A 72,089-nucleotide genomic window follows, 5' to 3' on the forward strand; every position below is an offset into this window, starting at 1 on the left:
TGAGTGGCTATGGAGGTGACAAAACTTTATTGGCCTGAAAGAAATATAGAGAAAATAAATAAGCTTTGTTTGCTCTTAGTGAAAAAAAAAATGTGTGTGCAGTGAATTTCCTCCTTAAGATTGGAGCGAGTAGCCTGCTGTCAGTTTCCTAAATATATCACCTATAGAGAGGCAAAGACTTCAGAGCCATCTTAAGCTCTGCCCCTAAATAATCCTAAATGAAGGGCCCAAGAAATCATACTACCTAATAATGCTTTAATGTAACGCTTGAGTTTTTTTGGGGTTTTTTTTGCGGTACGCGGGCCTCTCACTGTTGTGGCCTCTCCCGTTGTGGAGCACAGGCTCCGGATACGTAGGTTCAGCGGCCATGGCTCACGGGCCCAGCCGCTCCGCGGCATGTGGGATCTTCCTGGACCAGGGCACAAACCCGCGCCCCGCGCATCGGCAGGCGGACCCCCAACCATTGCGCTACCCGGGAAGCCCGAGTTTTTTTTTTTTTAAACTATCCTTGCATATCTGACCATCCTGGACAGGGTCGCTTCTACTCAAGAATAGTCTTAGTATTAAGCCTTGTCACTTGGTAGGGAACCAAGGCCATCACATCTGAACAGTGAACTTTTTAATTAAGCACTATGAAAACCCATAGGACCCTTCAATATTAGTACCAAGCAGGTTTGTATATGACCTAGCCTTAATAATACAAGAGATTTTCTGGAAAAGTGAAGGTGATATCTTTCATCTGTGTGAGAACTTAAACACTAAAAGAAGATGATTTAATTTCATGTTATCCTTGGACTTTCTTCTCCAAGGTTGTTCAGTGTATTCCAAATAAGTATGGGCGATATTTTAAAGTACATTTTTCTGTTTGAATGTCAGTGACCCAAATTGTTTTAGGTGTGCTTGCATTCGAGTCATTGCATCAGCAAGAGATTCCTGCACCCAAGAAACCATTTGTAAATACCAGGAATATCCAGAAACTGTTTTCCATGTTGAAAATTCAGGAAGGAATGGAAATACTGAAAAATATGTTCCTTGTTATTGGAGTGTAAAGTGCTAGAGAGAAAGACTTCAGTAAGAAAATTAAAACCTTTCTTTTTTAATTCAGTACTACTAATTAAAGTCATACAGTATCTCAAGTATGTAAATCTAATCAATGACACCACAGATTCCTGGGATTGCTGACCTGGTGAACAAAATAAATTGTACTTTGACTCATGTAAAAAGCCAGTAGATTTGGGGATAGTACTATTGCTGATTTAACAACACAGGTGTACTCCTTTCTGTTGTTGTTGTTAACTTTACAAAATATAGGAAATGGGAATTCAGTTGTGTTTACAATTTGAACTCAAATGTATCAGAACAAGGATGGGTTGAATGTCTTTTCTTGAAATAATGTATTTATAGAGTTTGACACAAAGAAAAGTAGCTAAGATTCTATAACTCAGAAGAATCAAGAGATACTGCAGTAACACAAAATTGACTTTTAATGTTTGTTTACCAGTTCATTTTATCTTACAGAAAATGAAAACATTTTTTTTTTTTGTAATACAGATTGGTTCTTCTCAGATTTGTACTTGGCAGGTATTAAATGCCTTGAAATACTGACTTCCTTTTAATCAGGTGGCGTAATGACTTCTGTATTTTTCATTTCTCTCGTTGTACATCATTGCTGTGCTGGCAGTAGTGAGCTATGATACAGTTAACTTCTCAACACAACTGTGTCAGTTATCCATCGATCATTCTTGATGCATTCTATGCTGAGAATGGATGGGTAATTCCCTTTTCATCCTTCCCTCTTTAGTAGTCAGCTACTCCTTGAGACCACCATATTCTTTGGAGCATTGAAATCAAGAAACCCAGTATGGCTGCCCGCAACCAAATTGGAATCTCCTTTGAGACTACTTCTAATTGCCAAAATAATAAGTGACTATATTATTGCATAAAATAAAACTTTAACAGGTACCGGCCCCCTTTCTATGAGAGAAAGTTTAAATTTACAAATACCATATTTGACTAGAAATTACTGTGATAAAATATGGCAGCAGTCATTAAAAGATGGCTTCCAGTGTTAACATGACTAACTTGTTTTTATTCTTATACTGTCTTTTATATGAATCATTTCTTTTTGTTTAGGTTTTCCAATGTAGGTGAGTCAGTGAAATGTGCAGATATACTTTGTTCCTTAAATGGGCCAAGTGTTAATTATGGACAAAATAATCAAAAGCTTTCCTAACCCAGACTCCCATCTCATCCCTCTGACACTCTTGGTACCCAAGTCTGAGGAGCAATTTTCTGAATTAACCAGTGTTGTACTGACTTTCTGTTAGGAATTGTGTTAGGATAACCTTTCTTTTTTGGACATTCTCAGTGAGATACCTTGAGGAATGAAGTAGGAAAATAGACATTTGGTGGAAAATGGCAAAATAAGAACATTAAAGAGAAACTCTTATTCAAGGAGGAGTCCAAAAAGGTATGGGAACTCTGATCCTTTGGGGGAAGTCAGAAGAAGATAAAAATTCTGCCCAGCAGTATTCATTCTTTTAAGACATATATATATATATTTTTACAAGCATGGAAAAATGGTGTGCAGTCAGTATAGATTTTAATCAACTAACAGTCACTCCAGAGATTTTGATCAGCACCAATTCCTGTACTAGTAAGTATTCAAAAGTTAAGAAATGCTACTATGCTTAATATTATAAAGGTAGAGTTCTGCAGCAATAACTGAAAATTATATATCTGCTTCAATAGAAATTTGTGTCCACTTGCAATTCCAATAGGATTTTTGTAACGTGGGTAATAATCACTCAAGTATGGGTTTCCTCCAATGAGCTAACCCCCATATTTGAGGTACTAGAGTCACTATTTTGGAGATAGTCCCTCTTTGAATAACATATTCATCTTATCCTAGACCATTCAGGTATTTTTAATTTAGAAGTTTGAGTTCTATTTGTATTAGCAGTGTTTGAGTTAAACCTCACAATCTCTTTGGATTTATATTTTTTGTACAATTTGCATATCCAACCTAATGTAAAAATGTGCATGCATACATTCTCATCTTTTAATATGAAAGCATCTGAAAATTTCCAGATATGCTTTTGGTGGAAGAAATGATCTACTTTTATTTATAATATTCTGCCTAGATAATGTATGCATATAGTTATGATTTCATGGAATTCCAATTGTTCTATACCTTCCACACACATAATTCTACATTTATAGAGTAAATTTATTAGAATTATTACAGAGCTTTGAATGCAACCACAATCAATTCAGGAAACAGATTTATTTACTCATGTTCATGGGAGGAAAATCTACATAAAAACATTCATGAAAGCATACGAGCTATGTCATACTTGGATTATTATACTAAATCCCATTTATTAGAACTCATTGTGAAACAATGGGAAACCATGAAATGTAATTTGAATACAAATATTGGTCCCTGTGGGGTCTCAACAGTCATAAAAATATAGGAAAACCGAGCTTTATTTAAGATTGGAGCTGCTAACAGGGAAAATTGTTTTCCTGAAGCTGTTCTTACCCTTTCGTTTAAAGCCCTGAAGATTTTAGTGTAAACTCTTTGATGACAGCTTCAGCATTTCATTTAAGCCTAATGATGATCAGCAAGAAAAGTGACATCACTGACCACATTTTCTATATGGAGAAACGTTTAGAACTACTTTGTTGACTTTTTTCCCCAAACACAGGCACCATTTGGGCTTTCTAGTATATATACAAATAGGAATAATAAGAATTTTTAAAGTTGGGTTCTTATTTCTTCGTTAGACAAGTATAGTAATTCCTTCCTTTTATGATTTAAATTTTTGTCATGTCATGTAAATAAAGAAATATTAAATATTTTAAAGTTATTTTTATAGGACAATAACATTTCGTAGGCTAACATAAAATCAAGCTGCTACATTTTACAATTTTTCTGTCCAGCAGTTTATCTATATAACTGCCCTGAGTAGATGCTAAATGCTGCTTAGCAAACGGCCCTTAGAATTTAAATATAACTCAGTAAAGCTACTCAAAAGATAAAACAATTCTTCTCAGGCATGTGTAATTTTAACTAGAAGAAGGTAGGAGTCTCATTGGTTAAATATTACTTGCTTATTTTAGTTTCATACTTCATATAAATGGGATTATTCAGGGGTTTTAACTGTGCTTGTTATTATACATTGGAGTCCATATGAATTTTTTTTTTTTTTTGGTCAAAAAGGCAGGATTTTAAAGAGTAAAATAATTCTGTCTATTGGAGCTTTGAAATATTTTAGAAAAGTGTAGATTGTTCCCTTGTGAAACTGAGTTTTGTGCAGCCTCTCAGAATCTCAGTTTATGTAAAGAAACCTGTATTTCACATCTGTTGCTCTAATCTGTTTATTGTAGTGCATTTCAAAATTGTACAAATGTGTAAAATTTGTGCTTGTGGCAGCTGCTACTCTGAGTAGCTTTACTTTCCTTAATTTAATCCTAGCAATCCTTAAGCTATTGCATGCCCCGATCATGAAAGGATACTTCGTTGAGATGTTGTAGCCTAAACAGTTTGGCTCTAAAGCCTCCTTATGTAGTGCTTCCCTTAAAATTATATTAATTTATAATATATATTGAATGATAGCTTTACAAAAACAAATTAATGAATTGGTCTTTATGAAAATGACTTTACAGTAAGTAAAAAAGGGTTATCACAGTTTTGGTAACTTGCATGAGTTCATACTGAAAAAAAAAAACCTTTCACATGTTCTTAATGACTTTAAAACTGACGTGCTCTGGGGGCACGCTCAGTTGTATGCTCTGAAGCAGTAGACACCATACAGCTTATGCTTTTTATCTGGGAAACCCACGAAGCGCACTGCAGCCTCAATAGGACTGCAGCGCCTTCTTGGCCTAGAGATGGGGTAGCGGACACTGCCGTCCGCCATCCAGCCTGCATCGCAACGGTCATATCCCAGAAGTTTCCAGGCAGCGAATATCTGGCCCACTTTAGCAATCTGAGCACCATCATTGAGACAGGCCTGCACCGCTTCGTCGTAGGTCAGCTTGGTGGGGTGGATCAGGTAGTAAAATCGGCCTGTGGAGAAAAGGAGAGAGGGTCAGTGGGCCTGTCTGTGGCTCAGCCCCACAGAGGTGGAAGGAGCCCTAAATAGAAGTGTTTCTCAATGAAGGGGGATATAGAGCAGCGTCTGTAAAGGTTCTGAAACACAGGCTTGTCAGTTAAATGTAGTGCCCCTAGGTTGCTCTCCATTAAATTAGTTTTTTCCTTGCCCCTTAATGTCAGACATGCCCTTTTAGAGCTGTAAAAAAGAAAAGGGAAATGACAGGTCCCTTTTAGCTAATTAGTGGCAAAAAGGGCCCTTCTGTGGCACTAGAGAAGACAGAATTCCATGTTAAAAGCAAGAGCTATTTAAATTCTAGCTGTAGCAAGACTGAAGCCCAGCACAAGTTTCTAGAGAGGCAAAATTTGAATGTGAAAGGATCAAAAAACATTCCTGACAGAAAAGTCCATTTAAAAATAATCAAAAGCCCTCAAGTCCTTTTCATTACAGGTATCAATAAGACATTATTCTTATTCAAAGACTACAGTATGAAAATGCAAAACATACAGGAAGTCACTTGCCATAAATAATATGGACTCAGAATGTGAACTCAGTCTGTTCACTCACTAGCAAAGAGGATGAAGTTAGTTATTTTTTTCAATTTCCCTCTGTGGGAGCTCTGACACCTAACCATTTCTTGATTTTACAAGAAAGAGTAAGTTAGTCTCAACCACTAATTCAATTGTGTTAATTACTGAGATGCCTTCAATTTGTATCAAATATGCATGAAATGTATAAAATATGACATCAACTGACTAAAGTGATACCCATCAGTGCAAGATTTTCTCAGACTTTTAGTTTCCGGCAGAATAGAATCAGACTGTCTAACCTGATTACACATTGTAATGTGATACCCTCCTGCCTCTCTTTAAATACAGATGATTGAAGTCTAAATTAATGCTTGCCTGTTCTTTCTAGACTAAGAGGATATGATTTGGAGAAAGGGCAGCCGTCACGGGAACATTAATAAGAGGGTTAGTTCTATCATCTGTAGCTGAGGCCGGCAAACTACAGCGCACGGGTTCAGTGAGGTTTTATTAGAACACAGTCACACCCATCTGTTTAATATTGTTCACGGCGGCTTTTGTGTTATAACATACAAAGCTACATGGAGTGGTTGCAACAGAGACCATATGGCCCACAAAGCCAAAAATATTTACTGTCTGACCCTTTACAGAAAGTTTGTTGATCCCTGATCCCTTGCTGTTTTCGCCAAAGCATGTCACCAGGCACCTGAAATATAAAATAATGGGGCCAGGGCCGCACGCGTGATTTAATGCTTTACTGTGTCATCTTAAAATTCTTAATAATTAATAATAATTAATAATAATAATTCTTAATAATTCTTAAAAAGCCCACGTTTTCATTGTGCACTGGGCCCTACATGTTACATCACTGGTTCTGGAAGGAGCAAGATAGGGTTGGGAGCTGTGTCACATTCAATGAGTCAGTCATCAACACTGATACAACCTGGATCTCTCACTTCTGCTTTCACCTCCAATGTTATTTCTACTTAATTTTCTTGCAAAGGTCTCTTTATCCTGAGCCCTCTCTTTATCAGAGAGATAATGCTCTCTCTTTATCCTAAGCTTTGCTGATCATCTATGAATAAATTGACATTGTAATTTGGAGAAGAAGACCGTGACACAGATGCCATCCTTACTTCAGTGGAGAGGTCTCTATCCGATGGAAGGCACACAGTGGCAGCATCATCTTTGGCAGTAAGAAAAAGACTCCATACAACATGACAGTTTAACTATTTCATAATAACAGTTGGATGCAATAAAACCAAAGAATCATGGAAATATGTACTTTTGCTTGATGTCTTTGGATTTTAAAAAATTATGACATTTAAGAATTTCTTGTATCTGGAGCAACACTTCAAAGCTTTTTTTCTTTTTTTTTTAAGTAGATAAGATTAAAAGTTTAAGTCACATCATAGTATGTATTGGTCTCTGGGATAGGAAACAAGGCAGTATGGTTAATATCTTACCATTGAAGTTGGATGTAAAACAGAAGACGTCATATCTGCTTTTATCTTTGTCCCAAAACCCATAGTTCCTGACTCCGGGCACTGTGTTCTGGCCTCCGCAGGGTTCTCTGGGTTTTGTGATGGGATACTGTACAGACCCATCACTGAGCCAGCCAGCATTGCACCAGTCCAGCCCACCGCTCCAGGCATCGTACAGCTGGTCAAAGGAGGCGATCACAGCGTCCTGGTCCAGACAAGCCTGCTGTGCCTCGTGAAAATTGAGATTGTAGCGCCCCAGTCGTGGAAAATAAGGAAATACCACACCTGTCCAAAGGAGAAGGCAAGGAATCGTTAGTGGCACAAATCCCACTTGAGTGGGGAAAAACATAATAGAATCTCCATCAGATGAAGAAGCAGTTTTTGTTCAACTTGCAGTGTTTTCTCATAGTCCCATTTCCCTTCAAACAACCTCTCAGCTCTGAGCATCTCACAGTTAGCTCTTTGGTCTGGTAACTTCAGTGATTTACCTCTTTTGCTAAGAGTTCAGCTCAGTCCTCACAATTCTCCTTTCCGAAACGATTCGTCTGCAGATTATAGTTTCCAAATAGCGCTCCCTGAGAACTTACCTATTGCATATCTGACAACAACATAATTAAGCGGTCTTATTTCATATTAATAAGGTAACTTTTTACAGTGAGGCACTTCTGTAAAAAACATCGTGGCTCTCTTATCTGTTTCAACTTTTAGTGTAGTTCTTAATCTTATTTAATTCTGTCCTTGAACAATGTGACTAAAATAAGAGCTTTCGTTTTTAAAATGTTTCCATTACTATTTTTCAGTTTCTGTATTCATGTATTGCAAACTGAAACTAAGCTTTTAAAAACATTTTCATTGCAAATAGAAAAAAAAAGCTTCCAGAAACTTGTCCTGTACAAAGTAGGTACAAAATAGACATCTGTCAAAGTTATTGCCAAAGAATTAAATATTTTAGAGGACAAAAACCCTCAGTATATGTAAACACTGTGACTTGGCACTTGACTTTGGGAAGATGCGACAGCTCTCCAAAAGCATTTCTTTCCGTCAGATAATCATGGGAGATGCCTGAGCTGTTTCACAACTTTCTGCACAGTTTCTTTAAAGGGTAAGGATTGCATCATAAGAAAGCAAAGTTATATCATTTGTTGGACTCTATGAAGGACCACTATCAAAATGTCTCCCCCATGGTTGCTAAAAGACAATTAATTTCAAGTGATTATTCAAGGCTTTGCCTTGAATTTTTAAATATAATTAAAGATAATTCATATTTGAGTGTGTGGAATGTAAGAAACTGTCTGCTGACGCAGTAATTTGGTGGATTATACCAAATGTGCTATTTTATGAGACTGCGGACCCTATACAAGGTGGATGCACAGTCCACGAACAGTGTAACCAGTACACAGGAAATGTATTCCTTTAGAAATTGTCCTGGAAGACTCTACAAGAAGAAATTTCAGTAGCCTAAATCAAGTCACATCCACTGAAAGTCTCTGCTGGACATGTTTGTCCCTGTAGGGCAGTCCAGCTGGCACCATCCACTAGAGGCAGAGATCCAGGAAGGCTTCCTGATCTCATCCTGCCTTCTCAGGTTCTTGGCTGAAGGATCTGTAAGCTGAATCGGAGCCAAAAGTAAGGAGGAAAAGACTCCCTTCGTTGCCTTTGCCCCCTGCAGCAATGGGCGGAATGGAGGTGGGGAAGGCCTGAAGATGACTCCTTCTAAGAAGGGCTGTGACCAGGCAGCCAGCTAAGACTCAATCAGCACTGGGAAGGAGCTGCTCTGGTGCTCTCCGTCCCCTCATGCCTTCCGTCCTCTTTCTCAGTAACCCCAGGAATGCCAGTGAAAAGGAAAATACTTAATTTATCCAGTAGAGGTTTCCTTGGCAGCTAGACCTTAAGTGAGAGAAAATCTCAAAGTATTTAAACCAAAATTCAACCATTTAGGCTGAATTCCATTTCTCAAATAGCTCAAGATGGTAACAGTGGAGAATGTAGACTCTTTTAATTTATAATAATTTTAAAGACCTAGACAACCTCTCAGTTTAAATTCACCAGACTGTGTTTGGTGGACTCCCATAGGCATTGTGAAAATTTTTTCTTTAGTAATTTGTCCTTGATTAACCACTGAGTTATGTTTGATTCAGTTCCAAATCCAGTGTAATATATTTCTGAGTTCCTTTCACATTTAACATAATTTCATGCAATCATTACTCAAAGTCAAAGTGAAACCCTATATTAAAATTTTACTATTTTTCAATTGTAAGAATAAATGATCAACTTACAGTAACTCAGAAGATTTACTTAGCAGATTTTAATTAATGGTTGATGATGCTGGAAAGAACACATTCCAAGTAAATCAAGGTCAATTTCTGTGTCGCCACCAACATTTTAAAAGTTTCACTGTACTGTACACATTTGGTGCATACATTTCAACAATCAAATGTTTCGTGCAAGTGTGGGCATTTCTGGAACTGCATGTTTCTTAGTATTTTATTTATTTGCTCCTTTTATTTTCAGCTAGTTAAGATGTCAACATCTAAGACTATAATTACAGAAACCTTCTTGGCTCTGTGGAAAAAAGTGCAATTCCTACAGCTGAATTATGGAGCAAATGGTGATTGCTTTCATCCGGCATTACAAAAATAAGAAAAGTTAAACTTTCATGGGTGAGAAAGAAGGGTGTATGATTATTTTCCAAATATGATTATTTTATACTTATATGTCAAAATATAATCAGAAGCTCTTTTCCATGAAGGGCTGGTATGCATCTCTAAAAAGGGGATTAATAAGGAAGATACCTCACATGGAAAAGAATAATATCAAATGATGTGGGTAGTTTAGTCAACTGAAATGTTTTAAAAACACATTCTTTAAGACTTACAATTGCACAGACCAGTTCATCCTAGTGGTTGGCAAATATCAATTTGTTGGATATATGAAAGGTTTTCATGCCATGGTACATATAAAAGCTTAAGGAAATTTCAGTAACTCCACAAAGTAAATATTTTTAGTAATAAAAAGGTAGAGACCATGCAGAACAATTTTACCTTCTTCAGTGCCTCTCAGAGTACCTTTCAGTGCTATGTACATATCTGAAATTAGCTTTCTATTTCTAAAAGTTCTCAGACTCTATTTTTGTGTATTTGGCCCCATTTTCATCAGTGGAAGACCAATACAGTGGAAGATTGGAAGCACAAATATGTTTTTCATATTATCTATATGTTTATTGATTGCGCAAATGAATTCTGTATTGGGCTACTCATGAATGTCTAGTGATACTCTCCTTGTTATATTCATACAAGGCTTGTCTCTTGCTGGGTGTTGTTTCTAGCAGTGTAGGTAATTTGGTAGTAATCAGAGGGCTTTACCCTATCCAAGATGCTATATGAAAAAAAATTGTGTTTCCACAGCTAATTCCAACTCATAGTAGGTCAGTGTTTCAAAGGGTTTACTTTTTTTTAATCAGTGTGATTTGAAAAACAGATCTTAAAACACAACTAAGAGCAAGGCATTGCACTCAGTCCTCTAGGGTACCTTGAGTTTGGAGTGTGGCCTATTTCTGCAAAGAGTCTATGATTTGATACATATACTATGGATATATAAATTTGAATCCAAGACAGAATAAAATCTTATAAATACAAACCATACAATTTGGGCATCTTGAAGAAGAACGATATTTTTCTAATTGGGAAAATTCTTTGAAGCACATAGCATTTAATCTGGTATTAAAGGGCCAGTATGATTAAAGGCATTGTACAATTACAGTTGGAAAGGCAGCTTAATTATGACATTCAAAATGATACGCTTCCCTGGTCTTATTTATGCATATTAGAAGATTGACAAGGAGCTTGAGTGAAACTTGCTGATTGGTAGATGGTCCGCTATAAGGATGTAATTGGTAATGGAAAAAGGTCAGGACCTGGAATAAGAGCTAGTAAATGATAACCACAAGGTATCTCTTGTGCTACATGTGGTTTATCATAGCCTTCAAACTCTTCTGTATATAATTGCTGCACCTTGAGCATCTACCCCAGACTAGGTGGAAATTGTCAAGTCCCTACCATCCTCAGGTAGCAATCAAGGTTCCTCAGATCTTATTCTATAATTAAAATGTTGTAATTTTATTTTAAAATGAGTTCTTATCGCATGTTGAAGTATATATAGATAAAATAATGTCTTGAGATTTTCTTGAAAATTATTCATTGGGGGTGGGAGTAAATAAAGCAAGATAAAATAAGATTGGCTATATCATGACATTTTTTGAAGCTGGTGATATATAGAGGTTCATTACACTAGTCTTTCTACTTTTCCAAGTGTTCGAAATTGGCTATCATAAAAAGTTAAAAATTTTTATCCCACCCTGTTGCCATGCTGAGCCTTAAACCAGTCAAGGCGGATGCTGTCTGTGGCATCTGTTATTCACATTTTGGCCTTTGAAGAGTTTCTCCCTCACACCTGTGATGCCCTCTTTCCCAACTTTGTCATGCTCTCCACCCCTTGAAAGAACCAGGTGCACCTTTCATGGTCCAAATCAAATGTCTCTTCCTTTCCACCGCCTTCCATTGCATGCAGGCTTTTTTGTATTTGAAAGTATAAACCCATTGTATCAAACATTAACTCACCTATAAACTATTTACTGAGCACTTACTTTGTTTTGGCACTTGACTGCCTCAAGTAGATCCTATTTAGCAGGTGAAGACGGACAATTTGCAAATTTTACAAAACAAAATGTGATTAGAATTACAATGGAAATCTGTAGACAGTGCTCTGAGAACATCATAGCTGGGGGTAGAAGGGGAGGGCTCAGGGTAGAGTTGATCTTTTCTTTTTTAAAAAATAAATTTATTTATTTATTTATGTTTGGCTGAGTTGGGTCTTTTTTGTTGCGTGCAGGCTCTCTCTAGTTGTGGCGAGCGGGGGCTACTCTTCGTTGAGGTGCGCGGGCTTCTCATTGCAGTGGCTTCTCTTTTTGCGGAGCAGAGGCTCTGAGCACACAGGCTTCAGTAGTTGCAGTGTATGGGCTCAGTAGTTGTGGCTCGTGGGCTCTTGAGCGCAGGCTCAGTAGTTGTGGCGCACGGGCTTAGTTGCTCCGCGGCATGTGGGATCTTCCCGGACCATGGCTCGAATCTGTGTCCCCTGCATTGGCAGGCGGATTCTTAACCACTGCGCCACCAGGGAAGTCCCTTTGATCTTATTCTTTTTTTTCCCGTACGCGGGCCTCTCACTGTTATGGCCTCTCCCGTTGCGGAGCACAGGCTCCAGACGCACAGGCTCAGCGGCCATGGCTCACGGGCCCAGCCCCTCCGCGGCATGTGGGATCCTCCCGGACCGGGGCACTAACCCATGTCCCCTTCATCGGCAGGCGGATTCTCAACCACCGCGCCACCAGGGAAGCCCCTGATCTTATTCTTGAAGGAATATATTTTCTCCAGTTCAGAAATGAATTCATGTATATAATGTTAAATGTGGAAATGTCAGTTATTTCAAGGCAGAGCCTCTGGGTAATGACTGCTTCTGCCCTTTTTATAGTACACAAGAAAGATGGAAAAACATTCTCTGCAGTGAGAATGGGCACACCAATTAATGAAGTATGACCAAAGGACAGTCCCTAAGTCATCTCCCAAATAACTTTGGGGCCTTTGAGAATCTTGAGAAAACTTCAGAAGAACTGAGACTGTCAAACACCACTGTCTCTCTGAAACCTGCCTTTTTTCCCGCCCCAACAGAAACTTTCTCCTTCCTGCAAACTCCCAGATCATAGTAGATAAAAGCATGGACTTCATTCAGTGCCCTTGGTATCAAATTCTAGCCCTAGCTCTTACTCCTAGCCATGTTATCTTAGAAAAGGAGCTTTCCCTAAGTTTGAGCTGTCAAGGGACATTACTGAAAGTGAGCAAAATGAATACGCATATGATTAGAGCAATTTGTTTTACCTACTTACTTTACCAAATTCTACCTTATTTTAAAGTACTTACTTTTGAAAGTATCTTAGAATCTTTAATGGACTGTAAGATTGTTGAATGAAAGGAACCATGATTTGGAATTTTTTTGTTTCTCATGGTACGAAAACAGCACTTGTAAAAATATTTATCATTTAAATTGGTTTCTCGGACACATTTAATTAGCTCATATATACGTATGTGCTATATGGTAGAGAAGTGGTTATGAAAGCATGGAAAACATGGAGATTTGGGACAGTGCAGGGCCTATGCAGGAAAAATTACTCTTACAATTCCCCTTCAACACCTCTAATTGTGTCTTAAAGGAAGTCTCAGTTTGACCGTAGAGTGTATTCTCTTCTAACACGTGTTAAATCTGCTTTTCAAGAAAGGGGAGAGCTGGCTTCATGCTCAAAGCCACCAGCAAGCATGTATCCATTTATAATTAGAAATATCTTATGTTCACTGTACTTATTTTTATGGTTTCCTTCTATTTCTGGCAAGTTATACTGGTTTCTATTTATTTAAAATATATTTTTAAGTAAGTGTAGGGAGATAATAAATATGGCATGTGAATTACTTAAGTTTAAGAAAAAGTAACTTAACAGATAATACAGTTCAACCTATTATTCATAGATTGGAAGCCAAGGTACAATAAGGATAAGTAACTTGCTCTGGTTACAAAACATATACTGACAAAGCTGGGACTAACATAAGCATCTTGATACTACTAGCGTCCAGTGCCTGATGCCCCTTTGATAAAAGAAAGTGACCCTCAATTAATATTTGATGATTGACTGTCTTCTCTAAGCCAATTACTTCTTTCATCCCGAATAATGCCAATGTTCATGGATATGAAAGTGAATCAATAAAAACTCAAAGTATAAGGTGGCATGCAATCAGGAGCCAAGAACTACAACTAAGAGAGACAAGAGAAGGTCACAAAAATGAACTTTACAACATCAAGCAATGTATCAGATACATAAAGCTAATACATCTGCATGCATGTGGTGGCACTCTGTGGGATTCAGAAGGTCACATCTTCAATGAAGTGCTAGTGTGCCAAACATATTTTTCCAAAAGCCACAAATCTGGCCTAGAATGTGGAAGGAGCTTCTAGCAAACACACACCTATAGTTTATATAAGGAAGGAAAGTCTTCTATTAATGCAGCCAAAATTCATCCTTCCATGTAAAGAGACACTGAAATTCATGAATAAAGGGTGTCTTGAGATACATGAGAAACTAAGGAGAGGCCTAAAGGGCTTTGGGCAGAGGGGAAACAGGATGGCATGGATACATTTTATTGTTTAGCTTTGTATACATTTTGATCTTTGAACCTACTGAATGTATTACATATTTAAGAAATAAAACTCCCCCCACAAAATGCCTTGACCATTTGGTATTCAGTGTCTAAGAGACTCTGGACCATTAAAAAAAATTACTTCTTTACAAGAATATTTAAATAAATCTAGAGTCTACTTTTTTGTTAAATTAAGTTTTCACAGTTATTTTACAAAATACAACTAAATGTATTTTAGTTAGCAGATGTCCTTCACAAAACTTGCCATTATTTTGAAACTGAGATAATTTTAGAAGCATAATAAAAGAGCCTCCACTCTGAATTTCTTCATAACTATGTAATGATTTTTAAATTTTGAATGGCATAAGGCAGTTTCTGAATGTTGTTAATTCAGTTCCACTGCATGTTTCTCCTACTTGCAAATAGCTTCAAATTTGCATATAACCATTGTGTGTACATTTCAAATATGAAAGCTGGAATCATAGACAGATTGCAGATTACAAAAGAACAGAAAAACATTCTTTACATGGGCTTTTGATTTCTCACATCAGCACCATGGTAACCATTAGACATTACTTGTCATGAAAAAAAAAAGCAATGATTAATTATCATTCCTAAGTTTTACATGATTTATAGATACTTACCTTGTAAATCTAATGCTACCACAGCAGTATCATCTTCTAATCCTTCAATCACCTCGCACTTGTATCTCCCATAATCCTCCAGGGTCAGGTCTGTGATCACCAGAGAAGCATCATTATCACTGCCTCCTTTCAGAAACACTCTACCCTGGTAGCCTCCATAGGTTTTCTTGTGGTATCCCATGGAAACAAAAACATCCACTTCCTTGAGGTAATCTGAAGTTAGCTTGGTCCACTTAATTCGGATTTTGTGGGTTCCTGAGCCAAGTGCTGTAGGGTCTCGGTAAAATTTACATGGCAGTGTAATATTGCCACCTCTGTGTGAGAACACCTTGGCTTGTTCTGCTTCCACGAGTAGACGGGGGCCATTTTCTGCTATAATTGAAAAGAGAGAAAAAAAGGAAAGAACCATTAATATGCTTTTAGACTTTTTTATAATATGAAATATACTACCTACACAGGGTATCTGACAAAGAGTAGCATTGGCGATAAGCTTCTCTGCATTGTTGAGCAGTGATCTCCTTTGAACCACATAGAAAGGTACCTTTAGTAACTAGAGGGCATCTACAAGGTAGTCATGTCTTTTAAGCTACTGAAAAAAGGAAGGATGTACATTATAATCAATGAGAAATATTGGCTATAATACTCTATAGTCATCTGAAGCTTGAAGATGTCATCGTAAATTCTATTTATTTTTCTTCTACAGTTAAATATCAAAAACGTAGAAACAAGACCAAGAGAAGTGACAGGGAACCATAACTATTTCATCAATATAAACCCAAAACGTACAAGCTAGGTAAATTGATCTCTCCCCAGCTGAGCTTTCTAATACGGTAAGTCTGTATTGTATTTCTAGGAAAAGTACACAGCAACATGATTAACTTTCATTGTACTGTTCTGGCCAAAGAATTAGAATGTCCTCCCATCTCTGGCTTCAATTCAAATATACACCTGCGATATGCCGTTCTGGAGCATTTCAAGCAACATGTATGTATTATTTTCACACAAAGGCCAGACATCAGAAAGGTATTTTTAGTGAGTGCTTTTTAAAAAACTCCAGATTTTGAAATATATTCCTCAAACCTTGGGTGTTAAAAGTGTATCGAAAGTTATATTTATTGTCTAATTAACCAGATAATTATGTTTCTTTATTCCCTTAAATCTCCTTCTACACCCCCCCACCTCCCACCCCCCGCTGCCCCTACTTTCTGCTGTATCTTGGTTTACAGAATCCTCTCGCTTTGCTTCTGCCTTGCCACGCCTCGCCCTTTCGCTTCCCTCCTCCCTCCTCCAAGGACTTTACTGCCTTCCTGGGAGCACCATGATATTCCTAGCCTGCCAAGTCAGCACGGCCGCAGGCCTCTGGAGAGCCAGCTGTTATTTTCAGATCTTGGCTTTCTCTGGGGTTTCCCCTGGTTCACTCGTTGCGCTTTTGACCTTGACAAGGTCTCTTGAGGATGTGCAAGCTTTGAAAATGAGAAAGCGATATAAGAATTCCTGGACACACATACCTCATCCACACACAGCTCTCAAAGGCTGCCAAAGCTGTCTTTCAAGCAGCCCTTCCTGCTTTAGGCTGGAGGTTCTGAATAAACCTTGGTCACGAATCGTTAACGATAGTACACAGGTCGTCAGGAGGAGTAGCAAGTCATCCCCAGACAAACCTCAAAACTTAGTTATTTAATGGTGCACGTAGGATTCAGATTTTAAAATACAGGGTCCAAGAATAGACAGTGGTTCTATTTTTATCATAGAGCAATCAAAATTCATATTTAAAAAATGAACATTTATGTCAGCCCCAGTCCTCCGAAACTGAACAGTTGAACCACTTTTAAAGCCATCAGTGCCCCTACTTTGAATAGATCATAAACTGAGAGGATAATGGCTTAAGTAAAATGAATCACAAATCCAGCTCATTAAGCATTTCCTTTAGATTCTCTTCTTTATCTTCTTATTTAGGCCCATAGAATCATAAGACATAAAAGGTAAAGATATCCAACTCTACCCTATGTAGAATACTCCCCCTGCAATATCCCCAGGGACTGCATCCATGTTCTACCTAAATATTTGTAGTATCTTCTTTCTGGGAGGAGGAAAAGGTGCTGTTTAATAAGTCTGCTCAGCAATGCCTGAGGCCCTAGGGAGCATGGATCTACTCACTACCTTGGGAGGACGCCTGAAGCTGGGCCTTCCCATGCTGGGACTTGAGTTTAGACAAGACATGAGGCCTTCAGAAAGTTGCAGTTTCATGATTCTCTCAAGCTTTTTACTTTAAAGTCAAAACTAATGCCCAAATGCGCTGGGCTAAAGGGGAGTTCCAGTAGTTAGGAACATGGGCTTTGATGTGTCAGAGACCTTGTTCTAACCTCACCTCTTCAATTTGCTAGCTCTGAATCCTTGAGCAAGGTGTGCAAGCCCTAAGCCCCAATTTCCTTACATGTGAACTAGGGAAAGTAATGTCTACTATGCATAGTTGACCTAATAGGCACATAAAGCACTTGAAATAATGGCTGACCCAAACTGTTCCTACTGCATAGTTTTCCCCCTGTATTTCTCCTATATGATACTGCCTAATATTGAGCATAATTTTGACATATATTAACCTTCCATGGTTCCACTTACTTATAAAGTTTTTAACCACGTGGAGTAAAATAATACATACAATGCCACCTGTGTTATATAGGAAACCTGGAAATTATTGTGTGGTTTAGCATAATCATAAGGTATTCCAGAGTGAACACAAGGCCTGAGTGTTTTATAAATTAAAGAGTTAAAGCACAGATCAAAAGTCTTGTACAAGAGACTGAAATTTCTAATTTTTTTCTGAGGTTAACTGTAAATCATCTTGTAGTATTTTAGAAGTATAAGCTTATGATTTTTTTTAGGTACTATTTACTTATACTCTAGCATTCTGCATAGATGATGACTTATGTGGTATAATGTTGAGACCTAAGCAGACACCAAAAACCCATTGGCTTCCCACAAAATAATTTTTCTAACAAGTCTGCTAGAATGTATAAATTTCCACCATTCTTATTTTTGGGGCAACTGGGGTGTTGAGGTAGTAGATGCCACGAGGCCCTGGCTGAAATTCAAAGAACCCTAAGAAAGTTGGGTAATGTGTAACTTTGAGTGACTGAGGGCCATTAACATTCATTAACCTAAATCCCCAACATGGCCTTTAGAACAATGTGTTTTATTAGCTTGTTTGCTTCTAGAAGCTCAACACTGCAGATTATACAGCATTGAGCATTGCTGGCGGGAGTGGCCTGTTGCAGAGCAGGTAAGATGTAGGAAAGAGCACTGGCCAGTGAGTCAGGAGCCCTGGGCTCTGTTGCAGGCTCTAGCAGGGCTTAGCTGTTTGAGTGACAGGTCTACATCATGAGAACATTGAGCTTAAGGTTCGTATCTGGCTCCCTATGGCAGGTTGTCATGATAGGGATCAGCCAGGAAACACACTAAGAGGGAGAGGGTAGAGGGCTGGAACAAAGGGAGCCTATAATGCTGATGGCAAACTTTGCACAGTCTTGTCTAGAGTAATCTGATCATTGGGTTAAAAATGTGGATTGGTTTGAAATTAATGTTTAAGTCAAAACTGTTCAATCAACAGGGCACTTGTAAAGCAAATCAAAAGATAAAAATAAACCTTGATCATCAGAATGAGTATTGGTTATCCTTTTTTTTTTTTTTTAAATATTAACTAGAGAAAACCAAGCAGCATACATGTGCTCATTTTAGGGGGACTGAATTTTTTAAAAGTTCAGTCTGTAAGTTACAGGAATTTCATATTTTTATTAGTGAGTGTCAGTGACAGTGATGAAAGATTTGATGGCCTTCAAAGACCACAGTTGTCTCCAGGGGAAACAGCAGGGCTTCATTATTATTTTACAGTCTGCTGTGAAATCCAGAGGACATCATTCAGTTTCACCAAATGATGAAAGCAATGGCATGACCGAAAAGCTGATCTTTGTATCACTCTGTAATTTAGATGAAATCTTTTAAACAATAGGACAAAAACAATTTAGAAATATGGTATTGGACTATTACCTATTGTTCTTAGTTCTATTAAAAGTTTAAACATTTGGGGGGGCAATTCATTGCCAAAGAAATAGAGGTGACAGAAAGTAAAAAAAAAAAGGTGTTATGGGTCAAAGTTTGTCTTTTAAAAATAAATAACTTTTTGGATTGTACAAAATAACCAGTCTTGGTGTTGGTTACTTTCTCACTGGTGTATAATGAAGAAGCCTCCAGACTTTTGGATTTCCTAGAACAATAAAATGTAAAAAGAACCCAAACAAACAAAACTGAGGAATATATTTAAGATGGTTAAACAAAGACAAAAAATACTCCCCTTCCAAGAAAAAATTCTACCACCATCATTTGATTTTTTTATTGTGGTAAAATACACATAACATAAAATTTGCCATTTTAACCATTTTTAAGTGTGTGATTCAGTGGCATTAATTACTTTCACATTGTTGTGCAACTGAGGCAGGAGATAGATGGGCCACAGGCTGAGCAGCTGGAGTTTGTCCCCTCTGGAGAGATACTTCAAGATGAAGATAACAGCGGGAGCAAGGAGAAGCTGAGCCTGCCCAGGTAAGAGGTACAGAGACCACATATTTTTCATTCTTGAGGTCAGGGAGACCTTCCCAACTACACCTGTGCAGAAAGGCTCCTCGGGTCAAAAAGGGAGGGAGTGCCACCCCATAGTAGGTGATGTCAACCTACCCATAGGCCTCTTCGCTAGAATCCATCTTGGCTAAGAGATGCGCACGCATACAGGGGAGGACCCTGAGACAAACCAAAGATGGACTCAGAGCCAGGCAAAGCAAGATGATTGCCCAGAGGAAACCCAGAAGAAATGCCCCATGTAAGTGATTCAAACTACTACGAGGGCGCAAGTCTCTCTCTGAGTCCTTCAAGTGTGTGTGTGTGTCTATTCACACATATTCTTTTTCCTCCTAATAAACACTTTACTTGTTTCACTACTTTACGCCTCTTTGTGGAAGTTCATTTCTACAAAGCCGACGGGCCAGGGGCCTTGTCACTGGCCACTGGCCTTGGTGGTCTAGTGGCGAGGATTCAGCGTCCTCACTGCCTTGGCCTGACTTCAGTCTCTGGCCGGGGACCTGAGATCCTGCTTCAAGCTGCTGCCTGCCGAGGCCATCTGCAATCACAACCACCATCACCATCTATTTCCCAAACTTTTCATCACTCCAAACGAAAAACGAATTCCTCCCTGACATTCCAAACTAGTAGGCAGACACTCAAGTACCAGCTCCATGATGAGTCATTTGAAAATGCTGCACAAGGTTTTAAAGATAGTTCCTTATTTTTGTGGCATCTGTTATCACTTTGGTGGGTTGAGATGTGTAAGACTAACACTCTGGAAGCTGTTACTTCCTTTAGGGTAGCCAACCTGCCCAATGATGAGCAACCAGGCTGGAATTGTGTCCTTCTCGTTGTGCTCACCACAGTCTACTGAAAACAGTCACTCTGTCTCCCTAGTCCACGTCTTGTTATATTGTTCCTCCAGCATCAAAATAGTGCCTGGCATGTGATAAGTGTCTGTGACTGAAATAGACGAATGCCTCCCAGAGGCTGTGCTCAGCTATGGCAGTAGACATAGACCCCTGCCCTTGCTTTATACCATATTGCTCTAAAATGAAAACACTTTATAAAAACAGGTAAAGATACATATTAAAGACACAATATTTAGAAAGAACATAATTTAGACATTGGTCTCTCATCTTACACATTACATTTGAGTAGGATACATAATTTAGGAAAAAATTATCTTACTCATTAATCTTTAACTGTTTATAATTACAGTCAGCCCTCTGTATCTGTGTGTGCCTCATTTGGGATTCAACCAATCAGAGATGGAAAATGTTTGAAAACGACATTCCAGAAAGCTCTGAAAGCAAAACTTCAATTTGCTTCTTGCCTAAGTATTTACATAGCATTTACATCGTATTTACAGCTATTTACATAGCAACATTTACATTGTTTTAGGTATTATAAGGGATGATGCCTGTAGGCTAGGTGCAAATACTGCAACATTTTATACAGGGGACTTGAGCATCTGAGGATTCTGGTATTGGAGTTGAGTCTTGTAACGAATCTCCAGTGGACACTGAGGGGCGACTGTGTTTTGTTTCCTTCAGACTGGAGTAAATCCCATTGTTCCCGGTGTTGCTCGCTGGGAGCCAGAAGCTCCCGTCAGTGGTCTTGACTCTGCTGTGTCTTGTCAGCTTTGCATCAGAGATGTTTACAAGGCCCCTCCCCTCTGCCCCTCTCTCTCTCCATCTAGTCTTTACTGTCCTTTCAGAGGGCTTTTCATTTATCAGAAACAGAGCTTTAGTTTCTTGCCCAGCTGTTCCTCAATGTAAAGACTCTGAGTCTCTCCTCTATGACTCAGCAGTTCAGGAAGGGTGACCTGAAGAGGGCAGGAAAGAAGCTTTAAGGAGGATCCATGGCTGCCCTCAGCCCTCTACTACTTGACTTGGGTTTGAAATCCTGTTGTATTTATCCCTGGCCCATCTTTGCTTTTACCTGGAGTTCAAATGCTGACCTGAAGACATATAAGAATACGTGTGCTTCTTACCATGTGTGTAACTTGGAAAGAAATATGTATACTTACATAAACTATATCTGAAGGAATCACTAGAAACCCATGAAACTAATAACCATGGTAGCCTGTGGAAAGGAAAGGTAGATGTCTGGGTCGAGAGCTCCTGGGATATCTTCACTGTGTATACTCCCATATTTAAAAATTTTTGAACCGTGTGCACGTATCACCTGTGCACGCCCTAAGTAGAAATGGAATAAAAATATTAAAAATGGTTGACAAAAATGAACAGAAAACTTAATTGACAAAGATAAACAAAAAACTTTCCCTAAAGTGTCTCTAGAAATACACACAAGAAGCTGGTAGCTTGTAGCCAGAATTGCAGTATATTGTTATAATTGCGAGATTATATTTCTGGAGAAGACCTATGGCTCTGTTAATAATAATAATGTTATATTTAAACAGGTCTTCAAAACGTGAAAATTTTACCTCGTTTTTTCAATTCCTTTAAGATACCACCGACAAAGGTATTGACTGTCTTCTAGTTTTGACTATAAAGGAAGAGTCCAAAGCTGAAAATAAGGTAAGTGAAGATTGCTCTTTGCTGTAAAGTGATTACTGCTGTTTCTCACCCTCTGTGACCCTGTCTTTTGGCCTCACAGGCTACAGGAACATACTCCTCCCAACACCCCTCCACCCTCTGCCTCTAAACACTGTATAGTCATTGTGCCCTGCTTGTTCCTATCAATCTACAGCTGAACCAGATTACCTAGAATTGTATTTCCAGTTTCCTTAAATGGTATGTGACCTGCATTACCTGATGTGATGTGCTGTGGAGCATTCCCTTTGGTATTGACCACATCCGGCTTCCTTCCTGTATGGTCAGACCACTCAAGATGGCTGTTCTCTTGCTTTCTGTACATCCCCTGCTCGATCAGTGCCTGCTTCACCTACTCCCTACTCTCATGACTCACCTTCCTACACAGTTGCCCCAGGTCCCAGCTAATGATTATTCTAGCTTTAGATCAGAACGGCTCCACCATGATAGCTTATCAAAGGGGAGGTGAGGGGTGTATTCCTCTTCTGGTTTCCCTGGTAACTGATGAACCAACCTGACATCAATTCCCCCTATAAATGGTAACCTCCCCTCTCCCTGGGGAGCTAAGACTGCAGCCAGGTCCTGCCTGCCCTCTGCCACACACAGTGGGGTGTCGCTCCAGGACCTTGCTTCAGACGTGTAAGCTCCCCAATCCATTAAACTGTTGATGTCTCTGTTGTTGACTCTGGGCTCTTTCTTCAGTCTTGAAGCTGGGCAGGTACAGGGCTTGTAGGCCTGTGGGGTGCAGCCCAACACTTGCCTTAGAGGTAAATTGATTCTGTGATGGGAGACAGCCCAACACCAACATATAGTGTTGTTTCGGGTGATGTTGATCATGAATGTGTGCCATGTTATTATATCCAAGTTTCATAGTAAAAAGTAAGGATAAGTGCTATCACTATTTTAGAGCCTGAAGGTTTTTTCAGGGACAGTGGAAACTTTTCTCCCCAGAGGATACTTTAGACAGATCTTTGCCATATAAAAGGTGAGCTTCTTTGCTGGAAATGGGCATCAAGAGCCTCCAAGTAGTTCTAGGGCGTCCATTGAACGTAGTTCAAAAATCTGTGTTCTGAGACGTAAACCTGAAACTGGGTTACTATCTTGAAAAATATTGTCTCTTTTTAATTCCTTTTTCTTCATCTTTTTCAACCAGGAAGAAGTAAAGTGTGAAGAGGGTGTTTAGCTCTGTTCTACTAAATTCTTTGTGGCTTTTGTCTTTCCACATTCATTATTGTTTCATCTATTTTCGCAGCAGCTATAGTTTATTGGTTAAGCATGTGGACTGTGCCTCTTACCTGGTGTCACCTAACCTTTATGTGCTCAGTTTTCTCATCAGTAAAATGGAGTTAAGCCACCTTCTTTGCAGGGTTCTTGTGAGGGTTAAAGGACGTGATACGCTGAGAGCTTAGCCTAGTGCCTGGTACCCTGAGTGCCCAGTAAATGTTGGCTGTTACTAGCAAACATTTACTGAGTTTCCAAACTGTGCCAGGTATGCAAACCAGCTTCTGTCATCGACATTTTCTTCTTTCCTATGCTCTTTCAGAAGACAGTTCCTAGAAAGTACTGATTCCTGAAAACTCGCATCTCATCAACTGATGATGATTTTCCTAATCTAGTGGTTCTTAATAGAATAGGAGCTCATTTCAGGACCACCACCTTAAAGCCTTTTCAAAAAACACCCTGTGTCTAATCCAGCTTCTTCCTGCTTCCTCCTCCCTTTCCTTGGGGGTTCCAGAAAGTCTTTGGGGGCTTCCCTGGTGGTGCAGTGGTTGAGAGTCCGCCTGCCGATGCAGGGGACACGTGTTCGTGCCCTGGTCCGGGAAGATCCCACATGCCGCGGAGTGGCTGGGCCCGTGAGCCATGGCCACTGAGCCTGTGCATCCAGAGCCTGTGCTCGGCAATGGTAGAGGCCACAACAGTGAGAGGCCCGTGTACCGCAAAAAAAAAAAAAAAAAAAAAAAAAAGAAAGTCTTTGTTTGGTTGTAGAGGTGGAATGTGTGTATTGGTAGCTGTCACCCCACCTTGCTCCTTGAACTGCTCTTCAGAATCACTATGGTAGCCTGAGGAAAAGTTTCTCAAAGGCTTGAGACCAAATCTTTTTTTCATAGTGATTTGATTTCTTCTGGAACATAATTATATCAGTTGAATGGAATAAAATGGGAGCCGTTTTTACCCACTGCTTCACTCAGAAGTTTTTCAGAGAAGGCTTAGATGGAGGCTGTATGGTTCCTGGTGGGTCAGGAGCAGAGGAATCAGCCTGCCTGAGTTTGAATCTCAGCTTTACCACTTAACAGCCATACGACCTGGGGCAAGCTACAGACCCTCTCTCAGCCTCAGTGAGGATAACCACCTTTATGTAGTGTGGTGGTGAGAGCTAAATGAGATGACCTAGGTAATGAAGTTTCTATTGTGTATCACACATAGTAAGTGGTTTTAAATGCTAATATTAATTTATCAGTATTATTGCCATTGGTTAAGTCCAATATAACTGGTCCCCAAACTTGAGACAGTCATACTAGCTTTGTCAACTCGGAGTTGTCTGCTCTTGCTAATAATTTTCAGAATTTAAACTTGTGCATGTTATCAAAGATTTATGAGTAAAGAAATAGCATTTGATTTCTATTATTTTAGTCTTAGAAAAAAAATATCACAGATATAGAGAAATTAAGGAATACATTATAAGAAAATAAAATTTGAATGTTTTACTAATATAGTAAATGACAATCTTTGAAGAATCATACTTTCCAGGACTGTAATACAGACTTCTTTCAAAGGGTGTGGAGAAACTGAAGCATTAGCATGCGTCATTCTTCTTCATTAGGCTGTAATTAACCACACAGTCCCTAATTATTAGAAATGTGTTTTTATGTGGTAGAGGGCTCAGATCTACTTGTCTCTGCTCAGAGTATTTCCACTTTGTGGTAAAACATAAGGTCAAGTTATCCATAATTTGCAGAAAGGACACTGTTGGTTTTATACATTGGTATGCTTAGTGTCTTCACTTAGTGTGAAAGATATCAAGATAGTACTATGCAGAGTCAGTTCTGGAGGCAAAAGGGAACTTTTGATTCTGAATCAACAATCATGAATTGATAGCCTTTAATGTGTCAAGTATTAAGTTTAGTGCTGAAACAAAACGAAAGATAAGTCGAACACAAAAGCCCAGGTGGGCAAGGCTGAGGGAAAATGAAGGGAGCACCATGGTCTTGAGAACGCAAGGAGTGAAAGGGACCATACCATTGCTGGGTGCGCGCACTCCATGCTCACGGGGAGCAAGTACTCGTTCCCACTGATGTTGTCCAATGGGAATGCAGGCTGAAAAGCAGCAGGTCTTTGGATTTTTCAACAGATGCTAGAAATACAGTTTTTTTTTTTTTTGGCTGCGCCTCGTGGCCTGTGGGATTCCACTTCCCCGACCGGGGATCAAACCCCCGCCCTTACGCTCTTGGCAGTGAAAGCGCAGAGTCCTAACCACTGGACCACCAGGAAATTCCCTAGAAATGCACATTTTAATGTGAATATCTCCTATTTTTAAAAACTTGCGATTAATTTAGATTTAAAAAAAATGTTACCTGGGAAAAAAAATTCCCACATATCAGAGATCAGGATTTAGACTCTGGGAAGTGAATATGTGACCTTTGAATCCTCCTTTATCCTACCTGTTGATTCTGAGGGTTTCTGAATTTCAGACCCGGGCGATCTCCTTGTCTCTGCTTGTATTTCCTCCTTCTCCTGTGATCTCATCTAGTCCCATGGCTATAAATGTTGATGTGCTGGTGATTCCAAAACTTTCTAGCAGTGTACTTTTTCCTGAGCTCCGAACTAGTAAATCCAATGACCTGCTGCTCATATATTGGATGCCAAACAAATAACTTGAGTCCTCCTGTCCTGCCCAGACTTGTTCTTCTCCCAATCTTCCTCAGTTCATTTTATGCCTCCGTCATCTGTCCATTTGTTCAAGCCAAAATCTAGCAGGTGTGTTTGATATGCCCCTTTCCCTTAATCCCTACGTCTAGTCTGTCAGCAAGTGCTGCCATCTCTACCTCATTTTTTTTTTTTTCCCAAATTGGTTCATCTCCATCCATCTCCACTGCTACCATCGTGGGCCACACCACCATGATTTCTCACCTAAACTACCTCAAGACCCTCCTAAAGGTCTCCTCACTTTTACTCTTGACCCACCATAATCCAGTAGTCACCTGGTCTTTTGTACATGTAAATCATATTACATCATCCCTTTGCTCAAAACCTTTTAGCCATTTTCAAGCACTTTTAGAATAAAATCTGAACTCTGTACTCTGAACCAAATAAAAAGTACGATGGTCTCACTCATGCCTCCTCTTCCAGTCTCATCTTAAACCACACCCTCTCCACTGCCAGGCTGTAGTCCCTTTAGCTTCTCTCTGGTTTGAAAATACCATGTTTATTCCCATCTCAGAGAATTTGCACTTCCCATTCTTTCTACCTGGAATGCTCTGTCCCTGGCTTTTGATGTGACAGGCTTCTGCTCACTATTCAGAGCTCAGCCTACAGAGCCCTTCCTAATTCCCCTCTATGGGGTTCATCCTACAGCCCCCTAGGGGCTCTCTCACAAGATTTTCTCCCTTAAAAACACTTTTATATTTATTGTTTATATGTTCATTTGTTTTTATTTATTCAATTACATATGCAAGCCAAATAAATAGTTATAAGAAAAGAGGCCAAAGCTTGGTTTTGGAGCACACTTTGATTTTAATATATTATGGGCAGCCTATAAATAACTGTTATATCATACATCTTTTAAAATAAGATATTCCGTTTACATGGAAACATCTCTATGAAGTATTAACGTCCAATCAGCTTTTCAGTATTTTAAGCTAATTAAGACCCTTCGTTAATGATTGTGTGATAAAAAACAAGGCAAAGTGAGAACATAAAATAATCATATGTAAATTCTGGAGATTTAAAACCTTTCAGTATAATTTATGACAGTTTTCAAGAGAAAATAAGAATTGTTCATAACCCACATTATTCTAGGGAAGAAAACTTTAGAATTTTCCTCTCTATTCTTGAAAAAAGCAAAAAACAGAAAAGGAAAAAACCCTTGTGTGAGTGTTCATTATTTTTTACTAGCAATATTATTGGTCACAGATAATCATAAATCCATTGTGAAAAAATGTAGCCATATAACTAAGAAAATAAAAACTGTATGTAATACATACTGTAGTTTATAAGGAAACCTGTCTTTAACTTACATGCCTTTCACCTGTTTCATCTGTGCCTTTCCCTACCATTCAGTAACTCTGAGCCAGTCGGACAAACGTCATTTCCAATGCTTTCCAGGAACAAGGCAAAGCAAGGAAGCAAACACACACCACTTCAAATAGAATCCTCTAGAAGCGGAAATCTCCTCACTTCAAGGATATGTTTTCAGTGGTGTTTCTATTTTAAATTTACGATCTCTCTTTAGAAACAAGAGACGACTCGCCCCTCTTTCCACCCCCTTCACCTAATCTGAGCCCTTGACTGTAGCAAATGTTCCCTGTTCTAACTTGCTTTGTTAATTTTGTACTTGATGGACTATAGTTTTTCTGTGTTTTTATCCTTAATGTCCTTGTCTTGTTTGAGTGGACAGTGTGTGGGAAAGGTAGGTAGAATTCTTGTCTAGCTGAATATTCTTTAGTACATTTCACAGCATAACCCTTGAGTATGTAAAAACATACTACTCAGAGTTTACACGTGTGGTAATTAGTTACCGAGGAAGTACTCAAGTCAAGCAACCAACGTGTTTAATTAAAACAAGATTAAAATGGCTCCAATTTGTACTGACTACTTGATAATCATTTTTGAGAACATATGTAGTGCTGCTACTACATTGTAGCAGTACAAAATACACAAAATGTCTTCGAAGTGATTTGTATAGAACTTTTAGATTTCTTATGCTTTCAGTGTCTTCATTTTGAAATAAAAATATTTCTGTAACAAAGATCCCCTCCCACCCCCTGGATATTTTCACTTTGATACCTCTTAATGAAATATTTTAACTTAGCACTTTGGTAGATTTTTGTACTCCAAAATACATTCCTAAAAGAGTAGTTTCCGTTTTCCATTTAAAATAAAGAGCCAAAGCGATAAAGAAATCTAACTATTCTTTCTTGGTAGCTGGGAAAGTCAGAGAAATATAGCATGTTGAAATTACTTTAACATTAATCCATTCAGCTATAGGTCAGTGCTTTAGCTGAGTCAACATTGGTTCCAGCAAAGCTGCAACCAAAGAAAAAGGCTTCTGTATTTAATGGATTTTTCTGGGGGGGGGGGGGGAAAGCTTTGGGAAAGTTTCCAAACAGTCATTGGCTTCCTGCATAATTTGCCAATTTCAGCACTCAGGATGGAACAGAGAACGCAATGGCTGTTAGTGTGAATTTGTTGCTACCTGAAAATATTATTAAATATAGGTTTTTATACCTGGAAATATTCTAAAATTCATTGTTTTAATAGATGCATTATAGAATAACATAGAATTCAGCATTTTAGGCTACCCTACAACAAGTTTAGAAATATTCTTAAGGTGTATTTTATGGGTTTAAAAAGTGAGTATGAATACAAAATTCTAAATAGTAGGATATTTTTGTTTGGTAACTAATTATTCTTTTCTTCATATTTCAACCTCTATATAACACTTATTTTATTGTTTTTTGTCATCTTTGTCGCCCTGATAATATTGTCATTAAGCTCACTGAGGAGATGGTTTGTTCTTCCGTAGAGAATAACTCAGTATTTTGCACAAAGAAGGCCAATGTTTAGCAAATGCCCGAATGAGTAGATTATTTCAAAAGGACACACAAATGCACAGAAGACTGGGCAATGGGCTAGCAAATGCGAAGTTGCATTTCATTCCTTGCTTTTTCTATTTATAACCGTTGTGTATGTGTGTATAAACGTATAAACTATATGTGTGTGTGTGTACCTAGTGTACCAACTATATAGTTGAGGAAAATTATTGCCATGCTTGACTTATACCTATAATTTAAAGAAACTGCTTTATTGAATGGCAGTTATCACAGTTAGTAGTTCTATATTCATAGTAATGTCTGCCTTTCACTAGACCATAAGCTTGATGAAGACAAAGACTGTGAGTTTTGGTCATCATTCTATTCCCAATGCCTATTAAGGTGCTTACTGTAGATGACACATTTGTGCCCCCCTCCCAAATTCATATGTTGAAACCTGATTCCCAATGTGATGATATTTGGAGGTGTGGCCTTTGGAGGTGATTAGGTTATGAGGGTGGAGCCCTCATGAATGGAATTAGTGCCCTTATATAAGGGACCCAGGAGCGGTCCCTTGTCCCCTTCTGCCATGTGAGGACACAGAGAAAAGACAGCCATCTCTGAACTAGGAAGCCAGCTCTCACCAGACACCAAATGTGCCAGCACCATGATCTGGGACTTCCCAGCCTCCAGAACTGTGAGAAATCAATTTCTATTGTTGATGAGCCACCCAGTCTATGGTATTCTGTTACAGCAGGCCAAATAAGTATATATATGTATGCGTGCAGTATTTTTACATATGTATGTATATGCCTATATACATTTTCCTTCATCTCTTTTGGTTTTATTTATTGTATTTATACGGTGATATTCTTATTCCGATCAAATGATAACGCTGTGTTTAAAGCAGTAGGTTCTTATTAGCATATTCGGTTTCACATCCTATAGTAAGTTAAGAAGAGATTTTAGAATTAGGATGTTGCTAATTTTTATAATTTCATGATGAAATTCTCTAATATTTTATAGCTCATAATTTCTAGATAGTATTATTAACAGTGTATGCATTTAGCCAAATGCAATTTGGAAAATATAGTTGATATTCATGGATTTTGCATTTGTAGCTGTAGATAGTGTACTCTGCCTCGAAAAGAAAAAATAAATTATAATTTAACTTTTAGTAAACAGACTCATGGAGTCTGAGTCCAGACAAGTTTTAAGTGGAAGAGAGAATGCTTATCTAGCTCTCCCATTAAACTTTTGTTCTGTAGATGGTTTATGATCATCCATTATTAAAATCACTTCACTCCTTTTGATCCTCTCTGCACCACCAGATCCCAACTCTGCAGATATTACATAAGGAACACGATAGCATTGCAGTGACCAAATGTAAATCAAATACTCTTCAAAGCTTCGTGCACACATTAGGAGGATTGCTGCATCCTGCCTCTGGTGGATTCTCCTGGATTGTAAGACGCTATGTGCAGTGTGGGAGCAATAAAAAATGACCAAACAAAAATTGCTATCGAAACTCAGAATCCTCTTCCTTATCTGCTGCCTCTCATCGTACAAACTGTAAAGTTTCCTGAGATTTGGAAAGACTGACTAGGACTTGATTAGGAAAAGTTCCTAGATTTTGGCCCTGAATTTATTTAACAAATGTATTGATTACCTATACTATGTGCCCAGTATTAGTTTAGGTGACTGGGATACATCAGACAAAGATCCCTGCCCTCGTGGAGCTGATATATGTTCTTGTGGCAGAGATGGACACAAACAATTGCATAAAAATAAGTAAAGTAGATATCCAGGACTACAGAGAAAAGGAAAAGAAGATCAGAGGTAGATAGGGATGCCAGAGGCGGGGAAGAGCACAGTAGTCAGGGTGCATTCATTAAGAAGGTGAGGGCTTCCCTGGTGGCGCAGTGGTTGAGAGTCCGCCTGCCAATGCAGGGGATGCGGGTTCGTGCCCCAGTCCGGGAAGATCCCACATGCCGCGGAGCGGCTGGGCCCATGAGCCATGGCTGCTGAGCCTGCGCGTCTGGAGCCTGTGCTTCACAACAGGAGAGGCCACAACAGTGAGAGGCCCGCGTACCGCCAAAAAAAAAAAAAAAAAAGAAGGTGAAAAATGATCCCAGATTTGAAGAAGGGGGTTAGCCAAGAGAAACTTCTCCTCATCAGCCATGCAGCCTGGGCCAAGCAACATTTAAGTGCTGGGTCTTGATTTCCTCATTTATACAATGGCGTATTGATCTCAATGATCTATATTAAAGTCCTTTTAAGTTCTTAAATTCTGTAAACTATGATTTACTTTATGCCAACATTACACAATGAAAGCAGTGATCTATTAACGTACATTAGGCCTACACGATGTAGGCCCACATGATGTGTGTTGCTAAATGCCATGGATGCCACAGGACTTGAGAAGTGCTCATTACAAGAGTGGTAATTTAGACGTGTCTCATCGCACTCATTCATGTATTCAGCACATATATTAAGTGCCTAGTATGTGCCAGGCACTACTGTATAGCTGGAGTGTTACAAAGCTGACAGTCTGATGCTAAGCTAGGATGGAAGAGTGGTTTGGGGCACAAGAAGGGGGAACCAACCACATTGAGTGGAGAGTGTCTACTTCTGCGAGGGATTCTAGATCTCCATTATTTTTGCCACCCACAGAGATGAACTTCTGACAACTCTTTCTTTAAAAAAATCTAATTGCTTTATCTTTTGAGAAAAGTGACCGTAAGTTTTACTTACTATAAAGAAGGGAACTGTTTTCATCTCTTAAGATTTCCTCTTATTATTCTTTTTAAAAATTTAATGTAGCTTATTTGTGTTCACCTACTAAGTATATTAAGGGGAATATTACTTAAGTTTGGAAAGCTTCATTTTCTACACGGAAAGTAAAAGTGATCAGATAATGTTTAATACCATTGGAGAAATTTAAAACTGGAATTAAGGAGGGCAAAGAAGGCAATTTATAAAATGTTTACTTCATTAGAACTAAGGTAATGATATGGTTCTGCTAGCAAATGAATTTGAAAAGCATGACCTTTTCCCACCAGTATTTGTGCTCCTTTTTCTATTTAAAAATCAGTTTTCCGTGACAGTGAAGAAATAATCAACATGGCGATAACAACTATCATCTACTGGTGCTTATTGTGTTCTGGGTACGAAGCACTTTTCCATATATTATCTAATTTAATTCTCACAAAGCTTTATAGAATAACAGTGATTATACCCAATGCTATACATCAGATAACTGAGACTTGAAGAGATTAAGTAAACTGCCCAAGGTCTAAAGCCAGTAACTGGGATTAGGGGAAAAACTCCTGAACTTGTCATCAGAAGACCTGCACTTGGAATGCCAGAGGCAGGAAACACTGGATCGCTGACATGGATAAGATCAGGCGGTTACGTATTCAGTATAACTATAATTGTTTTGCAGCTATTTTGGTTAATAGGCAAATGGTCATAAAATTTCTCTGCTGTCCATATAAATGTCTTCGTAAAAGTTGTATTTTACAAAGTATATTCATCATCTGTGAACTTCTACTGGTAATTGAAAGTCTACAAAGAGTGTTTTTAGAACAGATCCAAATATTTTAAAAATTGTGCTTTTGTGTGATTTAGTACTCCATATAAAATTCTTCCTAATGAACTCAAGTTTCAAAGGATTGAGAAGTTGTTTGACTAGGCACATCATGAAATGAGGAGTATAATCCGTTAGTTGAGATTGTTATAGAGACAATGTCAACAGCAGTTATCTCTTCTTGTAGAAGTATTTGAGGAAATTACTATCCCCCACACTGCGAACAGTATATGATATAGAAGCTGATATTTTGATTGCAAAGTTTTAGCAGACTCCATGGACAAGTGTAGTTTACTTTCTTATATAATCAAGTTGATTCAATAAAAAAATTAAAGGAAGTGAATTAGTACAAGTGCAATTTTATCTAAAGCTTTTCAATAGAAACACTTTGCCCAGGAATCTATACTTGCCATTTTTTCCTCTGGTATTCTGACTTTTTTTTTTTAAGCCAGATTAAAAAATTTTTTTTGCCTATATCTCTATAGAATCTCCCACAACTAGATAAGGAGGAAGCCTTCAGAAAAAATAATTAGGTAACTCTTATGCATAAGAGTTAAGAACGTGCTAACAAAGTGTTCAGCATCTTTATCAAGGCAGCCAAGGAGAATTTGAGGATTATGTGCATTATTCCCCTGGTATTATTTAAGCCTGGGAAACTTGAGGTACAAAAATGAAAAGTTGGGCTTCCCTGGTGGCGCAGTGGTTGAGAGTCCGCCTGCCGATGCAGGGGACACGGGTTCAGGCCCCGGTCTGGGAAGGTCCCACATGCCGCGGAGCAGCTAGGCCCGTGAGCCATGGCCGCTGAGCCTGCGCGTCCGGAGCCTGTGCTCCGCAACGGGAGAGGCCACAACAGTGAGAGGCCCGCGTACCGCAAAAAAAAAAAAAAAAAAAAAAAAAAAAAAAATGAAAAGTTAATTACAAATGAGAGGTAGAAAAGGTGTTTTTGTAGTAACACGAATTTTGAATAATTTTCTGTCACTGAGAGAAGCTCATACTGCTTATCAGTACAATTTGGGAATTTGAGATTCAGATTACTAATTTAATCATTTGATTGCAAAATTCTTATAAAATTTTATGAAGCCTTCAGCTCCCTTAAATTCCTTCTGGGCCATGTTTTTGTTTTGTTTTTGGAGGGCTGTGTTTGATAAATAAAAGTTTTAAATATGAGAAAATAATCCAGTATGTAAGTAATGAAGGTTATCTGCTTTAATGATTATCTGCTGTGCTATGGGTTTATTTTTGTGTTATAAAAGGCAACTGAAATTATGGCAGGCCATTTGGAAGTGTTTCTCTGAAGGGCTGAGAACATGAAAGTTCAATCTGAATGCTATAATAAAGTAAAAAGAAAACTTTTTGTTGGATAAAAACTAATGAGAACAGGTATTTGGAGCAATTTTTTAAAAAATTTCAACTATGGACATAGCATCATAATATTGACCCAAATCACATTTCAGTGTTAATTTCCATAAGCAAAATGTAGGCCTTGTAGTTGGTTTTTTTTTTTTTTTTGTAGTTTTATTACTTGAAAGCTCAGAGCAACTTTCTAAGAACATGAATTTACAATTAAAATGAAGTGGACTAGCAAGTCATTTTTTAAAAAATTGGATAGTGTAGGCAAATAATCTGGATAATTCTGATACCTTGTGTCAGCAATTCCTTTGCACTAAATTTCAACAGAGTATATGAGAATGGAAAGACTGGAGCAACAGAAGTTTTCCTTGCTGAGAAAACTTGAGTCTGACTTACAGGCTTCCTTCAGGAGTAACTTTTAAAATGTTAATATAGTTTTAAAATAATATTTTTATACTCTGCATGAAATTAGACTAAATGATTTATACATCAATAACAGGTATCTAGTCTAGTAATGGCTTGAAACCATTGCTAAAGGTTAATCCTCCATTGGATTTAAAACTTCTGTGACTTGATGTTAAAAGGATGTTCTCCCTCATCAGAAATCTCTATGTGTAAATATCTTAAGTCTGTGGGAAACAGCTTTGATTCTACTATATATAGTAAAGGAAACAGCTGAGTCAGCAGCTTGCATAGTAAAACTTATGATTATGTAATTCCTTTTTATGGTCCAACAGTGAAAATCGTAAAGCTGTTAGAAACAAAGAGAACTGAAAGAGAAATGCCTAAAATAGCTAGACATTGTCAAATTCAGAATTCTATCTGGGTAGTTGTAATACATGCAGGAAAATACTTCCAGCCAGACCTACACTATCATTTGACCTTCACAAGTCATACTTTTCAACAGTGGATGCGATTTCCTGAGACTACACTTTTGACCTTGAAGCTATAACTTGATGTTTTATGTCTCTTAGCAAACTTATAATGCCTCTGGTCCCCAAACTGAGTTCATCTAAAATTCATACCATCATATGTTTAAACTGTTAAATCCTGTAATTCTTATTTTAATTATTCAGCATACAAGGGCAAAGAGAGAAGCTCCAGCTCCTTTAGAATTATATTTTTCTTATTGCATTGAAATGCAACATTGAAAGCTAAGTCTCATTGAAAGCTAAGTCTCTTAGCTTTCTTAACGCAGGATGTCCCTCATCTGAAGCTGGGGCTGAGGAAATAGCTGCATTGTACTGCAGCCTCAAATCCTGCTACAGCTCCCAGGCTTAGGATTCAGCTGAGCTGAAAAGAAATATGCAGGGCAATACATTGGTCTATGGGAACTAAAGCTTTACCAAAGGAGCTTTTAATAGGGTAAGTTACTTCTTCCTGAACCTTAGCTTGTCTGACTTTCATTTTCATGTTTTTCTTAATGATGATTCTAACAAAATGACCTTACATCTTAAGTTTTACTTCCTATTTCTCCCCCCGCCCACCCCGCTTTTGCCTTGCCTCTAAATAAACTTTCTACCCTCCATTCTACTTAGAAGATAGCAACTGAAAAGCCTTGAACAATTGCATCAACTCCCTGCAGCTGGACATTCTTAAGCCAATGCACTTTAATTGTCCCCCGATTCTTAACTCTACTGTAATGCAATAGCATTCAAAAGCCAGGGAGCATGTTCACCAATTCGCTGAAAGGAAAAGTCAATGCAGCAGAACTAAAATTAAGAAACACTAACCAAGCATCTCAACTCTAAGTAACTTGAAATGATTTGACTTTTATAAGAGAAGCTGTGTTTTCTTACCTTGGATGTGAATAACTCTGTCATGATCTACAGTATAGTTGTCTGAATGATGATCGGCCCAGCAGACTGAAATCAGCACCAGAAGAAGTAGACTATTCATCTTTGTAGCCCAAAGAATCTTCTTCACTGTGAAAGCATCACATACAAAGAGGCTTGTGAGATTTGCAACCCTTTGGAGTGTTGCACTGCACAACTTATTACTGCCTTATCATCATAGAATGGGTCTGTAAAAATATTTAACCCGATGTGCTCAGAAAGTTACTGTAGCTGTCTTTGGGAGCTGAAGACTGCAGCTTTGAACAATTCCAATTTCTCTTATGTAGCCAGAGTCCAAACAGTGTTTAACTCTATCTTTGCAGAATTGTAAATCTAGAAATTTATTTAGAACAGTATAGTTTCGATGTAGAGAGTTATAGCAAGTTACAAAAAGACGTGGCAAGGATATAAACAGACTTTTCAAAAACATTTAAACCTCTGAATTTGAAGTATAAGTTAATAACACAGTTTGATACAGCTACATATGAATATTTGTCATCAGGTTTAATTCGGAACTGAATCCATTCATTTTACATATGGCTTCCTAAGCAGGTTAGATTTGCTTGTTCTAAATAGAAAAGAGGACACACACAAAAATGCCTGATTAAACAGAAGCAGCACATTTGTTACAGACTCACCATCTTAAACACTGCTTGGGTCTATGGTGAATAGTTGAAAATTATAGACAAACTAGGTTAGAGTTGTGCATGCTACCAGTGCAGTCATCCTGATTGATTTTTCATTCATTTCTACCTAAAATGCTGACGCATCAACTTGGAGTGCCAGGTAGGGTCTCTGCAGTCAGCAGAGCCACGGCTGCAGGGACCGTTCCTGCCAGCCTCCCAGGGCAATTAAGCAAATAAAGAGCTGAAATAGCCAGGCGCAGCTCTAGTCCTGAGTGAAAGAGGCTGAGCCATCGCCTGGCTGTCCTTTATTGCAAGACCGATTTGACAAAAAGGGACACAATCCCCCCAAAACTACGTCATTCTAAGGACCAAAAAGTGATTCCAAATAATACAAACCAGACGACCTCTGCAGTATTTGCCAGGCAAGATTTTCAGTGTAGTTCCTCTTTTAATGTGGAAGCTGAGGCAGATATTAACAAGAGCTTTCTTTTTCTCTCATGCACACAGCAGCCTTAACAATACTTGGCTATTTTTGAGACTGAAATTGCACAGTAATGACTTCTCACACTAGTTTGTTTTTTCCAGGAAAGCCTGACTCCCTGGAATACTTATTAAAGAGCTCTGAGTCTGTTCCTGGAGGCCCTTGCAGGCCAGCCTCTTCTCCAGAGCCTAATGCATTACTCACAGACGTCCCCCAAGTCTCTTGGGACAGCAGTACCTCTCTGCCTTCTCCCCTCTAAAAATCGGCATCGTTGTGATGCTTAAGGATTCAGTCTCTCATGTTTGCTTTAACCCTTTTCTTTTTCTTCATTATGTCACAGAAAGAAGATGGTGGATGAGCAAATTGAGAAACTTACTTTCCCAGGAAACTAAAACTGTCACCTGCAAAATTCTCTCCGATTTACTGATCTTGTTTTCAGGAGTTCACTTGCTTGCTCCTCTCAGGTTTTTTTGGGAAATGATTATTTTTTTGAAGCAACTGACTTTTTTCCATAGGAATACTGTTAACAAATATTACCTGTTTTCAGCCCCGAACTACACTTTGGGTGAACAGATATAATAGAGGTGACCTTTTGGAATTTGGAATATGATTGACACAGTTATAGACAGACACATAAGACAATGGGCCAACGGGTATATGAGGTGTCCTGTTCTCTTTGCTCACTACGGGAATCAGAGGAGAGGGGGAAATGTGGAAGAGAGGGTGTGAGAAAAACATACAATTTTGACTGGTAAAGGAGACATTCTAAGAAGGGTCAAGATGAGCAGAGGCAGAGAATTTGCTAGATTATCTTTCACATTAGGGTGGACATCTACAGTATAATTTATAGGGAGTTGTGTACTCTCCCCTAAACACACACACACACACACACACACACACAGAGTTATGCATCCTACCACAGAAGTCACCCTGATTTTTACTCATTTGTACCTAAAATATATCACACACAAATTTATCTACTTTAATTCCATATCATAGTATTAAAAATTATATCACTAAGGATTCATTCCATTGTGTCACAATATTAAGTATCCAACGACCCAATTTTAAAATGCAAACATCCTGGGGTGGGAGCAGTGCTGGAGATAAATAATAATAACAGCAGTTCCTTTTAATTGAATGTCTACTATGTGCCAAGTGCTCTGCTAAGCACTGTGCGTGTAATGGCTCATGCAGTCCTTATAATAATCCTGTGAGACAAATCTTTCCATTTTTTTCTGACACAGTTACCTTGTTGGAGGTCACACATCTAAGAAAGCGACAATGTTTGTATTTGCCTTAGGCAAAAGCAACACCTACTTTGAGTTGTGCTTATTTTTCTGAAAAAGAAAGTTATTTTGTTGCCTTTCTTATTTAGGCTCTTTTACTTGAACATAGGTGATATGAAAACTTTGACTTATGCTATATGTGAGTATGAACTTTTTTCCCAAGGCTTGCATATGAGAGTCAGATGGCACTTTTCGTGGCAAGGTCGTGCCCTGCCTTGTTTACAGCACCACTCTGGTACCATGAGCACTACCACGGTGGTTCACGTGTGGGCACACACACGTGCGTTCACACGTGCACCATCTTTAATTAAAATAGCTGAGGACATTACACATCCTCAGTGCAAATACCCCTACACGGGCATCAATGCAGTCCAGGTAGGAGAAAGTGGAGATGGTCTCTGTTACCCTGGCGGTATAACAACTGTCTCACCAAAAGACATGAAACTAGGAAAGCAAACCTCAGGGACACAATTTTCAGGTGTTTAAGCAAACTGCAAGTATACACGAGGTGCTGCACACTAGGTTGAGGTTCCTGAGGATGAGGGCTGTGCCCGCTGTCTGTGTGCTGGTCCTCAAAGGAGAAGGACACTGAACCCTGTTTATTTGCATTTGTAATGATGTCTTCTCTGAATATCCAGGTATTTTTGGTTAAAATTTTTCAGTTTTTGATAAGAGCAGAATTTAGGAAATTTGGGGGCTTCTATACAACCAGTTATTGCCAGCCTTGAATTAACAGTCTTAGTTCCCCTGCAGCTCACACACTGCTGGTCTCTTTCTACAGCCTATCAAACCTTGCCACCGTGATGCTGTAGACAGCTTCAAGATGAGTTCAAATTGAGATGTCTGTGTTCACAGTCACAGGCATGATAGTACTGTGATTTTACAGTTCTGCTTTGGTGACAACTGAACCACTATTTGGAAGCAAGATATCGGCCCAACCTGAAAGTCTAATAGTTTGATAGACACAAAGACATACAATACCAATAGTCTAATACCAAAGTGGCCGACTGCTATTTCTTAAACACCTACTGTGTTAAAATTATTGTATTGGGCAATGGGGAAATAAAGTGGAAGGCCTGTATGCTATTTTCTGTGTCTTGAGAGCTAATGCCACATATTTCCTGAAATACTATTACAGTGGGCCCTCTGTATCCATGGGTTCTGCATCCTCGGAGTCAACCGATCTCAGAACAAAAATATTTGGGAAAAATATTGCAGAAAGTACCAAAAAAGCAAAACTTTAATTTCAAATATTTTCATAGCATTTACATCATATTAGTTATTATAAGTAATCTAGAGATGATTTAAAGTATACAAGAGGATGTGCCTAGGTTATATGCAAATATATTAGGGACTTGAGCATTTTATTTTATTTTTTTTAATGAATTTATTTATTTTTTGGCTGCATTGGGTATTCGTTGCTGTGCGCAGGCTTTCTCTAGTTGCAGCGAGCGGGGGCTACTCTTCGTTGAGGTGTGCGGGCTTCTCATTGCGGTGGCTTCTCTTGCTGTGGAGCACGGGCTCTAGGTGCATGGGCTTCAGTAGTTGTGGTGCACGGGCTTAGTTGCTCCACAGCATGTAGGATCTTCCCGGACCAGGGCTCGAACCCATGTCCCCTGCATTGGCAGGCGGATTCTTAACCGCTGCGCCACCAGGGAAGCCCTTGAGCGTTTTGTATAAGGGACTTGAGCATCTGTGGGGTTTGGTATCCACAGGGCATCCTGGAAGCAATTCCCACAAGGACTCTGGGGACAAGTGTACATGCTTGGTACTGTCCTTGAAGCTTCACCCATTTATTTGTTATTTCTCAGAACAGCTCAATTGAAGTATGTTAGTATACACATTTTACAGAGTGGTGAAGTCCGCATCATGTGAAGTGAGAAGCTGGGGATCTGGGCAGTCTGATGTGACCCCAGAGCCTGCACAATCCACCGCCATCACTGGTGTCAGGTGTACCCTGAGGAATGCCATCAGCTCTCACAACTCTTCCAAGGCTTCACACAAGCTGGAGTGCTTCTCCTCCTTCTCTCACTGGGTTGTAGGCATAGCACTGATCACAGCACTGTTGGCACGAGACGTCTGTACATCCAAAGTTGGAATGCTTTCCTCACTGCACGCGCATCCTGTGTGCCAAGAGGAAGGGCGAATGGAAAACTGGACCTGGGAGAAACCAGGACTAAAGGAGCCAAGACTGAGGCGAGTTTTTACACTGTTTAAAGATCACGTGTGTAGTTACATAGAGGACAGGTGAAGAGTTGTTTTTCTTCTCCATTGAGGGCATAATTACATACACCAGGTTTCAATTCAGCACTTGAAATTTAGTTTACAGGTTATGAGAATCCATACAGAGGTTGCTAGAAGCTGAATGAGCAAACCATAGAATCTGATTGGACAGAATTATTTTAAAATAGACTGAACCTTCTCCTTCTTGATATCTTTCAAGTCTGATCTAGTTACAGGCAGAAGCTGGTCCATGATCAGTGGTGCAGTGAAATGAAAAAAAAACAAGGGACTGCAAAGTATACTTTTTCATTAGGTTAAATTAATTCAACTTTTAAAAACTGTTTTTTTTTCTGACAATTCTTCTGTTAGAATGGCCTTTATTTCATGGAATTATAACTTTTAGACTTTTTAAAATTGTAGATTATTTTATACTTACTAAGCAATATATTTTTAATGACAATCTTATGCTGACTCATCACTTGTTTTGTTTTTATTGGTTGGCTTTGTTTTCTGTTTTGACTCTGCAGGTGTGTAAAATCCAGGAGTCAGACCACTGACCCAAATGATGGCTAAAGAACTCAGACTACTGATGCATTTGAATTGTTCAGTGTGCGGAGGGACCCCTGGTGTTTACCTAAGCCCCAGGATTTACTGCACACAATGGGGCAGAATGCAGAACTGCTTGGAATATACCCAGTGATCAAAAGAGAAGCCATGAATGAAAAAAATCTGTGTTCAGTTATACAACAATAACTACCCTCAGGGAGTGAGTCTGTATAAACTCCAAGTGAACAAAACATCTGCCCTGTCATCTTGCATTGTTCTATGAAAGTGCAAACTACTGAAGAAGTAGAAGAGAATTTATGATGCCCTGAATTAGAGGTCTAGCCACAGACATTGTGGTAACCTCCTTCTCAGGCCATGGTCAGTCTGCTGCTTCCTTGGCGTTATCCTTTAGCAACCTAAGAAGCTGGAAAAAGTCCTAGGTCAGGAGGAAGAAAACATGAGTTCTATACCAGGTCTCATAATCGACACATCAGGTCTCAAGTTTTTCACCTACAAAATACTAATAATTTTTTTCCCCAAGGTGAAAAGTGTTTTTGAAAAGTATAAAAACTATGCAGACTAAGGTATTGTTATCAAGCTGGCATGGCTCACCTCAAACCTGATCAGTTTTCATGGATAAATGTAAGAAAATAGCAAACTAAAGATATCTCCTTCTCAGAGGCAGGTGAGTTCTAAAAAGTTCACTATCTCTTGTATGTGGAATCTAAAAATGATACAAATGAACTTATATACCAAACAGACCCACAGACAGAAAACAAACTTCTGGTTACCAAAGGGGAAAGGTGCGGGGGAGGGATAAATTAGGAGTTTGGGATTAATATATTAACATAACACACTACTATATATAAAATAGATAACCATCAAGGGCCTACTGTGTAGCACAGAGAACTCTACTCAATATTTTGTAATAAACTATTGGGGAAAAGAATCTATGTGTGTATATATATATATATCTGAGTCACTTTGCTGTACACCTGAAACTAACACAACATTGTAAATCAACTATACTTCAATTAAAAAAGAAAGTTCACTATTTGAAATGAGTGCAGGAATCAAAATACAGAGGAGGGCCTGAAGCAGCAGTAGTAATACCAGGCAACTCATTAAAAAAGCGAATTCCCTGGGGCTACGACAGATCTCCTGAATCAGAAACTGAGGGTAGGGCCCAGCTGGCAGTGTTTCACAAGCCCTGCCCCCTCCTCCAGGTGAGTCTGACGCAGGCTCAGATTGGAGAACCACGTGTCTAAGCCCTTAAGAATACCAGGCGTTCTTCATCTCGTGCTTGAGCTTCAGGGAGTCAAAGCTGAGTTACGAAAGGAAAGGATCACGCCAAGGACAAGGAAGCAACAGACTGACCATTTCTAGACTACGAGGTCACCAGGGTGTCCGGTAATGTTAAAACCTTAGAATAATTGAACATAGGGTCCTCACGACTCTCAAAATAAGCTGCATTTTAAATTTTATGACTTTTTTCCTTCCTCCTCCATACTTTGAAATCAGCCTATTTAATTTCCATTTTGCCCCTAAATTTTTCATTTCAAAGATGTTTTTTATCTTTTGCTTTTCTGCTTCTATTTCTCCATTTGTTACCTACAAATCTTACCCATCCACTGTAACTTCATTTTTTTCTCTTCTCTTTTCCCTGTATTTATTATATTTATTACATTATTTGATATTTGATGTGATCATATGATTTATCATCCAAACCAGGGCAGAGAGTGAACAGAAGAACTATTTATAACTGTATGGGAAACCAGTACCATGTAAATGGGGGCTATCCTAGGGAGATGGGCAATATGTTATGAGTGTGATGGAGGAAAGGCAGAATTTAGTTTCATTCTTTGCTTTGTCACTCCAGTTGTGTGACTCTTAAGAGAAGTAATTCAACTGCTTCAGGGTCAGATTTTTTTTTATCCATCAAGTAGAATAGTTGATGACAAATGTCAAAGTCTTCCACACATTCTTTGTTGTTATTATTATTCAACTTTTTCTCAACGGAGATATCAGGCCCTCCATTCTACTTACATTGCATTTTAGGACTGTTCACCTCAAAAAACAAATTAATGGATTTTTAAAGGGATGACATCAATAATGCTTGTTTAAGTAGCATTTTGATTCACCTATTGCTTTTTGGCTGGTTATTCTTTGCCAGCTGTCTCTTGGAGGAATATTGATAGAGTTTGGGACAAACTCAGCAGCTCTTCACTTAATCAAATCACATTTGCTCCAGCCTCTCATTGACCCATCTGAACCTGCTTTAGATAATTCCTGAGACAGGGGTTAGACTTCTCCAAAACCAGCTTTATGAAAGGGTTCCACAGTGGTTTTGTTTGTTGATTGCTTTTCTAAAACAAACATAAAAAGCATATAGAAATAAAAGCACAAATTATATTTGGTGTTTATAGTGTTCAGTCCTGCAAGTTTTTATTGAATCCCTAGGGAGTATGGGGGAAAGCAGTGCATATACATACTAATAAGTACGGTGACTTATTTGGACTTTTCTTGTTTCTGAGTATCTAATAGCCTGGCATTGCTGAACGAATAAATGAATGAGGTGTATACAGCAGGATTCTGACACTCCCAGGTTATAGACGATGTGAAACCCTAACCTTATAGTGATGCTTAAGAGCTGGGAACATTTCATTCAACGTTTATTTACATGCAATACCTTTGGTTGGAATTATATTGGAGAGTAGGCAGCATAAACTGTGCCTCTCCAATCTTGTGAGTTAATACCAGTGGACAGGTAGATGTCAAAGTCCACTCATAAAACAAGACGGAAAAAATATAAGTTGTAACTATAGTAATGCCTGCCCATTTACACGGGCAGTCAGTAAGACTGTCTTCCCAGGTCATGCCAAGGAAATTCCAGACTTCCTCTCATTATATTCCAATATTCTAGTTCTAATGCTAGTGGATAATTCACAATCTGTTGGAGAAAAAACTAGTATAAGATATGGGCAGGACTTAAGGTCTCAAAGCCCTGGAGTGTAGTGGACGTTGGTACAGTAGCTTGGGCATGTTCCTGTGAGCTGTCTGTCTGCCACCTGCAGGGTTCTCACATCTACTCAAAAGCCTTTCAGTTACATGAGATTTGTAGGTTTTTAGGGTTGGGGCATGTCTTCCATAATTAATAGTTTGTTTCTTAACCAGAGAGTTATTAGTAGAGGAGGTCAATAAATACATGTGAAGAAATACGTTTTGATGATAATGGTGAGATTAAAAGAAAATGAATCTTTTACCTTCCCTTCTGTTTACCTGTGGGGAACTTATCCTACATTTATTGCCCTAAAAAAAAAGATCATGATTTTACCATAGAACATTAAAAATTAGACCATAACTGATATGAATATATTGCTATGCAATTAAAAATGCATCCTTCATAGAATGCAGAAAACATTCATTTTCTGTCATTACACATAAAATTTTCAAAAATCAAATCGCCTCACGAGCAATTCTTAAAAGATGATTAAACCTGTTGGTATATAAATTAGCAATGCTGTCACTTCCCAAGCTCACTCACAATTTCTTTTATAGTTTGATTGCTAAATGCTGCCATGCTAAATGGTGTCTTGGCATTATAATCATGATCAAATTATGGGAATAATAAGTCCACATGCTAGAGGTAATTTTGACTAAAATTTCGTTTCTGGACTAGAATAATCTCAAAAACCAAACAAGAAAAACTTGTACATATGTTAGCATTGTTCTGAAAAAAGTTTTTTTACTCTAAAGCATACACTTGCTAGGCATACTTGTATAGGAAACACATCATTTTATAGATTCATTCTTCCTTGAGTCCATGATCAAAATTCTCAGTAGCATCAATACAAAGCATTATACTGAATAATATAAAATTAAATGTTAAAAATATTTTTCTTAATGTATAAAATCAAATGACTTACTGGCATTCTCAGTAGTACTAAGTGATTTTTGAATGCTGACAAGAAATTTGGCACTAAATTAAAAACTCTACAAAGGTAAACATTCCCTAGTGAATTGCAATGCAAATAGAACTTAAACACAGGCATTTTAAAGAGATTGGAAGGCCCCTTTTAACCAATGATGTATAGTAAACACTTTTTCCTGAAGCACTGTAAAAGAATGAATACATATACACCTATATGAATATTAAGAGCTTAGATTGCTATCTCATTGTTTCCTAACATAATAAATCTAAAAACACAAAAGTGAATAAAATAAAACAACTTCCATTTTTATTAATCTTTTACATCATTTTAACACCATGGAAAATAACTCTCCTCTTTGTATTTTAATGTGCAAATATGAATAAGATGGTGTTAGGACTGCTTTTAAATGTAGGTTACATAAAAACAAGTTACTCTAGCTCATATTCACACAACTAAATGAATCCAAACCTCTTAGCTATAGACTTTACAATTTGAAACAATTTTTTTAAAACTAGAAGTAGAGTTTATACATATAGAAAACTGATCATAACATGAATTTCAACTAAATTGCTTTTTAAAGTTTCTAATTAAGCTAGCAAAACAGTATTTTAAGGCTCCATCTTGTTTAAAATGTTAGCATTTCTCATAAAGTTAAAAATTTCAACAGCTGTCAGTTAAACATTATATTAACACTAGATCTAAAAATACAACTGCAAATTATCTACAACACAGCTTTGGCGCATCACAGATGTGACAGTAACAAGTTTTCAACATAATGCAAAATCCAACTCTAAGCTCCCCACTGAATCCTACATGGAATTCTAAACTAGCTGACAAACAACAAGAATCAGGCAACTCACAGATATTTTAAACGATGATCAGACTCTGAGAAGGTGTAGAAAGATTTTAAATATATGTCAGTTCTGATTTTTTACTGAATACAATGAAGGGTTTTATGATCAATGTTTTCCTGAGGTATCTGATCATACTAAGTCATGATAAAAACAAAAATAAATCCATTAGTGATCTTTAGAGCATAAACTTCTCTCCTCTTTGCTTGATGCAGTCCCCCACCTCTTTTGGCTGTCACTTTTAAGATATCTTCCAAGACCCTGAAGCAGGTTTACTATTGGTCCACATCCTACGTCAAAGCATGATCTCATCAGAATTCAGTTCGTTGGCTTATGAATAACAAAGCCTGTTCCAGTCTGAAAGGCTGTGTCTACACAGCACAAAAAGGGAGAATCCAGTATTCTCCAATTAACTTGGCAAATGTTGACTGCTAAGCTCATTAAATCAAGTTTCCATATTGGTTTTGCGATACAAGATACAACCCAAGAATATGTCTTAACAGATTAAGTTACAGTGATCTTTCAGTGTTTAAGCTTTTAAAACTAAATAATCCTCATTTACATCTTCTTTAGCTGAGGAATTTTTTCATTCTGAAAACATTCAATCAACCTTCTTTATAGGCACTGAAGCTTAGACAGTCAGAGCTCTAGACTCTAAAAATAGCTACATAATTTATAACTTTCATAAAGAAGAATGTCATTTAAAACTTTTATGTAATATAGGTATTAGTGTTGCCATTGACTTAGAAGTAAATAATCATCTGTGAGCATAATGCATAAAAATATGGGCAGTATTATCAGAAGTATGGAAAGTAGGTATACATAAATCTCGAAGGTTTTTCAATGTCCTAAATACCATAAAATTACCAACCCGAACCCTCCCGCAGACTTTCAATCTCCCTCCATATTCCCACCATTAGAATTACCAACAGAAAGTTGCCCAAGGTCTTTTCCATTTCAAACTTAACCATGGCTTTGTAAGATATTATGGAGAGACACAAGTCCATGCTAGTGAGAGCAGTGTAAAGGTGACAGAGTTCCTGGGTGGGTGCTGTTAGAGTTAAGAGGAAAGGAGTAACCATAAAAGCTAAGTTTCATAGAAAGAAATGGCTGTTCATGAACAGTTACCTAAAGATCAGAATTCTCATCAATGCCGGGTAAATGACAGTTGAGGATTATTTGTGTACTAATGACCTTTGAATAATCTCTTTCATCTTGCTAACTTCAGCAGTACGCAGATCTATCTGTATCTAGGCGATAAAATGTAATCCTGAGAATAAAGTACCTAGAAAGCAAGGGAAATGGTAACACTGTACAACTCCTCAAAAAATGAGCTGCTATTAAAAAGTTGTAGAAAAACCCCACCAACTCAGCTGTCAGTCATCACCCTCAGGTGTTGGTAATAACTGCAACCTGAAAATCATTTTTAGTTTACACAATACTGCAAATACTGAGAGAACCACGAAAGGTATAAATGTCATGGGAAATAAAATGTCAATGGCTGATTCAGAGTGTGCATTTGCAGACAAGCGTTGAAAAGGCAAAAGCTCCTACCACTGAGAAGCAAGCAGAAAAGAACAAGAAGAGGAGGAGGGAGAAGAAAACAGCAGCAGCTGGGCGGTGGCGAAGGAGCAGTGTCCTTAGAGCTAGTGGACTCCTGAAAAAGGCAGCCAGCAGCACAGCCACTGGCAGTGGGAGGAATGACTTGAAGGACAGATATCCCCATAGAGAAAAAATGGCCAGATAGGCTAAGTGAACAATCTGAACAGATCCAGGGAGGGAAAAAACAGCCTGACATATCTTGAGGGCTCCTAATATGTACCGTGCCATGTGAAGCCATAATTCAAGTAATTATCCATTGAGCGCCACTTCATGCCAGGCAAGTAGAAATAAGGTTCAGCTTCAGATGGCAAAGCAGTTACCCTTTGGGAGGCTGTGAAGCAGTAGACAGAGCAGGATGCTAAGCATCTAGAGGCATCTCCGTAGGATACTACGGAAGAAGGAGGAGCTCTCTGGTATGCAGAGGGAATGGCACCCCCTGGAGCTGTGAAATGCAGCAGCCTCGGCAGGCACCTAATCCCATGCCCGGGAGGGGCTCGGAATGATTTCACAAAGAAGGTGACTGCTCAGCTGGATCTGAAAGAGAAGGAGACAGAGAAGAGGGAAAGGGATATCGCTGTCTATTAGAAGAGCACATGCAAAGGAAATGAGCTGTGAGAGGCTTGGGCTGCTTGTATGACTACATGTAGCTCCCTGTGACGGGAGAGTAGGATAATCAGAATGGACTGGTTGGAGACGAGGCTGGACAGGTGGGCAAGGGCAGGGACAAGAAGGCCTTGCATGTCACACTTGTTTGCATTTTTCCTGATGCTCTCAGCTCTTCTAAACAAAGTGCCACAACCACCGAGAGTTATTTATCTTTACACATCTCACAATAATATTCTCAAAATACAACCCTGTTAGAGCATATTACTAAGAGGGATTTTCTTTTCTTTTTCTTTAAGTATAGTTGATTTACAGTGTTTCAGGTGTACAGCAAAGTGATTCAGTTATACATATGTATATATATCCTTCTTCATTTTTTTCCATTATAGGTTATTACAAGATAATGAATATAGTTCCCTGTGTTATACAGTGGGTCCTTGTAGTTTATTTTATGTATAGTAGTTTATGTCTGTTAATCCCAAATTCCTAATTTATTCCCCCCCTCCCCTTTCCCCTTTGATAACCATAAGTTTGTTTTCTAGGTCTGTGAGTTTATTTCTGTTTTGTAAGTAAGTTCATTTGTATCATTTTTTTTTAGATTCCCCATGTGATATCATATATAGATAGTATTTGTCTTTCTGTGTCTGACTCACTTCACTTAGTATGATAATCTCTAGGTCCATCCATGTTGCTGCAAATGTCATTATTTCATTCTTTTTATGGCTAAGAAGTATTCCATTTTGTATGTATGTGTGTGTATATATATATATATACACCACATCTTCTTTATCCATTCATCTGTCGATGGGCATTTAGGTTGCTTCCGTGTCTTAGCTATTGTAAATATTACTACAGTGAACATTGGGGTGCATGTATCTTTTCGAATTAGAGTTTTCCTCTTTTCTGGATATATGCCCAGGAGTGGATTGCTGAATCATACGGTAGTTATATTTTTAGTTTTTTAAGGAACCTCCATACTGTTCTCCACAGTGGCTGCACCAATTTACATTCCCACAAACGGTGTAGGAGGATTCCCTTTTCTCCACACCCCAAGAGGGATTTTCTTAACCATGTCATATATTCTCTGTTTACTAAGGAAGATGCAAACATAACATGCTTTAAAAAGATTTCCAATTTTTTATGAAAGTAAAAATTTTTGAACGTAACGGGTTAACTTTTAGTATTGGATTCTCACGCTTCAGGAACGCCAGATTAACATAATATTGCTATAAATTCAATGATCAGTGTAATTATGGAACACACTCGAATTGTAATACATTTTCATATTGGGTTATAGCAAAAGACTCTCAAGCCATGTACTTTAAAGTGCTTCTAGGAATATGTTTTATAGGATTTGAGAGCAGAATCCAGCCCATTGCATGGATGCATAACAGCTGGAATGCAAGCTCCAAGAAGGTAGAAACTGTGTTCACCACAATATCCTCTGCGCACTGTAGGAGCTCAGGGACGCTTGTTTTGCTTTGTGCACTGTAGGATGAATGGCAGCCTCCAGTGCTATATAGTACACAATCTGCACAACCATATGCTATAGCTCTCTAGATATCAGATATGCCACACACACACACACACACACACAATCTTACTTATTGGACAAATCATCACATTTCATACAAACTTAGAAAAAATTCATTTAATTTTCAAATGATAAATGAAGCACCTAAAAGTGTTCGATTCCATGCTAATGTTACAAAAGTTTAACCCCCCTGAGTCTTTGTACTCCTGGCACATAGTGAGTTTTCAGTGAGTGTTCAGTGAATGAATTAAAAAGATTGGCATTTCTGTGGTTCTAAATGCAGCTGATGGAGGGTTACTAGAGTTAACTAAGTAATTACTAGAGTCACTACTAGTTACTCCATTTTTTTTGTTGATTTCTGTGACCCTTTCTGGCCTGCCTCAACCTCAACCTGTCATCTTTCAAGTTTGCTGCTCATTTGAAAAGATAATCTACATAATCTGACTTAAAAGGACCACTTTTGGCCAAGAGCATATGACTGCCTGTACCTTCCTGCAAGTGTTTCCACCCAGGTTCTTGAAGTTCATTTGTAGAACAACATAAGGCATAAAATCTTTAAAGGCATTTACGTGGACTCTCATTGCTGTCTGCCTCCTCTACCCCCATTGCTAATCCCCAGCCCATCTTATTGATAGAATATTCTCACACTGATAGAAAATAAACACCATACAAGCCATTGAAGGCTTCGTATGAGTAGAATTGAGTTTTCATCAGCACTTCCTATTTGATTTCTTCACCCGGTACTACGGAGATTGTTTGAAATTGTACTACCACCAACAGCAGGCTCAAAGTAAAAACTATAGATGTAAAATGTAGTCAAATAGGGGCAAAAAAGGGAAAGAGCAAGACCTGGGGACAAGTTATCTCATTTCCTCCTACTTGCTAATTTAAAATTTGCTTAAGGATCACGACTTTTGAGGCACTCCTTACACAATGATCTGACCTCTGTCATGAAAAGAGAAAGGTATGACACGTAAAACAAAGAAGCAGCCATTGCTGGTGGTGAAAAAAAAGAAAAGGGAGCAAGACCAGTCTGTCAAACATAATCACCTTAGTGAGGCTCTCTGAACTCTGCTGTCCTTTTCTGCCAGGCTAATGGAAGCCTCCCTGGGCTTAGAGGAGAGACAAAGAGAGTGAATAGTAAGAGCAGCCATGACGTAAGAAGTTTCAATGTCATTAGACTTCAGATGGTCATTTCTAGCAATGAATGAGTTCAGGGGCAACCACGTCACCTCTTCATTCTGCTAATGCCAAAATGCGTCAGATCCAATGCCAGCAGGGGCATATGCCACAGTCCCCATTCCACCCCGCCATGTTAGAAACAGTCTACAAGTGAGCTTAGAAACGCTCAGTGAATCTATGATGCTGGGCCAAAGGGGTGGTGGAAGAGAGTAAGCGGGTGGGGTGCAAAGTACCACAAAACTGAAGGTCATTTAAATTTCAGGAAGTTCAAGGGCAGGATAATGTTTATTTTCTTCACATCTGGAAGAGTGTGTCATTTTTTTCATTCATTCCTGAATTTCAAGGGAAGAATTTCATTCTGTCAAAATGCCATTGCTTAAAAAAAAGAAAAGGTTAATAGATTAAGTTGGCTGTTCGACAGTTAAGGTAGTTAAAGGTGACAGGTATTTTGGAATAAGATTTAAGATTAAGATTTCCTCTTCCAAGAGGGGGAATGTGCTTAAAGTATTTAATAAAATGTATACAATAAAACTGGTATGAAAAAGGGCAACTTGTCATTGAAAAGCAAACAAACAAACAAACAAAAAACCCACAGGAAAAGAGGAAGAGACAAGGATCTCATTGAATTATTAACTTCTATGATCTGGTTTAGGCAAAATCAATTTTTAAGAACTGCAGTTGGCAGATATTCTCTCAGTATGTAGTGAATGGCCAAAGCATACATCTGCTGTTTCTCCAATTGAGAAGAAGAGCATAGCCTGCTGTTAGGAACCTCTTGACTATGATTTGCATTTTTAGTGATAGTTTAGGAAGGTCTTTGCAAAATAACCCTTTCAGCAAAAGCATAAATTTCTATTTAATCATATGCAAAGGCAGAATAAATACTGGCATCGTGTGAAAAACATTTATTCAATAATATTTTAGAGGCAAGTATATAAAATGAAGTCTATATCACCATTATGGAGACCAAACCAGGAAGGACCTCTTTAAATCCCACAGGATTGCATTTGGTGTCATACTGATGTGATTAGACACTCAACTTCTCCAACTAGGATGCAGCTGCCTTGATCAGAGCAATGCCTACATTGTAGTATCTATCTGTCCTTGAATCTTCAGCACGCAGGCTGGAAGAATACCCTCATGACTATCTTTCAATTTATATCTGTCAATTTTAATATTTTGGAACACCCTATTCTTTAATCTACATAATGGAAAGAGAAAAAGAGAAAACATCAGGAGGATTGATAAACTTTTGTGCTCTTTGGTGTTGGGATATCTAAATTCTGGAAATGCATTTATATAGAACATTCCTAGTTAGTGCTCTTCAACTGAAACATCAGAAGAATATTTCTATCCCCTTGGTTTTCTTAAAGTACAAATATTAGCTAGACAAGAATTTCTAAGTCACAAAACAGCCAAGTGGACAAGGTAAATTTGCTCCTGCATCCCTCCATGTCTTCCTTTGTTTCCATCTTCTTCTTTCTCTTTTTAGAACATGCTTGTGTCTGGGGTATTTTAGTTACTCATGGATCTATACTTGCAGGCTCCCACCTCAGACCTGCTGTCCTGACCCTCTCCTCCCTTGAAACCAACACTTCCTTTGTCTTGAGTCTTCTGATGACTCTTGCTTCTCTACTAATGCTTTTGATTCAAAGGTTTATCTTTCACAGTGAGCATATTAGGCAGTGGGAGAAATATTTTGTCCAAGAAGTCATCCCATTGACCACTGAATCACACCACTGAATCAAGCCATCCACCTTGGCTGCCTGTTCTGGGGCACAGGCTCCATTTATCTCCATGCAGTAGCATAGCTCCTGCCGTTCTTTATTTGGTTCTCTTCACAAATTAAACTTTTTGGTGCCCACAGTGGATCGGGCATAAGCTCACTGGCACAGTCCCACTTTAAGAAGTTCACATTCTCAACAGCAAAATCAAGCTGCTTCAGAATACTAGCATAATTGGCAAATCAAATTCCCTCCCATAATTAAACACACATGAAAAGCAAATGGTTGTTGACCTCTTTTGTTGGCATCCATGATTTTGGATAATTTCCTGGGATGGTATTTGCCAGATGCAGATTTGAGTCTTTTTGTGTGTGTGTGTGATAATGGGTACTTTAGGAAAGCTTATTTAAATGGGAGACATTAATATAGACTGGGGAGACAACAGCCCTAGAAAACGATGCATTCTGGGCAATGGTGGACAGAAGCAGGAAACCTTCTGCTTATGGACAGTGAGAAATAACTGCTAATAATTCCACTAATAAAACAATGAGGCAAGAAAACTAAGCTGAAGGCCATGACAATATTCATCCGCCAACCAAAGCTCCTTTGGCCAATCACTGATAAAGGTCAGTAGCACCATGGAGAACTTAAATTCAGTGTTCTGTATTCAGAACAATTCTTAGTACAGACATTGTATTTACACAACCAAAAATGCCATTTAGAATGAATTTGCCTGAAGGATTTGCAAAGTCTACAATAGGCAAATAGTCTACCTTATTTAAATTTGCTCAGTCCACTAGCCAACCACCCCAATTGTTAAGTCCCTGTTTGTGGAAGATTTTCTTTTTTCATGACAGAATTCATTTGACTATCCTTCCTATTTGGGGTGGGTGGATTTAGCCACCTCTCCATTTAGGAGAGGGTTTGGGGTTGCTGGATTTAGCCAAGACCAATATTGAGTGCTCTGAGTGCTAAGTGGTGACGATTTTCACTGTCAAACTGTTAGACTGACATATCCAGTGTAGTACTGAAAATCAGAGTTACAGGCATTTGAGTAGTGAAGATGACTAATATTGTCAGCCTGTCCTGTGTTTCTCTGGAGGGAATAGCTACCTAAATGGATATTTTTCAGGGAAATAAAAGGCCTCACAACTGAAATACAATTTTTTTTTTTCACTGACCAGCCAAGAAGAGTAACAAGGAAAAAGGAGTCTCTGGAAGAGAATGGAGTGCCCATAAAAGCAACTTCAACTACTTTAGTATTTTGCCTAGGGCAAGCTGTAATGGGGGATAATATTGAAAGAACACATAGGGGTGATTTCAGACCCAAAAGTGGAAATGAAATGTGCAGGCTAAGTAATAGCCAATTTTCTCAGAATTGCACAGAGTTCTTTATTTACTACATGTCCCAGATATTTTAAATTTATTATACACTGATTTTAATATAGACCGCAGAATGTGTGTATGCATCTATTTACATATAAAAATAAGCAAACCAAGTAGTTTACACACACACACACACACACACTCTTAATTAATTAAACTTGGCTAATTCTAAGCCCAAATATATATACACATCTTTTTAAAAAAATTTTCTTCCATTGGGTTTGTATAGAATTTTTCGCTCAAGTCAGAGATAGAAAATTCTTTATGAATAAACAAAAAACATTGAGTTTCTCTTCATTCTTTCTTAGATTCAAAGTTAAAGGACTAAAGTTTTTTTTTTACATTGATAGTATTATTAGTTCACTATTTTCTTCAAAGAACTATTTTTAAAAAGACCACCCAGAAGTTTCAACTAATTGAGGAAGCAGTCTTCAGCTTACTTAAAAAGAAAGGCTGCATGGGACACATTCCTGGCACCAGTACTCTGTCATATCTGTTTGGGTTGGATATAATGCAAAGGACAATCTTAAGTTTTGAAAGGAACTTGGTATTTTCTTTTTGCCCCTAAAACACCCAAAGCAAGAAAATAGTTAGGAATTTCTGATACCTTTTTCAGGGAGATTATTTTATAATTTGAGGTTTAGTAATGCCAGGGAAAAAATGAGCCACCCAAGGAGATCATAAAAACCAAAATCACAGATGTAGAAACAGGTTTTAGTAGTGTGATGAGTTTCCGAGTTTGGGGAAAGTATAAGATGTTATTCAAAGTGGATCATTTAGGCCATGGAATTCTCATTAGCTGTTTGGTCATGAGAGAAACATCTGTAAATGGGAACTAAAAGGCTTTATGAAAAATATTTGATGAATACGTTGGGACCTAGAATAAGAAAAATGTTGGGTAATGGTAGAATTAAGTTGGAAATCAATAACAAAAAGATATGTGGAATATATCCATGTATTTAGAAACTAAACTACCAACCTCTAAATAACCCAAGGGTCATAGAAAAAAATCAAAAGGAACATTAACAATTATTTCCAACTGAATGAAAGTGAAGATTCAACATATCAAAATTTCTGGGATGCAGCTGAAGCATTATGTAGCGAAAAGTTTATAGCTTTACATACCTACAGTAGAAAAGAGGAAAAGTCCCAAGTCAATGACTTCAGATTCCACCTTAAGAAACTAGAAAAAGAAGAGTATATGAAACCTGATATAAGCAGAAGAAAGAATTATAAAGATCAGCACAGAAATCAGTGAAGTAGAAAACAGAACCAATGAGAAAATCAATGAAAACAAAAGACGGTTCTGTGAAAAGATCAATAAAATTGATAAACGTCTATCCAGGCTAATCTGATGAAAGATAAATAGGACTAACCATACCAAGTGTTGGAAAAGATGTGAGCAACTGGAACACTGTCACACACTGCTGGAGAGAACGTAAAATGATGTGATCACTTTGGAAGTTGTTTGGCTGTTTATTAAATAAATAAACATAGTTGGATAGTTGAAAACTTTCTGGGTGATGAACGCTTTTATTATCTTAATTGTAGTATTAGTTTTACAGGCATATATACATGAAAAATTATCACTTGTGCACTTTGAACATGTCCTATTTATTGCATGTTGATTGTACCTTAATAAATGTTATAAGTTAATACAATATCTGTAATTCCAATGGAGATTAATTTTGTTTGCATTTTATTTCATACTTATCCAAACATTTTAGTCAAATATAAATGCTTTTTATTTCTGCTGAGATGGAACAAAATTATATGGCCTTTTTAAAAGCGATTTTTAAAACAATATATAATGGGCATCTTTTCATTTCATTAAATCCTCTTTTACATAGTTTTTAATACCTGCATGTTACACTATTGTATGTGTATGTCAAAAATATTTTAAATAATTACCCGTTTTTGGATATTTAAGTATATTTGTATTGTTTTACTAATAAAAAACATTATTACATAGCTTTAGGTAAATATTTTCTTCAGCTAGATTCTACAACGTGAGGTTACTAAATTAAGATGTGTATCCACAAAGTTGTGTAGCCATTACCGCTATCTAATTCTGGAACATTTCATCACCCCTAAAAGAAACCCTGTACTCATGAGTAGTCACTCTCCATCCCCCCTCTCCCCATTCTCTGGCAAGTATTAATCTACTTTCTGTCTATGTGGATTTATCTATTCCAGACATTTCATGTAAATGGAATCATACAGTATGTGGTCCTTTAATGACTGGCTACTTTCACTGAGCATAATTTCAAGGTTCACCCATTCTGTAGCATGTATCAGTACTTCATTCTTTTTATGGCTGAAAAATAATCCATTGTATAGATACACCACATGTTGTTTATCCATTCAGCAGTTGATGGATATTTGGGTTATTTTTTCACTTTTTGGCTCTAGCGAATAATGCTGCTATAAATGTCCATGTACAAGTTTTTATGTGAACATATTATACACCTAGCAATGGAATTGCAGTTCACCAGTTTATATTTCTACCAGTGATGAATGAAGATTCCAACTTCTCCATGTCCTCACTAGCACCTGTTATTTTCTTTTTAATTATATCCTCCCTAAGTGGGAGTGAAGTGGTATCTCATTTTGTTTTTTATTTGCCTTTCCCTAATGACTAATGATGTTGAGCATCCTTTCATGTGCTTATTGGTCATTTACATATATTCTTGGAAAAAATGTCTCTTCAAATCCTTCGCCCATTTTTAATTTTTTTAAGTGTTGTAGGAGTTATTCATATACTCTAGATACCATATCCTTACTAGATATATGATTTGCAAAATTTCTCCCAATCTGTGTGTTGTCTTTACATTTTCTTGATATTGTCCTTTGAAGAAAGGTTTTAATTTTGATGAAGTCCAAGTTATCTATTTTTTTATCGGTTGCTTGTGCCTTTGGTGTCATGTCTAAGAAAACATTGCATATTCTAAGTTCATGAATATTAATTTCTATGTTTTCTTCTAAGAGTTCTATAATTTTAGCTTTTATGTTTAGGCCTTTGCTCTATATTGAATTAATATTTGTGTGTGATATGAGGTAGAGGTCCAACTTAATTCTTCTGTATGTGGCTACCTAGTTGTCCCAGCATCAATTTTTAAAACAAGTATACCTTCTCCATTGAATTGTTTTGGCACTCTTGTTGAAAAGATGGTACTAATTTTTAAGAACTCTTTGTATATTAAGGATACTGTTCCTTTGGTGTATGTTGAAGACATTTTCCCTCTATTTTGATTAATAGTGTTTTCTGTGTATAGAAATTGTGAACATTTATGAAACTAAATGTATTAGTATTTTCCTCAATGATTTCTTCTGCCATTATTAGATAAATATTTACCTATATTTCCCCTTAGTAGTAGTTTATGAAAATAATAGAAATAGTTTTATATGGTGCTTTACATTTATTATCACGGTAGATTCTCAGAACTACAAACACTATGAGGCAAATACTATCAATCATTCTATTTTTAAATGGATAATGAAACTCAAGGAGCAATTTGCACAATGTACATAGGTGGTCACAGTAAAATCTGAATTGGGATTTAAGCTCAGGTCTACCGAACTCCATAGTGCAAGCTCCAAAATAACTGAAATAACTTAAATTTGAACTTCATCAGCATGGATATAAAAAGTTGCCCCAATACTTTTCTAATGCAGCAACCTTATACATGATGCTCAATTCTATTTAAGGATTAGCCTCTCTTGATAAAGGGAAATATAACATTTTTAGTGTAGAATATGCTATTTCAAAAAATTTTAAACATGTTTAATAAATTTTTAATCCCCATGTAATATATTAGCTATGAAAAATCAAATTCACTGTTGTGTGTAAATTATCAATGATTTTAAAAAAGAGAGAATGCTAAGTCAGTAAAAAGTAAACTATCAGTATATAAAATAAAGTTGAGGTTTTAAAAACCATAAAGTAGCCAAACAAATGTAAAATATTTAATACAATGTATCTTACCATCAATAAACTATTGAAGGTAATTATTTTTTAAGTATTTATTTATTTACTTGTTTTGGCTGCGCGGGGTCTTAGTTGCGGCACACGGGATCTTCGTTGAGCATGAGGGATTTTTTTTTTTTTTTAGTTTCAGCATGCGACTTCTTAGTTGTGGCATGGGAAGTTCTTAGTTAGAGTATGCATGCGGGATCTAGTTCCCCGACCAGGGATCGAACCCGGTCCCCTGCTTTGGGAGCTCGGAGTCTTACCTACTGGATCACCAGGGAAGTCCCTTGAAGGTGATTTTTGTTTTTCATAGAATTGATTCTTTCTGTCTTCCATCTCCTTCCATACTCCCCCTTGAAGTAAGTTTCTAATCCCTGTTACGCTTTGTATCTCAGCCCACAGGCAAAGGTTTTACAGAACCCAAATGTAAAGATCTGGCTTTATAAATAAAGGTCCAGTTTGTCTGCATCTCCCTTCACCACTTTTCACTTGGCTGTTTAACCAGTTAGTAAACCACCAAGGGCAGATAATCTTGACGGAAATTATTTTTTATCAAGTGTGTGTGTCCAAAAACTGTTTTGGTGACCTTATATGGTGACGACTATTATTAGGGCATCTTACATAGAGCCTGTTCATGCTGAATGACAAGCACTTTTCTGGTTGTCCTTAAGGAGCATATATACAGTTCAGATTGTAAAATTTATTTATTGACTGATTGATTGGCTGCATTGGGTCTTCATTGCTGCATGCGGGCTTTTCTCTAGTTGTGGCCAGAGGGGGCTACTCTTTTGTTGCGGTGCGCAGGCTTCTCATTGTGGTGGCTTCTCCTGTTGTGGAGCACGGGCTCTAGGCACACGGGCTTCAGTAGTTGTGGCTCATGGGCTTAGTTGCTCCGCAGCATGTGGGATCTTCCCAGACCAGGGATTGATCCTGTGTCCCTTGCATTGGCAGGTGGATTCTTAACAACTGAGCAACCAGGGAAGTCCGAAATTGTAAATTATCAAGGCCCAGGATGCCTTCGTTTTACTTCAAGGAGAAATCCTAAGGGCTGTGTAGAGAGTTGCTCTGCTCCTGAGCAATCTTCCTTAATCAAAGGCTCATAGGCATTACACAGAGCATGGGTGCATTTACATCAGAATCTCAACTTCACAGGAAGTCAATACACTGTAAGGCATTTTTGTGTGTGCTTAGGTAATTTTCAAGTATATGTCAGGGCACAGATGAGGGGAAATGTTTTTGAATTCATTCAAAATTAAGTTTCCTATACTGTTCACGCATGCACCAAAAATTCAGATTTGTGATTCGTGGGAACATTCTGTTACATAAATGAAAAGTGTAAACAAAGAAAGAACTGATTCCCAATATATTTAATATTAAATCAATCCTGTTCCATAGTTTAGGATAATAGGTTTAATTAACAACCGATTAAAATGTTGGTAAGAATAGGAGCATAATTCAGGCTACACTTCTACTTTAACATCAAGAGCAGAACACTGGAATTCTCCTGTTGGTAGGTTGAAACAAATGCTTTATTTAAAATCTACTGCTGTACCATGTAGAAACCAAGAGGTTTTTAAAAGTGGGAGGCCTGGCATTCGAGGTATTGCAGATGTCTCATCTCTGAATGACCCTCTTGCCTTCTATCAGTCTGAGGTGACAGCTGCTGTCCTATGGCAAATCCATTGCCTTTCAGAATTTACAATTATTATTATTATTATTCAGGAGTCACAGATTTTTCACTTCTCATCCTTAGCATAGATACTGCAATACTGGTGCAGGCAAGGAGGACTGGGGTGGAGGGAAGCATTTTTTTTCAAAGAATGTACAGTAATACAAATTAATGTCACATGTTGCTTTATACCAATTACAGTAAATTTGTATTTTCTTTTAATGTTTAGATCTCATATTCTTCAAAATATATTATTTTATCTTTGGGAAATCAGTGCATTACCACTAATCATAACTATAAGACAAGCTTGGTTTCAGTTTTTGATATCCTAACAGTTTAAGGATATAGATATTCAATGACGGTATAATGCTGTTTTCATTCTGTTATCTGAAGATTAATTTGAAATAGTAACAATACGTAATGAAGTGAAGTTAATAAAAGAGTGCAGATGATCAATGCCTTCTGTTTTCAAAGGAAAGGCTTTCAAGTCTGCATTGACGTTTTTTCCGTTTCTCTGGTGCACTGGTTATTTGTTTAATAAAAGGAGACCTTTCCAGTGACAAGGACATTATCTTACTCATTTCAATAATTCTGTGAACACTATCAATTAAAAGGCTTGCTTTCAAGTCACGTTAATATAAATGAAGTTTTTCCTTTCAGAGTTTCAAGACTCAAAGCCCGCAAGGGCCATAAAGCCTAGTACTAAGAGTAGTTGAAATGTGGCTTAGAAGCTACAAGAAATAAAATGATCTGCAGAGTTTGGAATGATGTGCCCCAAATAACAAAATTTTACAGAACATAACAGTGTTTTGCATTTAGAATTAGATTGCTCAGATATAAACTGGGGAAGGTATTAAACTTATTCAATGTAACTTCACAGGGCCAAACGGGAACATGTGGATGGAAGTTAAGGGAGCCAGTTTTGCACAATGTCAGGAAGAACTTTCTGGTAAGTCCTCTAAAAGTGAAATGAATTGCCCTGTGAAATACTAGTGCTTTCTGCCGCTGCAGGTGTTGAAGCAGATCAGCAAACATCTGTCGATTATACTACACAAGGGATTCCTAGAGTGGGTGGAACATTGGAACAGATTTGGTTCTTTGAACTCCAATTCCCAATCTAAACTTTCAGGTCAGAACTCTTTAGGACATCAGATGGATAAACAATCTGCTAACAAGAAAGACATTTCAACAATTAAATACAGTATAACACATAGAAAGTGTGCTAAGTAATGGTGATACAGATAAAATATTAAGAAAGGATTGAGAGAAAAGTGCATTCCAGCTAGCAGTACAATGTAAAATTGCTTGGAGGAAGTGTTATATGAAGGATCCTAGCAGGAGTCGTATTTCAGGTGGGAGGAATAACGTGGTAAGGGATGCCTGCCTGAAAGGAGGGCATGAGCAAAGAATTAGAAGAGTGGAACTCCATGAATGTCTGGTAAGAGAAGAGAAATATTCTGGAACTTTTAATTATCAGAATCTTTGTGATAAATTTGTATTTACTTTGGCTGCCAAGACCTGTCTTTCAATGCCTTAAACAAATAGTTATAACATTGTAAAATATCTGGCATACATAAAAAATAATGAAATAATGCCATTTGCAGCAACATAGATGGACCTAGAGATGATCATACTGAGTCAGAAAGAGAAAGACAAATACCGTATGATATCACTTATATGTGGAATCTAAAATATGACACGAATGAACTTATCTACAAACCAGACTCCCAGACATAGAAAACAGACTTGTTGTTGCCAAGGGGGAGGGAGGGGGGTGGGGGAGGGAAGGATTGGGAGTTTGAGATTAGCAGATGCAAACTATTATATACAGGATGGATAAACAACAAGGTCCTACAGTGTAGCACAGGGAGCTCTATTCAATATACTGGGATAAACCATAATGGAAAAGAATATGAAAAAGCATATATATATGTATAACTGAATCAGTTTGCTGTAATATACAGTAAGTCCCCTACATATGAACCTTCAAGTTGTGAACTTTCAAATATGAGAACGTACGTTTGCATGTCCAATCATGTAAGTTCGTTCACGTGTCTGGCATACATTGTCACATGTGGGCATCCTCTACAAGTGGTTGTGCTTTTGTGTACTTTACAGTACTGTATAGAGTACAGTAGTACAGTGTCATTATTTTAAGCCCAGGATGTCCGGAAGCAAGCGTAAAAGCAGCGGTGATGTAGCTGGTACTACTGTACTTTTCAAGGTAATGTACTCTAAGATTAAAAATGTTTTCTTTATTTTTAGTGTTTGTTAAGTATTATTTGTGTGAAAAGTATCATAAACCTATTACAGTACAGTACTATATAGCCGATTGTGTTAGTTAGGTACCTAGGCTAACTTTGTTGGACTTACGAACAAATTGGACTTATGAACGTGCTCTCAGAATGGAACTTGTTTGTATGTAGGGGGCTTACTGTATGTGTGTGTATATATATATATATATATATATATATATATATATATATCTCGCTGGCATAAATCATCAACTTCTCAATCATATTTATTTCTTCTTTGTAATCTAAAATAATCTTAGTGATAAAGATAGATAGGAGACTCCCAAATTGCTTCCAGAATTTTCCTAGATAGCAATAGGACTGTACAGCATCTGAGAACAGATTGCAGGAACTGAGTCACCACTAAGATTTATCTCAGTGCAGCTCCTTTGGGGAACCAGCCACACTGCTGTCCCTCTAGGCTTGAAGACTTTGCTCTCAGAGAAAGTAGGCTGCCTCGATAAGACCCACCCAGAAGACGACCAAGCCAACCGACTGATTTTTGGCATTTTCCTAAAGTAAAAAGAAAAGCAAAATTTCCAACTAGCTAATTTGGCTACTTGTTAGTCTATCTGAAGTCTTTTGTTTCTGGAAGTTTTTAACATTCTCTCTCTGTTTTTGTCAGCAGTTTTTCTGTATCATGCCTGGCTGTGAGCGTTTCATTTTTTTATTTTCTGGTTTTTATCCTGTTGGGCTTTGTAGTGCTTCTTGAATCCCTGACATGGACAGTCACAAGCTATTATTTCTAAGAGATTGTTTCTGCCCCACTTGCTGATTCTCCTGCCAGGGCACCAGTGTCTATACTCCACATGCCTTTTACTTTTTTTCCCCTCCAGTATCTTTCATCCTTTTTCTATCAGGTTTCAGTCTGGTTATTTTTTCAGAACTATTTCCCAGTTTACTAATCATCTCCTCAATGTATCTAAACTTTTCATAAACTCATGTATTGAGTTCTTAATTTTGGTTATTCCATTTTCTCAGTTCTAGAGTTTCCATTTGAATCATATTTTTGTAGTTTCCAGTTCTTTGCTAAATTTCTTAGGACCCAGTTTCTTAAAATAAACATAAAACCTGCATCTGATAACTCTAATATTTACAGCTATTGATCTGTTTCTACTGTTTTAATTTTTCTGGTCATTTGATCCTGTCAGCTGGGATGCCGGGTCACTTTAGATGAGAGATGAGGCTGGAAAGGTAAGCTAGGGCTGGTCACTGAGAACCCTGCCAATCATATGAAAGAACTTGGACTTAATTTTCACAGCAATAGAAAGGCATTGAAGGGATTTAAACAGGCAAGTCTCTTCCGCTTACACTTCAGAAGGTGTGAGGGAATGTGGGAGAATGCATTAGAAAGCAGTAAGACTTTCTAATCTAAGCAGTAAGACACAGAGACCAGTGGGTAAGGTTTACAGGAGTCTGAGAAGAGAGGGTGGCAATTAGGGGTAAGGTTTATGCTAATGGAGATAAAAAGGGTGTATATATCTAAGAGGTACTTATGGGCTAGAGTCTACATGATGATTCCCATGTTTCTGGTTTTTGGAAACTGAGTGAAGAGAAGGTGCCATTTACTAAACTAGATAAAATTGGGGGAAGTTCAAATTCAGGAGAAAGAAAAGGAGTTGATTTGGGACCTGTGGAGTTTGAGATGTTAGGGTGACTTCCTAGTTGTGAGATGTTTGTGGTCCGGACACTCGGGAGAAAATTCTGGGCCAGATATAAAGCTATGGGAGTCATCTGCACACAGGTGAGAGTGGTGTAATGCAGAGGAGTAGATGGAAGAGTACAGGTAGGGTGAGGTGTCCTGGGTGGAAGCTGTTAGAGTACAGAGCTGCTAAGGGGCAGGCGGGCTCTTGGAAGCCTGAAACAGACTGAGATGGAGTCAGCAAAGAAGTCTGTGGCAACTAGGGGAGTGGCTGTCACAGAAGCAAAGGGTAGAGATTGTTGTGAAGGGAACGTGGTCACCAGCATGAAATACCACTCAGCAAACATACTGTAAACAACTCATTGGTGTGACCCTGGTGAGGAGTGTTCTACTGGAGTGCAAGGAGAAAGCACGTTGCCAGTGGGCTGAGGAGTGGATGGGTGAAGGGGTGGAGAGCGAGCACAGGGTGCTTCTTGCCCTCAGAGTGAAGTCTGGATGTGAGGGAAGGAGAAAGCTGAGTAGATAGGATGTATGTGAGGTTAGGGAATGTCTGATAATTTTAGGACAAAAAGATGTGACCATGATCAAATGCCAAAAGGAGGAAATTACCAGAGTGGGACAGGGTGAAGAATACAAGAGAGAAAAAGCATAATTAATAGCGAATATCTTTGAAAAGACTGGAGGATTCAGGATCTAGAACTCAGGGGACAATGTCTGCCTGAGATGCTTAGAGGCAAAGGAGAGAGATCCTTTTCTGTTGTTGTTTTTCCTAACAGAAGGGAAAAGAAGGTTGTGTTAGGGATTGATTTTGGTGGCAGGACAAAGAGAGGGTTCTTTACAGATGGTTTCTCTTTTTAGCAGGATTAGGGAGGCTTGGATATCTGCTGCAGGAAGTTGGAGAAGCAAAAACTTTCAAGCAATATGGTAGAATGGCCACATAGCATTAAAGATCCAGCTGAAATCAGATACCATGAAGTTGTGCACTGGCCCCATGCTGCAGGGTGATGAGTTCTCCCAGCAGTTGCCAGCAGTTTGGAGCAGCTGTGGAGGAAAGGGACTGTTAGATGTACCCTGAAAAAGGATTTGGGCCTGCTGGGTGCCTCTGCAGACAACAGGACAAGGCTAATGAGAATGTTGACAAGTGTGATGGACAGTGGAGATGAAAGGAAGCAAGTAGGTAGAAGGAAGTCTGAGATGGAGGTTCCAGGTCTGTTTGATGAAACAGTAGACTGTGACTCTACATTTTCTAGTTTGGGTGACTGGGATTATGATGATTTTTAACTTATATATAAGAAGACCAGTTTGCTTGAGACAGTCTTGGTTTATACCTGTTTTGCTGGAGTAATTAGTAAGGCATCCCATTTCATTTCACTTTCGAAAGTGTCCTGATTTGGATAATAAATGAAATGTCTTGGTATCTATATAGAGATGACATGGACCAGGCTTGGTAGAAGGGAGATAATGAGTTTAATTTTGGACATGTTGGGTTCAAGGAGTTTATAGGAAATTCAGGTTAAAAGGTTAAGTAGACCAAACATACAGGCAGATACAACCTATACTCACCCATAAAACATAAATTAATACAGTACTAAATGACTTATAATTTAGTGATTATCTCGAGGGATTTAATACATTAAACTCCTAGAAAATATTTACATTAAATACTTGAGGGCCCTTTCTTGGTATTAAAATTTGTGGCGTTTCTGAGTGAAATGGAAAATATGAATCATGTGAGGCATCATTGTAATATTGACCAAATTGTCAATCTGGTACAACACATTAATGGACTGAGTTAAATTGGGTCATGTCTCAAAACAGCACAAGGTGGCAGCACAACTACAATAGGACATATAATTAAGCGAAAAGATCCTTTTCAGATATTCTGCAGTTAGAATAGTTAAGAGTTTATAGCCATTGTACATTATATAAATTTTTCTAAATGTATTCTCTTTCATATAAAAGCAATTAATTTGTTTTATCATTATTGCCAACTTGAAGATGTGAAAATTAAAAAGTTTTATTTTGAAACGTACATTATTTTTAAATATTTAAAATAGACTAAAGCACATCACTGATAGACACTCATGGCATTCTTAAGATAGCTATTAGTATCCAGGGGATATCATACATGGCATTCTTAAGATAGCTATTAGTATCCAGGGGATATCATACAGTAGTTATAAATGTTTTATAAATTTGCATCTTGATTGGTATATTGTAGTTAGATAATTTTATTTACAGTATCTTTTTAATGCATTTATCTCACTCGTGAACATTCACTCAGTAACTTCATTTGTTGGCCTTTACAAGGGGAGTGTTCAGAAGTCTCAAGAAGAAATTCTTGTTTCATATTTTGGCTTTAGTAACACAAATGTGGGAGGTGGGTAGGGTTATCTGATTTAGCCAATGGAAAATACAGGATACCAGTTAAATTTGAACTTCAGATAAACAGCAAATAATCTCTTTAGTATAAGAATGTACCATGCAATATTTGGGACATACTTATACTGAAAATTACTCAATTCTTCAATATAGTTTACATGGTAACCCAAGTAGGGGGCAACAGGAGGGAGAAGAACTAGGGGGAAAAAAAAAGCAAGTTGCAGAGAAATCTGGGATTCTAGACTCCAAATCTGACCTAAGATTTAGAGGTCTTCAGGACCAAGGAACCAGAAAAAGAATTATAAATGGACTTGAACTAGGCTACATTCTGTGGAGAACTCATTTATATGTTAAGCTAAACAACATGGGCTAAGATTAATCAAGTACTGTGGTGAATTACTATCTACACCACACATTGGTTACTGATTTTCAAACAACAAAATGCGACAACATATATTTAAAGCTAGCTCAGTTTTGGACACAATTGAGTAAATAACTGCAATTCAGACATTTCGGGGGCTTACCCTTGCTCAGGGTTATCATTATGAAAATCTGTCATTAGGGCCTGAAGGCTCGGAAATGCCATTTTAATTTCATTTAATTCAACAAACATGTCTGGCACCTTCTATGTGCAGAGGACTGACTAAGACTGTGAGATATAAGAAGTAATAAAACATTGATGTTATTCATCTCGGGGGACATTTATTGTTGACAAAATGAAAGTTAAAATCATATATAAATAATGGCAAACTCATTCTTACCAATTTTTTCCTGGGTTTTAGTCCTTGGTCAACTGTTTCTCCCTTTGTTCTTCCTTGGAATGAACCCCTTTCTGTCACGTGTGATTTGCAACTACCATTTTAATACTAAAGACTTCCAAATATCTATTCCAGCCATGACTTCTCCCCTGTACCTAAGTATGTACGTTTAACTAATATGAGTTCTCGGCTGTCCCATGGGCACTTCCTATATTAGACTCACCGTTTTCTCCAGAAACTTTTATTCTTCCTTTATTCCCAATCTTAGTCAATTGCACCCCCTTCATGTTATCATCTGCCCTTGAAACATTCACACGATCCTCAAATTCTCTCCCCCATCCAGTGTATCCTTACTAGATCGTGCCTATACTGTTCCATGTCCTTTCTAAACTCATTTCCTTCCTCCAGTCTCAATTTCCTTAAATTTGGAGATTTATTAAAATTATCAATTAATTTTATTTACATTATTAATTTTTTACAATAATTATTTTTTAATCTGAGAAGAGTTTATGAATTTAATGACATTGAAAGATAAGAAGAAGACTGATAAGGAAACAAAGGCAGAGTCAGGGAGTGGCCTGGGGTTGGGAGGTGTTCAGACATCTGAAATATAGGCACTTGGAAGAGAAGGTGGGGAGACCCCTCCAGCCTCAAGTTTGGCATGGTACTAGGCACTGATGGAAACAACAGGAAGCATTTATAGGACACTTACTGAATGTCAGGCACTCATATCCCCCAGCTAGGTGACTGATGCAGGTCAAAGATCACTATACCCTAAGCTGCAGGGAAGTAGGGGAAGGAAACCAAGTCTCTCAATCTGGGTCATTAGTCTTAGCAATTTAAAAAGTGATGAACACATCTTTATATCACAGGAGCATCTTACAGGAGCATCAGTGGTGGCATAGCAAAGGAGTATAATCAAAGAAAACGTAAATAAATCTGAAACAACTAATAACGTGATTATCCGTATGCCCTATGTCAAATATAAAATAGGAAAATATTTAAACAAATGACTCTGATCATTTGTTTAAAAAGCCAAGGCAAATTTTCACTGTTTTTTTTTTTTCCTCCAGTTAGTTTTCCAGAATCTGTAGTTAGCATTGATGTTGAAATTTCTCTGAAACCAATTGGAAAGTACCTGAGCACACATTTAAAAAAGATGCTGGCTTTGACCCATATTTTCAACATGATGGCTAATACCTGTGCTTGTCCTATGCATATCCCTGTCTTCCTCCTTCAAAACCTTGACTTAGAGGAGTTCTGGACTGAATATGTGGATTCTCACTGCTCCGTCCATCTATCTGGGGTGACATAAGGGCTCAAACCATAGAACATAAGAAGCTATAGGTGTTCTACCTGTCCAGGGGCAGCCACCCAAGCATGGTAATAAAGGGCTGAGAGGACCCAAGCAAAGAGAACAGGAGGGTTCAAAGGGATGGGCTGGGATGCCCCTTGCGATGCGGGAGGGAGATTGTGTCTGGGCAAAGCACTGGGGGGAGGGTGGAAGGACAGGTTGATCAGGCCGTGGGTTAGCAGGACCCAAGGTCCTGCACATTTCTAGAAACAGGCCTTGAGGGAATCTCTGTGGCCTCCCATATGGAATGGGGATAACAGATTGAAGACCATGGAGGACTAAATCGGCTTAATTATACACTGTGGTGTGAGGGTGGGAAGGCCCCCAGATGCTTGAAATTCTTTTCACAGAAAACAAAACATTTACTTTACAGAGATAAAAGGCTTGAAATGTAAATGCATGAGTGGAACTCATTCACACTTGGGTGTAATCAGTCAGTCAAGAAATCAATAAACAGAGAAGTATCAGATTCTTGGGGTAGGGAGCGGAGGGCAGGAGTCTCAGTTTAAGAGGTGGGGCGGGGGTTGCTGGAGAGTTTGGCTAAGTGCCACGGAAAGAGACCCAGGATACTAGGAAGGCCAGCTTCACCTACTTGGCACATTTTACTAGTGATTGATGAGGTGCGTCCATCTGTCTCCTCCACTGGCTTGTGAACTCCTTGAGCCAGTGACTCTGTAACACCTAGCATGGAGCCTGGTGCAAATGGTAAGCACGAAATCATTCTGTGCTCAGGCTGAATTTTAGTTCCCAACTGGTGGACAGCAACTGTGTGCAAATGAATTTTTGCTTTTCCTGCCCAGCCAAATAGACAGATTATTGGAACTCTTGCCCTCCTGGGGTTTTGGAGTGTCAGAGCTGCCCTCTCAGGCCCATCTGTGCCCACACAACCAAGAAACAAAGCTCTTACTCACTCAGCTAGGAGACGGCAAACAACGGAAGATGATTTTAAAGATGCATGCTCAAAATTCTAATACAAAAACTATGAGGCGAGAACATTTTGGTTGTTTCTGTCGCTTAAAATGTACCTCAGCATCTTGCAACATTTTCCATGCATTACCATCAATGTGGGCTTTTTGATTTCTTTAGTATCAATTTTCATGGTATAAAGTGAAGGGCCCAGCACTCAGAGCTAGCACAGTGCCTGGCAAATAGCAAATGTTCAATAAATTTTTGTTGAATGAACAAATGAACGCATGAATGATCGATTGAGGTGATCTCCAAATTCCAAATAGGAGAGTCAAAGTGAGGAAAATTCACACCATATAGGTGGAGACTAAGCTGAAACATTATCCATAAAACTTTGTGAAAAGTTGAGGAAAATCCAGATTTATCATAAAAATAATTGAATGTTATTAACTTAATTGGATTTTATTTAATACAGTAAATGGAATTGGATTATAGTAATCAGAATTTTGGAATTTTGGAACCAATCAAGTAAATTGTGTTCTCTTTGGGTTAAGCAAGGTTGGCCAAAAGGGGAAATTTCTGTTGCCCTTGTAAGACTGAGGACCTATCCCTGAATTGCCGTAATTTTTCTAGGTTATTTAGAAAACTCTGTGAGTTTGTTTGTTTTGTTTTGCAAATAGCCCCCTGGCTTTCTTGCAATACGCCCATCTCAGATATCACTCCCCTATCCCCTATTGAGCTATAAAACAATTAATAGAAGCTCAAAATAGTCCAGCAACATTTGCTATTTTAAACAAACCCGGTTTTGTCTGAACATAGCTAAGAACTCTTCAGCCCCAGCAAAGCCCCCTCCAGGTCTCCACCACTGAAAAAGCCATTATGCAGAGCTCCTACAATACAGCCAAGAACCCAGTAGCATCAGACCATTTCAGAAAGCTTGGCTGGTTCTTCTCTAGTATCAAGTCACCTGAAACAGTTAAAACTTCTTGTAACGGTTTTCCAATTCATGACTAAATTTCTACTTTGAGGACCTCTGACTTTTAGGCAATTTCTCACTAAAATGAATCTATGATTCATGCTAAATCACAAGGATGATCAGATGAAATCGTTAACAGAATGCTGTGTTTCTGGTGGATAATAACTCATTGGAAATAAGAATTAAGATAATATGCTTTATTTTACATGATTGTTGATGTTGATTCCAGCCATTACCTCCGATCAGGTCAGGCTATAATTTTGTGGCATTAATGAAGAAAGACTTAATGAGCAGCTCTCCTTTCACAGCGTAGGTCTCGCTGTTGTACACAAAACCAAAGTCCCCTAAGCAGGAAGGTTGCATTCCACACGAGCAGGCCTAACTCGATTTGTGGATTATACCTTCAAAGCTCAGCAAGCAACAAATTAATCATTTTTTTTCCCCAACTGAGGCATTTTTCCTTCCAATCTGAATTTCAGAACTTGTCTTAATTAAGGCTGATGTGCTGAACGCTGTTGCCATTAAGTCATGTATCTTACAAAGAGCCAATTGGAGTAATAATTCATATATCTCCCAGAGAAAAGTTTTTCAAAAGTCTCTGTGCAATATTCCGATAGCTTAATCTCCTATGATATCCTGATGATTTTAATTAATTAATTAATTTATGTTTGGCTGTGTTGGGTCTTCGTTGCTGTGTGGGCTTTCTCTAGTTGCCGCGAGCGGGGGCTACTCTGCGTTGCGGTGCGCGGGCTTCTCATTGTTGTGGCGCACAGGCTCTAGGCGCACAGGCTTCAGTAGTTGTGACACATGGGCTCAGTAGTTGTGGTTCGTGGGCTCAGTAGTTGTGGCTCTCGGGCTCTAGTGCACAGGCTCAGTAGTTGTGGTGCATGGGCTTAGTTGCTCCGCGGCATGTGGAATCTTCCAGGACCAGGGCTCGAGCCTGTATCCCCTGAATTGGCAGGTGGATTCTTAACCACTGCACCACCAGGGAAGCCCTGATGCTTTTTTCCAACAGTGGCTTTCCTTGTAATTCTTCTTGCTTAAGATTTTTTTCTAGCATGTCGACTTAGAAGCAATGTTCCTGCTTCAAAACTACATATGAACAACAGGTAGAGATGAAGTTGTTCTACATGCTGATCATTAGTGTCTGAGAGCAATATTCTGTAAAACATACCTCACTACCCAAAAGTAATTTTTACTCTTATCCTTTTGCATTTAGTGAAAAAAATCTAAAGAATATGTAATAATATGTGCTAGTATCAGTGTGCTAACCTTTTAAGCTAATCATTAGTTACCCACTTAAAATCAGTAACAGTAAACTTTATAGAAATTTATTTCCATTTGAGAAAGTGATTCAAGATTCAAACTCTCCCCATCCTTTTTTAAGCTAGGTCATGACATCTCTGCCAAAACCCAATCCTGTATTAGAAGTGAGTTATGGTTATTAGACTGTATCCTCATGGAGGCAGAAAGTTGATGGTAAATTACCCATTAAAGAGTAAACTGATTTTAAATGCAGCTACCGGGAATTTAATCAACCATTAAGTGGTGCCTTGATTTTTAAATTATACGAAAGTCAGCTGCTGTATTTTCTACTCTGAGTACCTACCCCAACGTCTGGCCTGCAGTTAGTGTTCAATGACAACAAAATAGAAATCTCAGAATTTTTTACTAAGAGGCTGGTGAGAAAGCTTTCTTTGACTTGTCCACTAGGTGGCACATAGGGACCGTGCTTCACACGTGGAGCCTTCACAGACCCTCCCATTCATAGTGTAAATAAAGAGCTGCATTATTAATTTATACCATCGCGTCCACTCTACACCTAATATTTGTTTAACCAGCTGTTTCCTCTAATCCTCCTTAAACACTATTGATTAAAATCCTAAGAATATTCAGGTTTCCATTCCAGTTTTTCCCCAACAATATATCGTTACCTTTAAATAACAGACTAAATACATTTAAATACCATAGGCTAAGAACTAGGGTTACTAATAAGGAATACAGGAGGTCGGAAAATTAACTAAAGGTAACAGAAGACTATAATGTAAAGGTTATTTTCAAATTTGCTCTGCGTTTTGCTGGAATTTTAACTGGTGGAATACCATTATTTAAAAAATGTAACCTGGAAAATAAAACATGCATGGGGCAAAAGGAAGTGAAAAGAAAACCATTTCTGAGAAAGGGAGTTATTTTCTGAATATGCCTCTTGTTCATCTTTACAAAGATGAAGTGCTGTGCTACCTTAAGATTCAAAGACTTCTTCAACTACTCAGAAAATACCGACATTCCACATCCAAGATGCTAAAAGGCAGGACTGTTTAGTAGACCATCTATTCATAAAGCATCTTTCTGAGTTCGCCGAATGTATTTATCCTGGATGTGTTACCAGCTCCCAAAGGAAGGAAAAGGAAGTGAAACCACTAGGGATATAATGAATCGATTCTTCTCTGTGAAAGTATCTTCAGTTCTTCTAAATTA

General features: G+C 38.2%; 1 protein-coding gene across 1 annotated transcript; it reads right to left on the minus strand.

The window, feature by feature from the left end:
- Positions 1–4,784: 4,784 nt before the first annotated feature.
- Positions 4,785–35,745, minus strand: HAPLN1 (hyaluronan and proteoglycan link protein 1; the record flags this gene model as incomplete). The annotated part of the gene is made up of 4 exons (XM_082652103.1): positions 4,785–5,074; positions 7,093–7,395; positions 14,990–15,361; positions 35,646–35,745. 4 exons carry the CDS (start codon positions 35,743–35,745, stop codon positions 4,785–4,787), a joined length of 1,065 nt encoding a protein of 354 aa, XP_082508229.1.
- Between the last annotated feature and the right edge of the window lie 36,344 nt (positions 35,746–72,089).

Source organism: Grampus griseus (assembly GCF_964374135.1).
Source record: "Grampus griseus genome assembly, chromosome: 3".
NCBI classification, from domain to species: domain Eukaryota; kingdom Metazoa; phylum Chordata; class Mammalia; order Artiodactyla; family Delphinidae; genus Grampus; species Grampus griseus.